We start from the raw sequence: 68,235 nt of genomic DNA, 5'->3' as shown, positions 1-68,235 counted from the left end.
CTTGGCCGGGGGGGGGGGGGGGGGGGGGGGGGGGGGGTGGGGGGGGGGGTGGAGGGGGCGGGGTGGGGAGGCGGGGGCGGGTCTTATATTGCAGCTTATCTCATCTTCTTGGGGGCGGGGAGAACGGAATGAAGAGGGCCCATGTGACCTTAGTGGTGCTGGCCAGAAAATTCTTGATTGATTTGCTTAAAATTTCACTCCTGAAGAGATTGCAACTGTAATTTTGTCCTGGTTTGCTATTCTGGAGGCAAGTAACTCCACCTTGGGCCTGTGGTTTTCTTTTCAACAGAAGTAACCCCTATAATCTGTGTTTATTCTCCGGTTGTGAATATGGCATTCATTTTCCTGAAGATGGACGGATACCCTCTCTTCTGGTTAGGGCAGTAAACCTCTTACATGTTCCCTCTGCTTCTTTCCGTGTTCCCCACAGTCTGTTCTTAATAGAGCAGCCAGAAGGATGCTGTTGCAGCATGAGTTCTCTCATGCTGCTGAAGGGTAGCAGAACACACCTCCTCAAAATATGCACCTTTGATACATTGATTATTTTGAGCTGTAGGCACTTGAAAAAAAGCAAATGTGGAAAGAGGCTTTCTCTGACTTTCCCTTATCTGCCTAAAGACAGATCCACCAGAATAAACTCAATTGTTGTAAATACCCTCCCCAGAAGTTTCATCAACTAGGGAAGATTGGCTCATATCATAGGAAAGAAGTTGACACCACACCCTGACAAACTTGTCACAAATGATCATGATGTAGAAATGGGGTTTGGAGCCCACAGTCAAAAAAGAAATCTTGAGATGTCTTCAGTGGAAAAATGTGGTTTTATTAAAGCATGGGGACAGGACCCGTGGGCAGAAAGAGCTGCACTGGGGTAGTGATGGGTGACTGATTATTTGCTATCATGTTGGGAGGGGGTAGGGACAGCACAGGCCTCCAAGGTATTTTGGAAGCAAGGTTTCCAGGATCCTGAGGGGGGCTAGCTATTGTTAGGAAAAGGTCATTTATTACTGTTTAGTAAGAACTCAGTCATGAGACCCTTCAGATGTATATCAGTGGGTCATATCCTTGGAGTATGATTGCTGACATAGATCTTGGGGGTAGAGAGAAAGTTTCCAAAAGAATTTTTATATGTTAAAGTAGACTTAACAGGATCCTGGGGCATTGGGATAATGTTAAGCTAAGATTACCACTTTAGCTAAGTGTCAACATCAAGGTGGCTGAAATCCCCGAGGAAGGTCACTTTACCTGTTTCCAGGACTTGTCACTGGGCTGTAGGCAGTAAGGAAATTTAATTCTTTCTTTAGACTTTGTTTCCCACATCAGTCATACCTCCCTCTGTTCTCTTAAGGGCCCATTGGTCTTTACTAAAAATCATTTATTCTCCCCTAAAAGGCCTACATCTCCTGTCCCCTTTCCCTGTTAAATGAAATCCTAAGTTACTCTTTTCGTTGCTCATTTTTCTCTAGGTATTTCCTATGTACTCATGAGGTATACATGTTAATAAACTTGTTTGTTTTTCTCTTGTTACTGTCCTTTATTACAGGGATTTCAACTGACAACTCAGAATGATAGAGGGAAAATTATTCTTCAATCCCTAAACTAGCCCTCACCTTAAAACCTTTGAGTAGCTCCCCATTTCAGGCAAGACAAACCTAAAGTCCTTAAAATGGCCTATGAGACCCCATATGACCTATACCCCATGTAATCTATTACTCTCTCCCTAGCTCATTCTGTTCTATCATCCCCAATGAACCTCCTTGCTCTTCCTAATTAATAACTTTCTGGAAGAAGCACCAAGCCCACTAAATAGTTTCATTAGTGAATTCTGTCAAGCAGTTAAAGACCAATTCCTCACAATCTATTGAAACTAGAAGCAGAGGGAACACTTCCTAACTTTCTACTATATCTAATACCAAAACCATTTAAAGACATTACAAGAAAAACACTACAGACCAAGCTGTCTCATGAACATAGATGCAAAAATCTTTAACAAAATATTAACAAATCCAATGGTATATAAAAAGAATTATATACAACAACCAAGTGGAATTTATTCCAGACATGCAAGAGTGGTTCAACATTTGGAAATCAGTTAACATAATCCACCAATATAATCAACAGGCTAAAAAAGCAAAATCGTAATCATTTGATTCAGAGAAAGCATTTGACAAAATCCAAGAGCTGTTTGTGATAAAAACTCTCAATAAACTAGTAGTAGATGGAAACTTTCTCTACTTGATAAAGAACATCTACAGAAAACAACCCACCTGCCTACCCAGCAAACCACAGCTAACTCCATACTTATAAATGAGAAGCTGAATATTTTCCTCAAGATTAGAAAATGGATAAAGCTGTCCTCTCTCACTACTACTTCACATCATGCTGGAAGTCCTAACTAGGACAGTAAGACAAAAATAAATGAAAAGAAGAAATAAAGCTGTCTATTCACATATAAACTTTCTATGTAGAAAATCCCAAAGACCAAAAAACAAAAATCCCCTGGAGCAAGCAATTACAGCAGTGCTGCAGGTTACAAGGTCAATATCTGAAAGTCAAAGAGAAAATACTTAGGTATAAACTTGACAAAATAGGTATAGGATCTGTATGCAGAAAATTACAAAACACTGATGAAATAATTCAAAGAAATCTAAACATATGGAGAGATATTCTATGTTCATGTATTGGAAGACTCAGAATTGTTAAGATGTCAGTTCTTCCCAACTTGATCCGTTGACTCAACATAACTCAGAAATCACAGCAAGCTGTTTTGTAGATATTGACAAACTAATTCTAACATTTATATGGGAAGGGAAAGACGTAGAATAACCAACACAATATTGAAAAAAGGACAAAGTTAGGAGATTCACACTATAATTTTAAGATTTGCTGTAAAACTACTGTAGTTAAGATGGCATAGGTCAGTGGAAATAGACACATAGGTCAGTGGAATAGAATAGAGCCCAGAAATAGACTCAAAACAAATATAGTCAGCTAATTTATGACAGAGGTGCAAAGGCAATTCAATGGAGAAAGGATAGCTTTTTTTCAGCAAATGGTGTTGGCACAATTAGATGTTTATATGCAAGAAAATCACCTTGTATCTTTCACAAAATTAACTCAAAATGGATCATAGACCTAAATGTAAAATCCAAAACTATAAAACTTCTAAAAGAAAACATGGAGAAATTCTACATGACCTTGAATTTAGTGGTTATATTTTAGACAACAACCAAAAGCATAATCCATGAAAAATAAGTTGGAATTTATTAAATTATGTTCACTGCTTGAACATAAGCAGTAAGTGCCAAGAGCTGACCAGGACCAGACCGAGGCCTTATCTCAACTGGGGGCCCATGAACTGACTTCGCACTTGGTTCGTTAACTTCCTGCACCCTTCAGTTACCTTGTTTGTTGTGTGGCTTGTCTTCCTTCCTGCCTTGTGTGCTGTGTAAAGAAGCCAAGTTTATTCACATGGTGAATTGTCACTGAGTTTGGAATCCAGAACCTGCTTTATAATTGTGATTTAACTTTGCCTTATGATTGAATAAAGCTGACATTGTGGAAAGACACAACTCGTATGTGTGCCTTCATAGCGTGCTCATGACCCTGGTTCTCCAGCCCTTCTAGCAATTTTATGAATTACCCAACACTCTCTTATTAAATTCTATTTCTGCTTAATTAGGCAGCATTGATTTCTGTTTCTTTGCAACTAAGAAAGCTGATGCATACAAAGATCTTTCAAGAGATAGAAAATTCGGATTTGAGTGGTCCAGTGTTGTCATTGCTTCTCTGTCCCACCCAGTGTTGCTTACATTGGTCCTTACAAGCTCCAGCAAAGTTTTCTGATCTCTGTCTCATAAGAAAAAAGTAAAAAACACAAGCGTAACTTGTAGATGGTCTTCTCATCATAAAGAAATAGGACAAATGTTTATAGTGGGATGTTTTTTAAAAAAATCTTTTTATTTCTGCCTGTTAATTATTACATATATGAAAATGATTGAGCATTTTATTTATTTGCTTTTTCCCCCCCCTTTTTACCAACTTTGAGGAGATGTTTTGGATAGTATGACTTAAACTATAGGACATATGGCATATGGAGAAAGGCACTTTGCATGGCTCTGGGCAACACAATGGACCCAGAAAACACTCACTGTTAAATCAACTATGAGTTCCAAATCAAAGATCACAAAGGCACATATTATCAATTGCTGGTATGGTGGCTTCTCATATAGGCAACTCTAAATAACAGCACAGATTTTTAATTTAATTAATTAAATTTTATTTTTAAAAAAATATTTATTTGACAGAGAAAGCAGAAGCAGGAGCAACAGGCAGAGGAAGAAGCAGGCGGCCCGCTGATCCAGGAGCCTGATATGGGGCTTGATCCCAGGACCCTGGGATCATGACCTGAGTGGAAGGCAGACGCTTAACCAACTGAGCCACCCTGGCACCCCAATTTATTTTAGAGAGAGCACGAGCAGAGGGAGGGGCAGATGTGGACGGAGAGAGAGAATCTCAAGCACACTCTGCAGAGTGTGGAGCCTGATGTGGGGCTCAGTCTCATAACCCTGAGATCATCACCTGAGCCAAAACCGATAGTGGGATGCTTAACTGACTGAGCCACCGAGGTGTCCCAGGTTTTTAATTTTAAAAATGGGATTAGTAGTCTTCCGGGCAATTCTTTGTAGACCATGATAAGATTTATATATACAAGGAAATATAAATGCTACTTTTTACACAAGGGAATAAAGACAGGTTATAGGAAATATGCACAATATAATCATAAAACATGACTAAATATAAAAAACATTAGGGTGAGAAATAACCCAACCCCTCATTCCCACCAATCCCTCATTTGGACCTTTCACCCATTAATTTACTCGATACATTTACTCACACACACCATGCTCCTTCTTACCTACAAGGCTTCCTCGTGGGTTTGGAATAGTCTCATTGTTTCTGTGTAAAAATCACCTATATCCAGGATCCAGATTAAGTGAGGCTTTTTTCTCAAAGCTTTACTTGACCTCTTATACCCTCCCCGATATCTTTTCTCTTTAACCTCTCATTGCAGTTATGATTTGAACCTTTTATTACGTTGTAGTTTTCTTCTCTACTGTTTTTCATGCATGGCGATGTGGTTACATCACTTCTGTCTACTCCAGGAGGACAGGCCTGCAGGGGTGCTCTATTCACTCCCCATGGTAGGTTTCTGTGTTGTCCTGAGCCATCTGGGAGTTCTTAACGATGTATTCAAATGTTGATTTCATGTTCCTTCTGTATTTTCAGGAACTTGTTTGCCCACAACAATAATATCTTCAGGAGCTCAAATAGATAGGGCCTGTGATAAGGTAGCAAATTTAGGTCATTGCCAAGTTTAGTTAGTTATTTGGTAACAGCTTTGTAACTATGACTAGAATGAAAATGTTGACCTGATGAGGATTTGTCTCCTGTTGAACGCCTTTCAGTCAGTACAAATCACTGGGAGAAGGTTTTGGTCTGGCCCATAGCCTTCTTTAATGCCCCCTTCAGCTCACTGTTCCTTAGGCTGTATATGAAGGGATTCAACATAGGAGCTACGACCATGAAGACTACTGATGTGGCTGAGTCTTTTTCAGATGAATGGTTGGATGAGGGGCTCATATAGACTCCTGTAATTGCGCCATAGAAAAGAATGACCAAGGCAAGGTGAGATCCACAGGTGGAGAAAGCCTTGAGTTTTCCTTGGGTGGAAGGGATTTTAATCACAGCAGAGATGATGAGGCTATAGGATGCCATGATACACCCTGAAGGTACCATGAAGATCAGCCCCACTGCAGCCAGAACTATGAACTGATTGATACTGGTGTCAGAACAGGAGAGGGGGAGGAGAGAGTTGATATCACAGAAGAAATGGTGGATGATGTTGTTAGAGCAGAAGTGCAGACGGGTGAGCATAAGGGTGTGCAAGAGGGGATTCAAAGTGGCAAGGACCCAAGACACAGACACCAGAGAGGCACAAAGGAGCTGAGTCATAATGGTGGAGTAGTGCAAAGGGTGACAGATGGCCACATAGCGGTCATATGCCATTACTGTGAGAAGGAAATTGTCCACGTTGGCAAACGTCATACAGAAATACATCTGAGCCAGGCAGCCAGGATAGGAGATGGTCTGAGTCTGTGCTTGGATGTTCAGCAGCATCTTGGGGATGGTAGATGAAGGAAGGCAGAGGTCTACCACAGACAGATTGGCAAGGAAAAAATACATAGGTGTGTGGAGGCGGCGATCTGAGACAATAGCCAACAAGATGAGCAAGTTTCCAAACAGCCCTGTTAAGTAGAGACACAGGAAAAGTACGAAGAGGAGAGCCTGTCGCTCTGGCCAACTTGAGAAGCCCAAGAGGAGAAATTCGGACACTCTGGTTTGGTTTCCTTTTTCCATTGCATGGATATATCTGCATGAAAACAAGAGGATGAAATATTTTTGACAAAAATTTTTTTTCCCTTTTTATTTTTTATCTATTCACCTAGTCTTGTCTCATTTACTAAATATTTTCTTTAGGCCATCCTGCCTCCTCTCTGGTATTCTGTCCTGAGCTTCACTGACCGTGGGTATGTCCTTCCATTTCATCAGTCGACTTTTTATTTATCCTCCCTTACTGGAACGGCACCTCACCAGAGCGTCCAAGGGGCCTCTATACCGCTTCCCTCTTCCTACCTGTGATGTCTGTAGTGGCTCTTGCACATTCTGCACTTTGTGTGGCTGCCTGGCTGCCAGTTGTGTGTTGGAACATGTCCATGAGTCTGACACACTAAGTGACTCTAAGCCAAACTTTGAGATTTAAAGGAGAAAAATTTTCCAGGTGTTTATCCAACATCCTATGAACCATGCTGCTTGGAAACCAGTCAGACATTTACCATTTAGGATTTATAAGAAGAAGATAAACCATCTTAGCTTTTTAAGATTCAAAAGAAAAATACAGTAACATGCTTGACAAGTATAAAAAATTAAGCCTCTCAAAAATAATTTACATGAAGACTATGAGCAACTTAGGAAAATACTTAAAAACAAGTTAAAAAGTTATGTAACACGTAGTTATATAATACGTGTAGATAAAGAACACAGAGAAAGTTATATCAAATTAGGGTGCAGATTTACAAGATTCCCTTTTAATTTTTTTTTGTATTATTTTAACTGTAACTACAAAAAAAAAGGGTTCAAGTTTTTAAGGTATCATGATTAGTTTGGGTGCTGCATATCTTGGTGTTGTAGAAAACACAATGCAATGGAAGAATTCCTGAAACTTGGATCAGGATGTGGATGAAAAATACTACCCTGGAAAACAATTAAGACAAACATTCACATCCACAGATGAGATAGTTGCCCGAGAACAGAGGGCTCCCTGAGAGATAGAAAAGGTCTTGGAGAATGTGGGCTCTGGTTGGCCCAGTTGGAACCAGACCCCTTCACTTGTGGCCTGGGTGACCAAGGCACTTAACCACCCCAAATCTCAGAATCTTAGTTCTCCCCTGTATGATAATGGCACCTGCCTTATTGTGAAAATGAAATGAGTCAATGTGTGCAAAACTCTCAGCAAAGAATGATTACTTAATAAATGCAAGCTGCTGGTGACCAAGCCAGAACTGGGTAAGGTCAGGGTTCTTTCCCAGTCTCCACAGTGGCTGTTGTAAATCTTCCTTCCTGAACCCCCAGCATGTCCCTTCACAGCTCTTCTCTTATGTTCATAGAGAAAACAGAACCATGGTCAGATGGATGTGCTCAACTTCCTGCCACCAATGCAGGAAACTTATCTGCATCTCTACTCATGATTCCTTCTCTCCTTTCCTCCTGTTCCACATCTCCAGAGCCTCAGCTGCTCCTTTTTTTTTTTTTTTTAATAGGTAAACTCCACCCCCAATGTGGGGCTCAAACTCACAACTCCAAAATCAAGAGTCACCAGCTCTACTGACTGAGCCAGGCAGGTGCCCACAGCTCCTCCTTTCTGTAACCTACGTGTTCTCCTGCTCTGTGGACTCTGACTTTCAGCTGAAGTCTCTCCCATTTTTGGCTTCCCTTTCCAGATCCGTATCTACCTCTGGGATTCCTCCTGATTCTCTCCCCACTGCACAACCCCTCACGTACTTCATTTCTTCATAGCCACATGCCAATCTGCTGCTGCCTCAGGCACTCCAATGAATTGTTCTTTGGAGTCTTTTGAAAAACCCGATGTTCACTTCTTAGTCCTTATGTTTTTAGACTTCCTAGAATTCTTTTCTTGAGAAACTCTTCCTTGGATTTATTTTCCGATTTTCTCAAATCTGTCTGGCCATTCCTTTTCAGTTGCCTTTGCACTCCCTTTGAGAGTGTCAGCACACTCCATTTGACAGCCCGTAAAATGTAGTCATTCCTCTATTTTGTTTTTGTTGCTGTTGTTGTTGCTGTTGCTTTTGTCTTATGCTTTCTTTTCTTTTCATCCAACACATATTCCTGTATGATTCTATTCACTCTCATGTCTTTAATTCTATCTATATGCCACTCTCTTCTAAATTATTTCTCTAGTGCAATTCTCTCTCATATTCAGACTCCTATTCCCAATGCTCTCTGGATGTTTCTACTTGGATGTCACAGACATCTTATGTCTAATACTTCCCAAACTGAATCCATCATATTCTTCTCCCTGCTCAAAGAGCGTTACTCCCTCCATGTGCCCTTTATCAATGAACAGCACCACAGTTTGTCCAGTTGTTCAAGAAAAGAAAACTTGGGAGTCAGCCCAGGACTTCTCCCTCTCCTTTACCTGTACATCCAATCAATCATTAAGCCCTGCTGATGTTATTTTTGGGGATTCAGAATATTATTATTAAACGAATAGGTTTTTAACATCTACTACAACTAAAGCACTGTTTTGGGCATTGGGAAATAGCAGTGAATAGAGAGGCATGGTCTCTCCCCTTGAGGAGCTTTAAACCAAAGCCAGAAACTTTAGAGTTATCCTTGACTCATCCAGTTCATGACCAAGCCATGTTGATATTCTGACTTTTCTCACACCCATACTGCTTTTCTTTGTTCTTAATTATACTATGTCAGACTCTCATCTCTTGTGGATATTTGCAATAACCTTCACATTGATCTTCCTTCCCAGGAAGGAAGGAAAGAAGACTGTAGACTTCCCCTTTCAATCCTCCTTCATACTTCCTAAAGAATTATTCTTCTAAAACAAGAATTTCCCTCCTTCCCTTCTTAAAAATTTCCAATAGTTTTCAGGTGCCTTCCATCCAAATTCCAATTCTTTATCTTGGCATACAAGGTTCTTCATTATCCCTTTCTTGCCTGTCTAGTCTTATCTCTTGCTGTGACTGATTTCCCACCCTTAGAATTTCCTGACACACATTGAAACTTTATGTCTCTCTGGCTTTTCTCACTTTGAAATCCTCTGAACACCTTACCTAAAGCTTCCCTCGAGACATTCTCTATAGCATTGCCCTGCTTTTTGTCTTCATATGACTCACCACCACCTGGAATTTTCTTGTTTCCATAAAGTAATTTATTTATTTTCTGATATGCATCAATAAAATGTAAGGTCCATAAGAGCAGGAAACTTGTCCTTTTTTTAAAACCAATATATGTGTGGAATATTGCCTGACAATACAGCAGACACACAGATCAATATGTATTTGTTGAATACATAAATATGCCTCTAAGAGACTCAGGAAGCTTTTTCTTAGATAGCAATGTGTGTCTTCAGTGTATACTTTATAGCGACTTTAAGTCTAGTCTATATAGCATTTGAGAATACATATATAGATATAAATATTTATATATTTGTTTTTGTTTTGCTTTCATGACTCTTCCTGGCCTGCAGTTTATTTTGGAGAGCATATATACTGTATCTTATTCATCTTTGCATAGGGAAACCCAATTTTACAAACAATGATTTATATTTGCCTGTGAAGACAGACTGGTTTTTCGGGTGGAGTGAGCTGCATGCCAGAGTATGCCAGACACACCATCTGGGGTTCTAGTCTTGGTTCTCCACCTATAGCCCCACTGTCTTGTATCTTAGCCAAAGCAGTGGAGAGTCTGGTGACAGAAACTGAAGGAAATGGAGGAACTCTGTTGGGTTATTTTTCCAGTGATCAAATAACAGAAGTGTGAAAGGCATTCTACACACAAATTTGAATGAGCCCTGGATTCTCTGGATGTGAAGTGCACGCCTTTCTCCACTTTACACATATGTTGTAGAATGCCTCTCTGCCTTGACAGTTGCTACGAGTGTGTAGATCCTGCACTTCCACTTAAAGAGAAACTCCCAAGAGAAAACAGCCCCTGTAGTCTTCTTTCTTCTTCCATCAAAGTCTCTATGCTGACACTCCAGGAGCTTTGGAGATAACGGGGGAAATGGCCAGGTGAAGTGGCTTAGTTCTTGGACAGAGGAGATATAAAAATTTAGAACTTGGGCTCTTGCCACTTTATGCTATGTGGACTGAATAACAGGAAACCTGCCTGCACAGAGGGAAGATTAAAGTAGATTTTCAGGAAAAGGGGAGAGTCACATAGCATTCTACTTCAGCTCTGACTCCTTTGTTAATTGCTTTGTCCATCTAAAAGGATATCTCCTACTTATTTTCTCCTCTCACCTTTGCACCTTTGACCTTCCTGACCTAGCAATTCTTCCTAAACTCAGTTCTGAAGACACAGATTTCTTCTCTTTTTTCCTAGCTTGGGCCACGTTCATGCCCATTGGCATTTCGGTCGTCATTTACCCAACTCTTTCAACTGCTAATACATATCTTTCTAGTATTCTCTCATTTTGGCCCAAGCCTATTGTTAACTGTTATCCTAAGCTCTTTATATGATTCTGTTAAAGAACTGATCTGAATATTGAAAAATTCATTTACAGAGAATGTACAAAAGAAATATTCCAGAAAACAAGTACTCTGGAGGGAACAGAAAGAGCTTTTCAATAATCTATAGGAGACATAAAGAAGGAGTTATGGGCATGTGAAAATACTCTGGGTGTGTAACCATAGGTTTTATTGATTTCATCAGTGCATGAGGGTGGGGCAGTGGTAACACTAAAGACCTCTCCCCTCCACTTTTCTATCAACCAAATGATTTCATTCTAGAAACATTATAAAACAATGGAAATTGCATGAAACCAGCTGAGTAAATTCTGAAATTGTGTAAAAATAATAAAATTTTCACAAAGAAAAACTATAAAGACAAGGCTTACCACTATCAAGTACTTGATGCCACACTAAATGTTCTCACAGTTTGCTAATCCTCATAACACCTCTATAATATAGGTCACATATCCTCATTAGAGAGACACTGAGTGTTAGCAGAGCCAGGACCTGAGTTAATTGTTTTGAAATCTCGTCCACTTTTCACTAAGCCACTACTGAATCTAGGATTTAACACCTTCACAGGGAGGGCTTCCAGTTATTAATCAATTCATTCATTCAGTCCACAAATGGTATTAGGCACTACTATATGTTAGACAATGCCTGGTGGCCTTGAGTAGAACCTGAGTTTGTCTTACTTATCTAAAGACTTGCTTCCGGGGCACCTGGGTGGCTCAGTCAGTTAAGTGTCTGCCTTTGGCTTGGGTCATGATCTCAGGGTCCTGGGATTGAGCCCCACATCAGGCTCCCTGCTCAGCGGGGAGCCTGCTTCTCCCTCTGCCTCTGCTGTTCCCCCTGCTTGTGTTCTCTCTTTCTGTAGCTCTGTCAAATAAATAAATAATATATATATATTTTTTAAAGAGTTGCTTCCTCCATTCTTCTCAGATCTGCTCACTTTCCAGCACCCTTACCAGATCCTCATATCAGGAATCTTCTGAGAAGAGACTTTAGCTTCTAAGTCTCAAGGGTAATGGGAAAATTTTTAAAAAGGGCATGTTGCCCCTCCTCCAGGATGTACAAGGTTGAGGGATGGGATGCTTCTTGCGGCAGATGTATCCAGTGTGGTGAGAGTTGGAGTGACCTCAGGATTCTCCAGCACTGGAGTTTATAGCTTCTTTGCAGTGCTTGAGAACCCAATCTTGCCAGGCTTCCTCAACTCCGGTAACAATTACTTTATCCCCTTTGTGGGTTTCCCAATTGCAACCCTAGGGATAATGTACCTGGCAGATAATCCTCCAGGGAGATTCAAGGAATTAAAAGGTCTAGAAATTGTTCCAGGCTCCCAGGAAGGTTTGTAACACATGTCACCCCCTTCACCTTCCAAGAGGCTCCAAAACAACAAATATCAAACATTACACCAAAAACAAATAACCTTTTCCAGTATGAGTTGACTTATTCTCTAAATATAGGATTTATCTTCCCTGATTGCAGCACTCTGTCAACAACACCATCCTTGGGCTTCTGAATTGATTTATCAATGTTGCCTGAGATAAGAGGGCCCATTTTTGGGGCAAAGAAGATGAGACAATGGGCATATGGTCAGGATTCACTGGTTTTATCATGAACTCCATCCCACAAAGCACTCGGCCTGATCTAACAGTGAAATAGCCTTGTAAAGCCTCAGCTAATATGTCAACTTGGGGATAACACCCAGAAGTTTGGGGATGCCATATTTCAGGATGGTATATATGCATGGAAAAATAACCATCTATGGTAGTGTGTCCCCAGTGCTACAACCTATGTGTCTAGATGCCAAAGGGTGTGCATATGTTAGCTTTTTCTATATAACAAACCATTCTAAAACTTAGAAGCTTAAAACACCAACCATTGTTTATCTCACAATTATATGAGTCAGCAATTTGGGCTAGGCTCAGCTGGGTAGTTCTTCTGGCCTTGGCTAAACTCATTCAAATGCCTGCAGGTAGCATCTGGGTTCATTTAGGGCTTAGTGTTCTAGAATGGCCATACTGGGATGACACCTGTCTGCTCAATGTGATCTCTCATCCTCCAGAAGGATGGCCCAGGTTGTTCATATGGTAGGGGCAGATTTGTGAGAGAGTAAAACCATGAAAGGCGTCTTGAAGTCTAGGTTGAAAACTGGCACAATGTCACTTCTACTGCATTCTGTTGGCCAATGCAAGTCACAAGACCAACCCAATTTCAAAGGATGGGGAAAGAATCTGCCTCTTGGTGGAAGAGCTTCAAAGTCACATGGCAAAAAGACATAGATTCAGGAAGGAGAGCAAAATTGTGGGCAGTTTTGCAATCAACCAAAGATGAAAGTAGGATCCATCCATCTATCTATCTATCTATCTATCTATCTATCTATCTATCTATTATCTATAACATATCTATATATATGTGAAATATATATATACACACATATTATATATTAAATGTATATATATACATACATATATAAAAGTGTGTGTGTGTATATATATGTGTATATATATATATATATATTTTTTTTTTTTTACCATTTCTCCAAATGATATGGTTTTAGAGTTTGTGTTTTTCATCCCTCTACCTCTAGGTCAGCCATATTTGATTCTAAGGAAGAGAATGTTTCCATGAGGAAACACAAGAGGGGTTTCACTGAACTTGAAGCTATGACTACCTTATGGCCTCTTTGGGATCCTCATGCCACTAGACCAGTAAGTGAAGAAAGGGGTTATGATACTGGTGGAGGACGATTGACCTTGATTATCATGTAGATGACTGTGTAGATCATGGGGATGCTACACATAAGGTAGGGAATGAGTATATCTGGAGCCTGGGTGTGAATGTGGAATTGCAGCAGCCATGATTATATAAGAGGAAGACAAGTAATGGTATAGTTCCCTTAAGGATAAATGTCTGGACCACCATTCCAGGCAAACAACACAGGCTAAACTGACAGCTGAGGATAAATCAAATCTACTTTTGGTCAAAAGCTTCCGAACAGCTTACAGCAGTGAGATTGTAGCATTTTTATTAAATCTCTCTCTCTTTTTAAAGATTTTATTTTTAAGTAATCTCTACACCCAGAGTGAGGCTGGAACCCACAACCGTGAGATCACCTACTGAGCCAGTCTGGTGCTCTGCTAAATCTCTTGCACTAAGAGTTTATAAAGATCGTTGGGTGCCTGGGTGGCTCAGTCGGTTAAGCATCTGACTCTTGATCAGTAGGCCCAGTGTGGAGCCTACTTAAAAAAAAAAAAAGATTTTATAGAGATTGTGCTGGCAGCCACCTTGCAGGGGACCCTGTTTGCTTGGACACAAAGGGATCTTAATGTTGTCAGGGGTGGACTGTTTCAGGAACCTTTTGAGTACCACCTGAGATCATCGGGGCCTCACATTTTTCTAATTTCAACCACTGCTGCAGTAGTTAGCTCTGTGAGCTCTATTTTTATTGGGGTGCCACTTGACAATGCCGCAGCTTGGGCCTCTACAGCTCCTCTAATACTCCAACACCCTGGTAGAGGGTAGGGAGACTGCTTAGTTAGTGCTGCATGGACTGAAATTTGACCAATGGGGAATGGAGCTGCTGGGTAAATATTTCTCCTTTCTTTCTTCTTGGGATACGTCCTAAGACCTGTTTCAGGGGAGTGCACGTGGCCAAGCACCCAGGGATATGTCCTAAGACCTGTTTCAGGGGAGTGCACGTGGCCAAGCACCCAGGGATACGTCCTAAGACCTGTTTCAGGGGAGTGCACGTGGCCAAGCACCCAGACCTGTTTCAGGGGAGTGCACGTGGCCAGGCACCCAGGGATACGTCCTAAGACCTGTTTCAGGGGAGTGCACGTGGCCAGGCACCCAGTTACTCACACTGGCGGCACCTGATGACAAGCCCACTTTTCTTCCCTGTTCTGCTCCCCTTCTTTTACTCCTGATGCTGTATCACACTCTGCACTAGGTACTTGCACACAGGCCTTTGTTTCAAGTTCTGTTTTCCGCAAAAGCCTCGGCTGAGACGCAGAATCTGGGGGCCTATAGAAATGATCTTGATTATAAACAGGGATTTTGGCGTTATTGCATGTCATAGACATTTGCAGTCATAAGGGGGGAGATCTCACGGGGAGAGATTTTAGAGAAGGAAGAGCACTTAAGACCAAGGTTTGAGGCACTTCAACATTTAATGATTGGCCAGTGGAGGGCTGGAGTCTAAATGCAGTTGGGAGGAAAATCCAGAGAAGTCAGTGGAAAACTCATTAGGTAAATTAAAGGATAAGCTGCCATAACAAAAGACCCTGAAAATGTAGTGGCTTAAAGAAGGTCCTTTCTGTGCTTCCACCTCACCTCTGTCTCCGTCTCTCTCTCAGCCTTGCTCTCAGGCAGTGGTGTAACTGGTCAACATCTGTGGAACATTTCTGCTCCATTTTCTTTTTTTTTCTTAATATTTTATTTATTTATTTGACAGAGAGAGACACAGAGAGAGAGGGAACACAAGCAGGGAGTGGGAGAGGGAGAAGCAGGCTTCCCACAGAGCAGGGAGCCCGATGTGGGGCTCGATCCCAGGACCCTGGGATCATGACCTGAGCCGAAGGCAGACGCTTGATGACTGAGCCACCCAGGCGCCCCTGCTCCATTTTGTTCTAAGTGGCTCCCAGTATTGGAGGATTTGCCAAGATCTGTTCGTGTCCCAAAAGGGAGGCTTTCAGGCAACTCCTTGATGTAGGCTGATTGGAAGTTGGCCCATCGGACAGCAGATTTAAAGTTTATAAACATACCTCTTTCAAGGGAAGATGGCATGTCTGGCTCCTCCCTCTGTGCTGCTGGTGGGGAATTGTCTTTGTTTTGCTACTGTCCTGTCAAACCTAGCAACACAAGCCCCACTGGCCACCAGAGCACAGCCTCCGAGGAATGTGTCCCCCAGGCAGCAGCCACAACAGCTGAGTGTCAGACGTGTGCACAAGCTCCTTTCACAGAGGCCCACAGGGCACGGTGAAGACGGTGCTTGTCGGCCTCCAGGCCTTTGGAAAGGCTTGCAATTGGCCCCGAGGTGGGCGTTCATTTAGAACCACCCCCTCCCACTCCAGTGCGGCTATGAAGATCTGAAAATTGGCTTCTTTCATAGAATATCTGGGTGTTTCAGTTTGCTGCGCTGGGGGCAGGCCCAGCCAGTTAGGAACTGTTTCTGTTCGCTTCAGCCCTGTGGGACCCAGGAGTGTAAACCCACTAGGGCTCTGCTGGGAGGGGCGTGGGTGCCTCCTTATTCCTCCCCACAGAACCCTCACTGACGGCAGTGGGGCGGTGTGGCCACATTACTCCTGGGTGCTGATGACATTTGTGCATCTCCACCAGGCTGCCACGAAATCACATCAGCTTGGACTTGGCGGGGTGGGAAAGGGGCCACAGGCTTTTCTGGAATACAGCGGTTAGTGTCCAAAAGTTTTTTGCTTTTCTAAGTCCTTTGGCTAGAGAGACGAGGTCTTGATGCTTTTCTTTGGTCTGTGCCCATTGGCGTTCCTGTTGCTTCTCCAGCACCCAGTCAGTGCTGTCATATGGAAGAGGGCAGCTCAGGGAACACAGCACAGTGTTGTTCCTCAGGCCCCGAGGCCTCGAGCCTGTGTGCCTCCTACTCTTCCACGGTGTTCCTATGTTGTGTGATACACAGTGTCCAAGATTTTCGGCTCTACTTTTCAAAGCACATGTTCTGCCATTGTAAAGATGACCCCTAATGGGAGTTAAAAGGCTCTCCTATTGGACTGTCTGATGCTTGCCTCCATGCATGAGGGTGGCCAGCTCTGGCCCAGATGTGCTTGCACATGTGGAAGGCTGGTGGGCACTTTTAAGTTCCTGCAAATGAAAAGGACAATCATTTCCAGCTCATTAGACCTAATCATGGAAGCAGAGTATGAAGTAATGGTGCTATTGGTATTTGGTTGAAAATGCTAGTCCGGTGTCCTGTTTCTTCAGATTTCTTAGCTAGTGTACCACGTGTTGGTATTCTGGGTCAGATAAATCACATTTCTCCTGCAACAAACACTTTGGAATAATTCAGATCTATTGACTTAATAATTCCACTTTAGAGCAACTTTAGAGCAATTTTATTTTTTAAGATTTTATTTATTAATTTGAGAGAGAGAGAGAGAGAGTATGCACGAGCAGGGGGGAGGGGCAGAGAGAAGGGAGAAACAGGCTCGCCGCTGAGCAGGGAGCCCAATGCGAGGCTTGATTCCAGGATCCTGGAATCATGAAATCATGACCTGAGCCAAAGGCAGATGTTTAACTGACTGAGCCGCCCAGGCGCCCCCACAAGGCATTTAATTAGACAACTAAGCTTTTAGATATATGTTTCGTAGATATATATTTCTCCTTATTGTTACTTCATTTTTTTATATGAAAAGTCTATTCCAATTAACAAAACAATTTTATTTCATATATATAAACACTTATTTTGTCCCTGATGAAACCCTCCATTTCTTCATTTGTATTCAAATTACCTTCTCTCTTCTTCTGGGATATGGCTATCAATTTTTGATTTTTTATTATCTGATATATTAATTAACTGCTCAAACAAAACTGTGTTGGATATCCATTATGTGCAGAGCACTGACAGAGGATCTGGGACGGTAAAGGCAATGACTTCCCACCTCTCTTTCCTCCTTCCAGTAAGACCCGGAACTTCTCCTTGGATTGAATTTGCCCAGTAATTATTCAGTTTTTATTTGTTTGTTTTAAGTAATCTCTCTGTCCAATGTGGGGCTTGAAGTCATAACTCTGAGATCAGGAGTTGCATGCTCTACCAGCTGAGCCAACCAAGTGCACCCAGGTTTTTGTTTTTGTTTTTTCTTTTTAAATCCTTGCTGTCTTTATGTAGGCTCAGCAATTCTAGTCCAACATACCATGTGGAGACAGATTTGGCTCAAATTGGACTGAGAAAGACAAATACCATATGATCTCACTTATATGTGGAATCTCAAAAACAAAACAAATAAATACAACTAAAAGCAGAATCACACCTATAAATACAGAGAACAAACTGATGGTTTCCAGGGTGAAGGGGTTTGGGAGGGTGAGCAAAATGGGTGAAGGGGAGTGGGAGGTACAGGCTTCCAGTTATGGAATGAATAAGTAAAGATAATAAAAGGCATAGCACGGGGAATATGATCAGTGACATTGTAATAACATTGTATGGTGGTTGTATGGTGACGGAGGGCAGCTACACTTGTGAGCATAATGTATAGATAAATTGAGTCACTATGTTGTACACGTGAAACTAATGTCCCATTATGTGTCAACTCTACTCAAATAGAAACATTAAAAAAAGAAGTTACAACTTTCCAAGTTGGAAAGAATTTTAGGAGGTTTTTCTGTAAATCCCCTCAATTTCTGGACAAAGCATCAGTACAGAGAAGGTAGGGGCTTTTCCTTATATCACACAGCTATTACATGGGAAACTGTATCTTCCATCATGTATTCTGAGTTTAAACCTGGATCAGGATATGGAGCTTGAGGGCAGCCTGAGACAGGACGGCATATCGTGAGTGACTATAGGGGAATTATCAGGGTAACCAGGATGCCAGTCTTGGTGACTGCGAGGTCAGTTGATCCCTTTCTTAGAAGTGGAGAAGCCAAAAGGAAAAGCTCCTGTTTTGGGTTGAATCATGCCCCCCCAAAAGATATGTTCATGTCCCAACAGCTGGTGTATGTGAATGTGACTTTATTTGAAAATAGAGTCTTTGCAGATGTAATCGAATTTAAATGAGGTCATTCATGATGAAGGTGGGCTTTGATCCAGAATGTTCAGTGTCCTCATGAGAAGGGAAAACAGACACAGACACAGAATACAGGGAGAACACCAGGTGACCATGGAGACAAAGGCTGGAGCAACAACGAATCTGTCTGCCAGAGGGTGCCAAGGATCGGGCATCATGGCTCAGCCCATTAGACATCTGAGGCTTCATCTCAGCTCAGGTCATGATCTCAGGGAGGTGAGATCGAGCCCCACATAGGCTCTGTGCTGGGCATGGCTCTTCCTTAAGATTCTCTCCCTCTCCCTCTGTTCCTCCCCCCCCCCCAAAAAAAAACAAAGAAAGAAAGGAAAAAACAAAACAAACACTAAGGATTGCTGACAATGCCAGAAGCTAAGAGAAGGGCATAGAACACATTCTCCTTTAGAACCTTCCGAGAGAGGGTGTCCTGCATGACAGCTGACTTTGGACTCGCCTCCAGAACCGTGAGAGAATGGTGTCTTGTTTAAGTCCACAGTGAGTGGTACTTTTTATGTCAGCCCCAGGAAATGAATACAGCCACCTTTGGTGGGGGAGACATATTAATTGTAAATATCCATGTAGCTATGTCAGGACTGACAATGGGCAGTGTAAGATTTTACTTGGGAAGGGACTCCGAGCCTGATACCATTTGACAATTATTCTTTGGTGGTTCAGTTGAAGTACCATCATTTTTAAAGGGGGAAATGGCTAAAAAGAGAACTAAAGGTAAAGTACATAGAGTTTTAAAAGAATCAGAATAGTAATGGTTGCTGCCAAGTGAGTATATCTAGGATGAATAGTTTCATGAAGACCATTTCAAGCTGAGGGCGCCTGGGTGGCTCAGTTGGTTAAGCGACTGCCTTCGGCTCAGGTCATGATCCTGGAGTCCTGGGATCGAGTCCCACATCGGGCTCCCTGCTCAGCAGGGAGTCTGCTTCTCCCTCTGACCCTCTTCCCTCTCGTGCTCTCTATCTCTCATTCTCTCTCTCTCAAATAAATAAATAAAATCTTTAAAAAAATAAAATAAAAATAAGACCATTTCAAGCTGAGAGTGGCCGATAACATGGCTCGATGTCGGGTGACGGGGAAAATGCACTGTAGAAAAAGTGTGACTTCAGTCAGAACTACTAGTTCTTTGCATTTACATTGTGCTTTCTAATTTATTAGGAGTTTTCACATTCTCTATATTATTTATTTCCCATAGCACCAAGAGTCAACATTATCAACATTGTCACTGTCTTCAGAGACCATTATATACAAGTGAGCACACTCTGGAATAGGGAGGTTAAATTCTTTTCTTGAAATGTCACAGTTTTAAATGATGGGGCCAAAATGTGGACCTAGACATACAGACTCCAAAATTATGTTCTTTCCATTGGACTTTGGGATATTTTTAAATTGCTTTTAATAAGCCCCTACTCTTACCAGGTAGAGACTAACGGTTACCAAAAGTCAGTGATCAACTGTTCTTAATGTTTTAGTCAGCGTGCTGAGCATGCAAAGATCTCCTCACTGTGATTATAAACTTTATGTTTATAATTTATAATGTTAAGGTGTTAATAATGTAGAGAACTTAATTACACAAGAATTATAGGGTTGGTCCCCAAATGGCCAAACTTAAAAGAATTTTAATGTATGAAAATAGAAATTGGCTCCAACTGTTTTAAGTTTCCTTGTATATTCAGCAGCCTGAGCAGGGATTTGTTCAGTGGTCAAATATTCAAAGAAGACATAGTAAACCAAATTTTGGAAGCTTCCTAATGCACGTGTTTTGTGTGTATGTACATGGTTGTGTATTTGGGAGTGGGAGGGTGTGGGTGAGGGAAATGTAGCCAGGGATTTATGGCCTCTTTCCACACGTTTGGGCTTCTAGTGCTCTCAGTTATATCCTCATCACAATCACTCTACCTAGTTGGTTTAGGTTCCAGGAAATTCCCAGCAAGATGAAATAGTTTGGGAGCATCCTTCAAGAACCCCAGAGGAGCAATGGAGCGTCCAGCTCCAGAGTGGGAGAACGTTTCCGTGAAAGGGTCAGAGTCATGCCTTGTGCAGAGAGGGTGAGGGACTGTGTGGTATGTTGAACAGGGAGCGAGCACGTTTGTTACCACTGACTCTGGGTGGAAATGCAGTGAACATATGCACGATGTCCATGTGTGTGAAAGTTCCTTCTATAAGTGAACTACCTCTGAGTATGGAATAACTAAAAAAAATGCTTGCTCTGCAGTCTGGCACTGTATTTTACCTCACTTCTAATGACTTCAATCCATTCTGAGCTTTTTGTACCTTGAGAATTCTATTGCCCATCATTTTATTGTTTTCTCTGTCATTCTGTCATTTTCCTCCTGTTTTCACTTTTAGGGAGTATTCTCTGTTTTCTGTGTAACTGGAATCTCTGTGTATATGTCCTGTCTGTTTCAGCTTCTGTCATTTGTCCTTCTGGATTTGTCGTCTGTCTCTTTCCCTTTTCTTGGAGGCTTTTCCTTTTCACGTTCCCCTCTTAGGCTCTTTATCTGTTTACCCAGTGGTAACCACAGATCCCAACACAGGGCAGCAGTGCAGGGACAGTGGAATCTCACTTAGTAGGAAGGTTGGGCTCTTCCCACTGCTTCCCTCAGATGGGGGACAAGTAATGAGGAGAGGATCAGAGAGCTGGGAACAACTCAGAGACCAGAAGTAGCCTCTTGGAGAATGTACTGAGCTGGTGGCAGTTTGGATCTTTGAGATGAAAGACTGTCCTCACAATTGCAGCTTTGCAGGGAGGATGGTGTCCAGGCTCCTGCTGGAGAAATATTCTTGCTCCTTCCTTTTTCAATTATGTTGCTTTTCGGTAAAATCTTATTTTGGTAGGTATTCATTGGAGTCCGCCTGTGTGATTCCTTACAAGTCCTTGATAGTGTATCTTTTTTGTCTAAAGTTAGCTTTTCCAAATGTGATTTTATCAGCCACTTTCATCCTTTTAAAAATACTCTTCATCATTTATATTATTTTTATATAGTAACTTTGTTTCCTGCTTTCTTATTGTCATAGGTATAATACTGGGTACAACACTGTCATATAAAAATATGACATATAAATTGACCGACATATAAATCGTTTAATTTAAAGAATCATGGAAAAGTGAATGGTCATGATATTGACACCCTTCACTAGAACCTGGACAGAACCTTGGACTCTACTCAACTGCACACCTTTCTCTCTATTTTGATCTTGACTTTGTTATAATCAGCCTTTTGATATCGTTTTTAGTTTTTACCATAATTTTTTATTCTAGCTATAGTCTTACCACCCATATTCGAATTCATAAAGAATAATTTGTTTTACTTGTTTTTGAGCTTTATGTAGACGGAAGGATTACTTTGCGACTTGCATCATTTGCTCAGCACTTTGTGTGAAAAACAGTTTCTGTTTGTTTAGCCGATGTTCTTTAGCAGGCTCCACACCCAGCGTGGAGCCCAGCACAGAGCTTGAACTCATGACCCTGAGATCAAGAGTCAGATCCTTAAGGGAGTGAGCCATCCAGGTGTCCCTGTTTAGCTAAGATTTGTTCATATTGTTGTAAAGTACTCTTTTATAAAAACGGGCCACAGTTTACCTAGTTTACCATTATAAGCATTTGGATTGTTTCTAGTTTCCATTAATACAAACAATGCTGCTGTTGGCCGTCCTTATATGCGTATCTTGGAGTAGGTGCCTGAGCGTTATCCTAGATAATATTGAGTCTAGGATGTAAGTGTGGGTCCACATTACTACATAAGGCCACACTATTATTAAAGCCATTTGAGCATGTAAGGCTGCCAGGGGATGCAAAGTGTAACAGCAGGTAATAGCAGGACTGTGATTCCCTCCCTCTTCGAAGGACACCCTGGCTACAGAGTCTGCCAATTTTCCCTCTAACTCCCAGGAGGGAATCTAACTGCTTTGGGAATAACTGAGAAAATTCAAATCTAAGAACATTTTTAGCAGGAAGTAGTTTATCTCTTCTGGTCGAACATGATAAATGAAATTGAAACTTATGGACCTACGAGAAATAGCCACAAACAACCCATCAACTTCCTTCTGTTTTTCTGTAGTGATTATTTTAATTAACCCGGTAAAGTCAAAATCATTTGGAACTTAAATGCAAAGACTAGTTGAATTTAAATAAACAATGTATGTTTTATTAAAAACACAGATAATGTTATTTAAAGATTTTACTGATTTATTTTAGAGAGAGCAAACATGAGAAAGGGGAGGGGCAGAGGTAGAGGGAGAAGCAGACTCCCTGCCGAGCAGGGGGCCTGATGCGGAGCTCAGTTCCAGGACCCTGAGCTCATGACCTGAGCCAAAGGCAGACACTTAACTGACTGAGCAACCCAGATGCGCAAAACACAGATAATTTTTATAAAAATTGTTTGAGTACATCATTAAAACCTGTGGATATAAACTGAAGAGTGTTTTAGAGGATTTGAGGGTTTTTTTTCCTTTGCCACATTAGAAGTTTGGTAGAATTTGGTTGCCCTCCTTTATATTCATGGTAAAGATAAGAATTGCCTAAATATTAGCTCTGTGATCCCATATATATGATGGTTATCAATGAAATTAAGAATTTATTTACATATTTACATTAAAATTAAGTAACTGAATAGACTCTTACTTATATATTTAGAAGAAATTTTTGGGTGATTGTGACAAAAAAACTGAAGTGTTTTGTAAAACATGTAGGTCATTCATAGATGTGAACAAGGTGGTTTGGGAGATCTAGGGAGTTATTTGTCCTCTGTGAAATATATGAAATAACAAAAGAGATGGATGAGGTCTCCTCTGGCTTTGTCCTTGGTTGTCATTCTCCCTGAGGACTGCCATCTCTGGACCGCTCAGTGACAGGGGCTCATTAGCAGTGTGGGCATCTGCTCCCCAGAGACGTCAGCCAGGGAAACACATTTGGTTCTCAGTGCCAGCCCAGCCACAGCTGAGCGTCACAGCACCCTCTCCTGTGCTCATACAGGCAGGCCATTGTATTCGGGAAAGCATAGTGAGAGTTTGCAAGGGACTTCACCTCCTACCTCCTAGAGGCAAAGTGTACTCTGTACCACCTGAAGACACGTGAACTCATCATGAGAAAGCATCCTTTTGCTCAGGAAAAATCTATGGATAAGCCAGTGCTGGTATAGTCAGCCTTTGCATTTACTGCATATAATTGATTCTACATGTCCAAGGGCCAATCCCCCGTACTGTCATTAGGCAGTGACTTGGAAAGGAGGTAGGGAAATAGCTTAGAATCCACAGAGAGGGTGAACAAAGGTGAGTGAAAAGGAATTCGGTCTCTGTGTTGCTTTTGGAATTGGCAACTTAGCTTATTTTCAGTTGCAATTGTTGTTGAAACAGAAAAACTATTGGTTTGCATATGTGGTCCATTGTCTAAAGAACAGACCGTGGAAATTCACCAAATATAAGAACTAAATTTAGTTGTTCATTATAGACCACCAAGTTGTTCCCAGACATTTCATTCTACTGTAGTACATTCAGGATGCATATGGGGAAAATAATTTAAATATGTATATTTAATGGTAATAAAATATGCCCTTCAGTAGGAGAATAAGAGAGTATGCATATGTGTAAAAGTATTAGACTATATGCTTCCATGCTTTTTTTCGTCCTTATTGTCTGTGAAATTAGATATTTGTTCTCTCTGCATAAAACTCATTGTCAGTATTTATAGTTTCTAAATGGTCATTTTCTCCCTTAGGAGTTACTAAAATATCTAAAATATAAAATATTATGGCGTTTTAAAAATACTATGTTGTAAATAACAATAGGGGAGTTCCATTTTGTGAATATTGTGTGAGCGCTTCTCTATTTTGACATTATTTTAATAAGAAATGATGATCATTCAAGTGAGTACAAATACCAATCTGAAGAAAAAAGGTAGGAAGACTCTTGAGTGTCTAATTGATGAATTAGGCAAATGACAAGTTCTGTGTGTGTGTGTGTGTGTGTGTGTGTGTGTGTGTGTGATTGCACTGAGGTGATGTGTGAGGTACACTGGGTTCCATCCTTCTATCCTTGCCCAGGATCCTGAATGGACTCTTGTATGAATGCCGTTGGTGCCCTGCTCGGATGCTGTCTACCTGGCTGCTGATCCAATCCTTACCCTATGTGTTAGGAACATGGGCTGCAAGGTTCACAGCCATTCCCTTCTTCAGAGATTTGCCCTCAGCTGAAAGGGAGCCACTTTGCCAGGTGGTCTCAGGGACAGGGTGGGGGCAGCTCACAGCCAGCGACAGACTCATGGGATAGACAAAAGGCTGCCAATGCCAAGGCAGGACTAAACCTGATGCAATTCATATAGAGGGGACTGTTCTAATATATCTGAGGTCACCTCAGACCTTTGAACCAGAGGCATCATTAAAGCAATAGTGATTCAGTTGTAGCCCTGAGGCTGTAGAAACTTTGCCCGCACTATTTTAGGATTCATTCAGGAACTGGATACGGCAGGGTTTGTATCTCAAATATATCAGTGAATGTTACGTATTTGAAATATCTTCAATATAGACATTGTCTTGAGATCTTTGGTCTTTACAATGTGTAAAGACCCCTTTCCCTACCTCCTACCAAAATTGGTAAATTGAACACTCACGGGAATTGCTCTATCATCTTATGTGCGCCGGTATTAAGCATTTAACTTCTTTCATTTGATGCCTGTTCTCTTAATTATTATTGTAAAAATGTATTTTTGTGAGATGTCATTTCCAATTATTTTCTTTTTTTGATGGTAATTATTACTTAGAATGCTGTCTTCTTTTATTTTGTAGAATCTAATCATTGTTATTTTGCCTAATAACATTTTTCTCTCTCTATGTAACATGTGCTTTTTTCAAGTATTTAGTTTTTATATGCAAAGTAATAATTTATGTATGGATTTGTAACTTGATTTTTCTATATATCATATCATGATACTTAGTAGGGACACCATTCTGTGCACCTGTACCTAGGATGGTTGTGTTTCATATTTCCAGCCACTATTATTTACGTAGTTTGTGTTAGAGGAATCAATGTTTCTTACTCCATTCAGTAGTTTGATGCTTACCTATACAGAGAGGATGGTTAGTCTAATTACACAATTTTTAAAATGTGGTAAGAAGGAAATGAAATGTAATTTCTTATTAACCTTAGTCTAGACATATTCTTTCTCTTGGAAGATGTGTTCTGTGGTGGTGCCCAGAGATTGGAGATGGGTGGATGCTGAGGAGGGGAGGAAGAAGGGAAAAAAGTGACCCAATCAGCAGAACATACTCTGGAGAATTGAAGGGAGAATGCAATGCACAGCCTGATCTTTCTCATATGCAGTGTTACTAAATGATAATGATTTTCCTGAGTGGAATGAGAAAAATAAAAGTAGGATGATAGCCTGTGACATGAGTGTTCTAGTTCCCTCCCGTGTGCTCTCCAGCAAGGCACCAGAAGCAATTGTAACATTCAGAGGCAATCACATTCTTTTTTCTCTTTTAGTGGGCATCTGCTTTGCCTGTTATTTTATTTTTCAACCTAAAATAATATTCGTTATTATCCCTGTTAGATTGGTAGTCATTCAGCATTCTTTAAATATATATATACACACATACATATATAATCCTATAAAGCAGCAAATCATTTGTACAAGTTCATCTCGCCAGAGTTTTGTCTTTTCTCACCTGCCTTCTTAGTCCTTATGGATAATATAATTCCGGGTACTGGTTGGAATAGGGTCCCCTACTCCTCCACCATCTTTCCCCCCTCAGTACATCATTTATTTAAATAGTTACTGATAAAATCCCATGGCCCTGTCTTTAACATGATACATCCACTCCCCAACAACTGTTTATTATTTGAAGATTTCTTTTAAAAATTGCTAAATGCTTGGTCCTGACAGGAAACATGTGCTAACAGAGGATGGAACAGAAAAATGGCAGTTCTTTCACTGGGTTTATCCTGCTGGGTTTCTCTGACCGGCCTCAACTGGAGCTAGTCCTCTTTGTGGTTCTTCTGGTCTTCTATCTGTTCACTCTGCTGGGAAACACCGCCATCATTGCCTTGTCCCACCTGGACCCACATCTTCAGACTCCCATGTACTTTTTCCTCTCCAACCTAAGCTTTCTGGACCTGTGTTACACGACCAGCACTGTCCCGCAGCTCCTGGTGCATCTCAGGGGAGCAGACAAGTCTATCTCCTTTGGTGGCTGTGTGGCTCAGCTGTTTGTTGCTCTAGGGTTGGGATCCACAGAATGCATTCTCTTAGGGGTCATGGCATTGGACCGCTATGCAGCCATCTGCAAGCCCCTGCAGTACACAGTGATCATGCACCCCCGTCTCTGTGCCCTCATGGCTTCTGCATCGTGGTCCATTGGTTTTGCCAACTCCTCATTGCAGACAATGCTCATCTTTATTGTACCACTTTGTGGGAAAAATAAAATAGACCACTTCTTTTGTGAGATCCCCCCACTGCTCAAGCTTGCCTGTGTTGACACCACTGTGTATGAGTCTGAGATGTTCTTCGTCAGTGTGATCATTCTCCTCATACCTGTGGCATTAATCACAGTCTCCTATGGTCAGATTGTCAGGGCAGTCTTAAGAATAAAGTCAACTGCTGGGCAAAGGAAAGCGTTTGGGACATGTGGGTCCCACATCACAGTGGTCTCCCTGTTCTATGGCACGGCCATCTACGCTTACCTCCAGCCCAGCAACAACTACTCCCAGGATCAGGGCAAGTTCATTTCTCTGTTCTACACCATCGTCACCCCCATGGTCAACCCCGTCATATATACACTGAGGAACAAGGATGTGACGGGAGCAATGAAGAAGGTGCTTTGGAGGGGCCATGACTCTAGATGACTGGGCAGAAAGACCCTTTGATGGAAGACGTTGAATGCCAGAGCACTTAAGATGATTGTGTCCCCCCGCATGTCACCCAAAGTTTCCTCTGACAACTCTCAAGGGAATTTCCTTACCTCATTCTTTTATGCAAGTGAGTGCTCAAAATCTAAGTCCATAGACTCATGCAGCCTCCAGAGATGCTGCCTTAGTGTTCCTAGAGTGCCTGAATCATTACTATTTTAAAAAGCTCCACAGATTTTTCTTATTTCCCCCCACTATGGGAACATAGTTTCATTTCTACTTAGAAGGAGACATTCAGGAACATACCACAAAGGCATAGGGAAACTAAGAATATAAGTCACCAAAACACTGTAATAAACATTAACATTTTAGCATTTTCTAGCAAGTTGTTGGAGGCACGTCACTTATTCTTGCATTGTGATCATGTCTCTATTAAGAGGTCCATAGGTTGACTGTATCACAGCTTTTTCAAAGAAATAGGTGGACAACTGTGAGGAAAAGAAATCTTTAATTCAAAGAAAATCCTGCTAACATCGATCCTGATGAAGTATATTTAAATCTTCTTTTCATACCATTTAATAATTTCTTTGATCCAGGTGTCAATTGATCAATGCTTTTGTATCTCAAATCCCCACATAATTTGAATGCAGGAACATATTATAAAAAAAAAAAAAGGAAAATACCTCTTATTCCCAGGAAATCCCATGTTCTCTGGAGCTTACCAGATTCACTAGCAGGAAATTTAAAGAAGAAATAAAATATATATTAATTATTAAACATCTCCATGTGTCTAAACTTTACAAATAGCCATCTCAGTTTGAATTATTGTCACACAATTCTGAATTAGGTAATGAATATAAACAGCCCAGAACAATTGAATCTGACATTGTAGCCCTTTGATCTTAACTCAAACTCAGTTTGTACATAAATGTGTTTTGGGGTATGGGTCTGGGTTTTTGTATATATGTATTGTCACAAACAGTGTATTTTCCTATGGAGGCTGGAGCTTTAACAATGGCATCATTGTAGAAATGTTTCTGAGTTTTGGTAGTTCTTTCCAATGTGTAGCCCAGTGCAAGTAAATGTGTTTGTGTCTTGGACTGGACATATATGCATAACAAGTGTACTGTTCCCTGTCCTGACAGCTGACCAGCATCCTCCAGGGCCTTGAACCCCCTGAGCTGGTCATGCTCATGCCAAGTGATCTTGGTACAGAGACAGCATTTGGAGGCTGGAAATGACAGCCAGGGGAGATTATGCACACGGTCAGGTTCTCTCTGTTTCGCTAACAGCATCACAGTATTCCCACTTGAAATCAACACCCAGGATATATCTTGACACCATAGTGATGCATCATGTATACTGTTTATCCCCAAATGTGACAAATTTCCCACTTTCCATTATTTTGTTTTGTTTTGTTTTAAAGATTTTATTATTTATTTATTTATTTGAGAGAGAGGGAGAGAGAGACCTGGCAGGGGACAGGCCAAGGGATTTGGGGAGGGACAGGCAGACTCTGGCCTGAGCACAGAGCTCGATGGGGTCTCCATCTTGTGACATGGAGATCATGAGCTGAGTTGAAACCAAGAGTTGGATGCTTAGTCTACTGAATCTCCTAGGCACCCCTCCACTCTCTGTTATGTTTCAACCATATCTGAGAGTTATATGCAAATGGTCACTTTAAAATCCCTCAAATGAACTCTCTTTGGTGCAAAACCCCTAGGGGCTCATGAAATTACACAGCCTATTATTCTGGGTGAGCATCTACTTCTCTGCTTTTAAGGACACACAGAGCCCTGGGGGGAAACAGATTTATTTCCTTTAAGTGAATGTTTGAATGGCATTTGGATGTTTATGTTACATGGGAATAGATTACAGATAATAAAGGTCTCTGGAATTCATGCCAAAATAAAAAAGAAATCACTTAAGAGACCAAACACAAGTTCAGAATTGTTCTGTAACATTTTTCTGGTGTTAGGAATCTGCCTCTGCACACTCTCCATGCTTTGGCTGTAACAGACTCCAGGGTTGTGTAAATTGTCACCAATATTGTTTGGACTGTTTCCTTTTGAATTTTCACCAATAACTGTGGCATGGCTGTGGGATTGTATCCAAGGTTTGGCTAAATTATTATATTCCATCTGTGTTTAGCCTCTGGAGGACAGGACGATCATGATGCTCTAGAGCAATTCATGGATTCTTCCAGCTCTTTTGCTTTCTGAGGAACACTGCACACCCGCAGCTCAGATAATGGGTGATTGCAGAGACTCAAAATGTCAGTCAGACTCACATGAAACACAATTTTTAACCAGAAGAAGATTTACTACCAATTAGCAAAGGATACAAAATAGTGAGAGCCCTTGCAGTATCCAGGAGGCCCCAGACCCATCAGACAGCTTTGGAGACCCCCTCACTGCGATGGAAAGCATTTTGCTTCTCAAATGTGAGGCAGAACCAGTGTGGTACAAGTCAGCACAGAGAAGACTTGGGGGTGGGGTTCCTCAGATTATGTGTCCCTACCTTCGTAGCCCTGTTTGGCTTTTGGACTGTCATTTGGTAGCATATCTGCAGTGTGTAGAGTGTAGGTTCTAAACAGACCCATGCATGGTGCTGAAATTACTACTAGATCAGTAATCAGAGTACAGCCCCATAAGATCCTCATGTACCCATAGTCTGTGCATTTCATGGTTACTCTTTGCCAGAGTTCTGCTCTGACCAGGCTCACTGAGGACGGAGGAACAGGTTATAGATCCCTGTGAACCCTTTCCTTTGCAGGTGACTTCTTTTCAGATGCTTGTTTTGTAATACAGGTGAGAGCTTCTTTCATTGTTGTGATATTATAGCACATTTCAGACCTGGTCCTCAGACTCTGGAACCACTGTGTATGGAAATGTGGTTTGCTGGGAAGGTGGGCTCTGTGTAAATGCAGAAATGAGAGGATGAATGACTGATGATCAGAGGGGTCAGGGGATTGGGTCCCTGAGATGGCCTTAGGGATGGGACACTTGTTTTGGGGGGGTCACATTTCCTTCTCCCCCCCAGGGTTCTTCCAGCTGTTTTGGAATTAAATGGACATGAGACAGAGTAAAAGGAGAAACACCCAAAATTTTATTACCTGTATGCAGAGGCCCAATAATGAAATTGAGACCCAAAGAAATGACCAAGGCAGACAGTTTTTATACCTTTTAGACAGAGGCATGTGTGAGGAATTGACAGGATAAATGTCAGGATTTGAATGACAGGATAAATTGACAGGTTAAAGAAAACAGGTGTTTGGGAGCTTTAGTTGGGAAAGAATTCCACTTGGAATTTGGGCTGAGGTAGTAGAATTGTAAAAAAGTAGCAAAGTTTATTTCTACAGCTTTCTGAACTTCCAGGTCCCTACCTCAGGTGATAAGGATGTGTTTTACTTCTTATTCCTGGGAGAGTGCCTTGACTAGGGGAGATTGGCAAAAGCTTTATTTGAGGAAGTAATAGCTGAAAACTTCCCTAATCTGGGGAAGGAAACAGACATCCAAATCCAGGAGGCATAGAGAACTTCCATCAATGTGAACAAAAGCAGGTCAACACCAGGATATATTGTAAGTAAATTGGAAAAATATGGCAATAAGGAAAAAACTCTTAAAAGCAGCAAGACAAAAGAAGCCCCTAACTTACAGGGGAAGACCCGTGAGGTTAGCAGCATATCTGTTCACAGAAACTTGGCAGGCCAGAAGAAGGTGGCATGATATATTCAACGTGCCAAATAGAACAAATCTCCAGCCAAGATTGCTCTATTCTACCAGGTTATCATTCAGAATAGAAGAGATAAAGAGTTTCCTGGACAAACAAAAACTAAATGAGTTTGTGACCACTAAACCAGCCCTGCAAGAAATATGAAAGGGGACTCTTTGAGTGGAAAGGAAAGATCAAAAGTGACAAAGACAAGAGATGGACAGAGACCATCTCCTGAAAGAAGGACAAAACAGGAAATCAAATGGCACTAAAAAATATCTATCAATAATTACTCTGAATGTAAATTGTCTAAATGCTCCAATGAAAAGACATAGGGTGTCAGAATGGATAAAAAAACAAGACCCATGTGTATGCTGCCCACAAGAGACTCCTATTAGACCTAAAGATCACTCTTATTGAAAGTGAGATGATGGAGGGGCACCTGGGTGCCTCAGTCGGTTAAGCATGTGCCTTCGGTTCAGGTCATGATCCCAGGGTCCTGGGATCGAGTGTCACATCGGGCTCCTTGCTCATCAGGAAGCCTGCGTCTCCCTCTGCTGGTGTCTCCCTCTGCCTGCGGCTTCTTGTCCCTGCTGCTACCCCTGCTTGTGAGCTCTCTCTCTAACAAATAAATAAATAAAATCTTAAAAAAGAAAAGAAAGTGAGATGATGGAGAAACATTTATCATGCAAATGGATGTCAAAAGAAAGCCAGGGGAGCAATACTTATATTGGAAAAATTAGATTTTAAGTCAAAGACTGTAACAAGAGATGTAGAAGGGCATTATATCATAATATAGGGGGCAATGCAACAAGATCTTACAATTGTAAATATTTATGTGCCCAACATGGCAGCACCCAAATATATAAAACAAGTAGCAACAAACATAAAGGACCTCATGGACAATAATACAATAATAGCAGGGGACTTTAACACCCCACTTACATGAATGGACAAGTCATCTAAGCAGAACATTAACAAGGAAATAATGGCTTTCAATGACACACTGGACCAGATGGACTTAACAGATAAATTCAGAATATTCCATCCTACATCAGCAGAATACACAATCTTTTCAAGTGCACCTGGGACATATTCCAGAATAGATCACATACTAGGTCACAAATCAGGCCTCAATAAGCACAAAGAGATTGAGATCATACCATACATATTTTCTGACCACATTGCTTTGAAATTTGAAGTGAACCAGGAGAAAAAAATGTGGAAAGACCACAAATACATGGAGGTTAAACAACATGCTACTAACCAGGAAAACAAAGAAGAAATAAAAAATACATGGAAACAAATGAAAATGAAACATGATGGTCCAAAAACTTAGGGATGCAGGCTAAGCATCCCTAAGCATCTTAGGGATGTAGCCCAAAGCAGCCCTACAAGGGAAGCATATAGCAATACACACCTACCTCAAGAAGCAAGAAAATTCTCAAATAAACAACCCAACCTTACACCTGAAGGAGCTAGAAAAGGAACAACCAACAAAGCCTAAAGCCACTAGAAGGGAAATAATAAAGATTAGAGCAGAAATAAATGATATAGACACTAAAAAGATAGAGCATATCAATGAACACAGGAGGTGGTTCTCTGAAAAAATTAATAAAATTGATAATCCCCTAGTGAGACTGATGATCAAAAAGAAAAGAGAAAGGACCCAAATAAAATCAGAAAGGAGAGAGAAGAAATAACAACCAACACCATAGAAATACAAACAATTCTAAGAAAATATTATGAGAAACTATATGCCAAAAAATTGGATCACCTGGAAGAAATGGAAAAACTCCTAGGAACATATAAACTGCCAAAACCAAAACAGGAAGAAATAGAACACTTGAGCAGATCGATAACCAAAAAGAAATTGAGTCAGTAATCAAAACACTCCTAACAAACAAAATTCCAAGGCCAGATGGTTTCACAGGTAAATTCTACCAAGCATTTAAAGAGTTAATACCTATTCTTCTCCAACTATTCCAAAAAATGGAAATGCAAGGAAAACTTTGAAATTTGTTCTATGAGGCCAGCATTACTCTGATCCCAAAACCAAATACAGACTGCACTAAAAAAGAGAAGTACAAGCCAATATCCTGGATGAACATGGATGCAAAAATTCTCAACAAGATACTAGCAAATCAAGTCCGACAGTACATTAAAAGAGTCATTCACCATGATCAGTGGGATTTATTCCTGGGCCACAAGAGTTGTTCAATGTTCCATTTTGTTTTTGTTACATAAATTAACCCATTTATTATAAGCTAGCAGTATTTCAAATGGTGGAGCTTCTACTGGTCTTTCAACTCCTTCAGTCTTCTGATGGCTGACTTTACTGTGACAGCAGAAGTGGTGTTGTAGGTCCAGGCACCACCAGCGACGGTTTTCATGCAGGAGCCACAATGCCAGATCCCCACAGTTTGTCTTTTCATCTTGATTTTGCCATGGAAGGAGCAAGGGTACTTGGGTGCTGGCTTATTTCAATCTTCTTCACCATTTTCCCTAGGGAGGCACCATAACGGTCCCGTATTTACCCATGATTCTGACCTTCTTGGTGCGTTTAGCCATGTCGCCGTGAACTAGGTCTGAGCCCAGAGAGCTCAATATTCTATTTTTTAAAAAAGATTTTATTTATTTGAGAGAGAGAGAGCAAGCTTAGAGGGAGAGGGAGAAGCAGACTCCCTGCTGAACAGAGAGCCCATCATGGGGCTCAATCCCAGGACCCCAAGATCATGACCTGAGCTGAAGACAGACGCTTAACTGGCTGAACCACCACGGCACCATTGTTCGATATTCTAAAATCAATCAACGTCATACACCACATTAATAAAAGAAAGGCAAAGAACCATATGATCCTCTCAATACATTCAGAAAAAGCATTTGACAAACTAGAGCATCCATTCATGATAAAAATCCTCCAAAAAGTAGATGTAGAGGGAATATACCTCAACATAATAAAGGCTATATATGAAAAACACACAGCTAATATCATCTTCAATGGGGAAAATGAGAGTTTTTCCTCTAGAGTTAGAAACAAGACAGGGATGTCCATTTTCACTATTACCATTTAACATAGTACTGGAGGTCCTAGCCATAAGAATCAGAAAACAAAAAAGAGGGGCTCCTGGGTGGCTCAGTCGTTAAGCGTCTGCCTTCAGCTCAGGTCATGATCCCGAGTCCTGGGATAGAGCCCTGCATCGGGCTCCCTGCTCTGCGGGAAGTCTGCTTCTCCCTCTCCCACTCCCGGTGCTTGTGTTCCCTCTCTCGCTGTGTCTCTCTCTGCCAAATAAATAAATAAAATCTTAAAAAAACCAAAAAACAAAAAAGACATGAAAGGCATCCAAACGGGCAAGGGATAAGTGAAACTTTTAGCATTTGCAGAAGACATGATACTCTATATTGAAAACCTAAAAGATTCCACCTGGAAGTGGAAAGTGATACACAAATTCGGTTAAATCACAGGATACAAACCAATGTACAGAAATTTGTTGCATTTCTATACACCAATAATGAAGCCGCAGAAAGAGAAATGAACAAATCCCATTTACAACTACATCAAACACAATGAGGTACCTAGGAATGAACCTAAGCAAGGAGGTAAATGATCTGTGTTCTGAAAACTATACAACACTGTTGAAAGAAATTGAAGATGACATAAGGAAATGGAAAAACATTCTATTCTCATGGATTGAAAGAATAAATATTGTTAAAATGTCTATATTACCAAAAGCAATCGACACATTTGATGCAATCCCTATCAAATTACCACCAACATTTTCACCAAGTTAGGACAATCAATTCTAAAATTTGTATGGGACCACAGAATACCCAGAATACTCAAAGCAATCTTGAAAAAGAAAAGCAAGGCTGGAGGCATTAGAAACCCGGACTTCAATTTATTCTGCAAAGTTGTAGTGATCAAGAAATATGGTACTGGCACAAAAATAGAGACATCAATGGAACAGAATTGAGAACCCAGAAATTAACCCACAGCTATATGGTCAACTAATTTTTGATAAAGCAGGAAATAATATCCAGTGGTAAAAAAGACAGTCTCTTGAACAAATGGTGTTGGGAAACATGGACAGCCACATGTAAAGAATGAAACTGGACTACTCTTTTACACCATACACAAAAATAGATTCAAAATGGATGAAAGACCTTCATGTGAGACAGGAACCCATCAAAATCTTAGAGGAGAAAAAAGGCAGAAACCTCTTTGACATTATCCACTTACTAGACACATCTCTGGAAGCAAAGGAAATAAAAGCAAAAATGAAGTATTGGGACTTCTTCAAGATAAAAAGCTTCTGCACAGGGAAGGAAAGAATCAACAAAATTAAAAGGCAGCATACGGAATGGGAGAAGATACTTGCAAATGACGTATCAGATAAAGGGTTAGTATCCAAAATCTATAAAGAGCTTCTCAAATTCAATACTCAAAAAACAAATAATCCAGTTAAAAAATGGGCAGAAGGCATGGATAGATATTTTTCCAAAGAAAACATCCAGATGGCTAAGAGACACATGAAAAGATGCTCAACATCACTCAGCATCAGGGAAATAGAAATCAAAACCACATGAGACACCACCTCATACCAATCATGATGGCTAAAATTAACAACTCAGGAAACTAAAGGTGTTTCTGATGATGCAGAGAAAGGGGAACCCTCTTACTCTGTTGGTGGGAATGCAAACTGGTGCTGCCCTCTGGAAAACTAGATGGAGGTTCCCCAAAAAGTTAAAAATAGAACTACCCTAGGATCCAGCAATTGCACTACTGGGTATTTACCCAAAGGATGCAAAATTACAGATTAGAAAGGTTACAGGTATCCTGATGTTTGTAGTAGCATTATCAACAATAGCCAAATTTTGGAAAGAGCCCAAATATCCATTGACTGATGAATGGATAAAGAAGTTGTGGTAATCGTTAGTGACACCACTTTCAGCCAAATGTCAGGAAATCACCAATCCAAAGTTTAGTCTTTTTATTTTTAGTATTTATTTATTTATTTATTTTGAGAGAGAGAGAGGGAGAGAGAGACAGAGCATGGTGGCAAGGGCAGAGGGAGAGATTCCTTAAGGGGACTCCCCACTGAGTGGAATGGATACCACCAAGCATGAGATCATGACCTGAGCCCAAACCAAGAGTCTGATGCTTAACTGTCTGAGCCACCCAGGCACTCATAGTCTTTTTTATAACTTTACCACTGTCTTTTAAATTTTTTTTTAAATTTTATTTATTTATTTTGAGAGAGTGAGAGAGAGAGCACATGAGAGGGGGGAGGGCCAGAGGGAGAAGCAGTCTCCTCGCTGAGCAGGGACCCCGATGCGGGACTCGATCCTGGGACTCCAGGATCATGACCTGAGCCGAAGGCAGTCGCTTAACCAACTGAGCCACCCAGGCACCCTGTCTTTTAAAATTTTTAATGTAATGGAAAAAAATATTTATTCAACATCTTATCAGTATTTCTTATAAATACAATCTTGCAGAATTCATTCTGTTTTGTATTAAAATTACTGGTTTTTTTCTTAGAATGACCTCCCTACCCCCATACACCCTGTGATACACATTTAAAAGTAAATACAACCAAACCAAGAGTAACATCTTGTAATATCACATAAACCTGGAAAAGAGTCTGGAATGTAGCAGAGTCAAAAGAAGGTCTTTGTTGAATAAATACAAATAGGGAAGAAGTTTAAAAACTGTAATACAGGCTAGGTGCGCCTGGGTCGCTCAGTTGGTTAAATGTTTGACTCTCGATTTTGGCTCAGTTTTGCAATCTCAGGGTCCTGGGATTGACCCCCCTGTGCAGCTCTGCACTCAGTGTGGAGTCTGCTTGAGATTCTTTCTCTCCCTCAGCCCCTCCCCCTGCTCTCTCTCAAAAACAAATCAAAACAAAACAAAACAAGAATGTAACAGGCAATGAAAGTGAATCTAGAGGTTACAGAAATTTATAGAGAATAATAAAGCAAAAAATATCTTGAAAGTAGGTAATTAATTGTCTTGACTATTCAAACTCCAGGTTTTTATTTATTTTCTTTTTAATTTTTTTTAGAGAGAGAATGGGTGTGAGTGAGCAGGGTGGAGGTGGGGGGCAGGGCAGAGGGAGAGGGAGAGAGAATATTAAGCAGACTCTACATCCAGTGCAGAGCTCCAGGTGGGGGTCAATCTCACGACCCTGAGATCATGACCTGAGCCAAATCCACAGTCAGACACTTAACTGCCTGAGCCACCCAGGTGACACACAAACTTGAGGTTTTTAAAAGAAAGCAGTGTTGTCTGGAACTTTGCTGGACTTTGTCTCTTTTGTAAATGTCACTTTTCTATTAGCAAAATCCATGACCAAGAAGAGGATATTCGGCTACCTCTCTGTTATGCCTTTGCTGTTGGATTCTCGATTCCCTTTTGCTTTTATTTCTAAATCCTTTCAGTGATCGTTTTGGTGGCTGTTGTTACTGTGTTGCCAAAGGGTAAGATTAATTTGGGATAATAGGTTTCAAAATGCAATAAACTGGGAATCAGAATACTTGGATTGTAAGTACAAATCTACCGCTAATAAGCTTTGAGATTCTAAAGGCTGCTCCCCCACCCCTCCTGCATGCATGGCCTTCTCTCCTTCAAATAAAGGAGATGATGTTACTAGCTTTAAGAAGAAATAAAAGACATGATGTATTTAGCTCTTTACGGAAACCTGGTAGGTTTGCATTTCAATAGATCCGTTGTCCAGTTTCAAAGAAGCACCCATCAGTCCTTGCATGTTCTTTAGTGAGAGCATGGTTCTTCGTTTCTGTATCTTCCGCATTATCAGTCCCTGATCCAAAATATCCAGAGTCAGACAATGGGAATTAGTCAGAATTTGTTTTGTCATATGTTTTTGGGGTTTAGCTTTTGGTGATTCCCTCTCTTCTTGTGTTTTAAGGGTAGAGAAGGGATTCTCCAGTCTATCATGGTGTCCATCCAAAGTCTCTTAGAAGGTTTTCAGATAGGTTGTTATTTCTCAGAGATCACCAACATATCTCATAACTTAGCCGAGAACACGATTTTCAATGATTTTATTCTTCTCAATGATGCACAGCAAGTGATCTGAACCAAGAAAGCATATATTCTGGTAAGACACATGTAAAATTCATTGTAACTAGAAAAGGAGAATTAAATGGATATGGGAATTTTAGTATCAATTTCAATACGTGGCATTATTTTCCTAGTCTTCCATAACAGAGTGCCACAAACTAGGTAGCTTAAGAGAACCAGACTTACTGTCTTGTAGCTCAGGAGGATAGAAGTCCAAAATGAAGATCTTGGCAGAGCCTGTGAAAGTTGTAGGGAGAATACATCTTTGGACCTTTGTAGCTTCTGGAGGTTTGTTTGCTGGCAGTTTGGGGGTTCCTTGACTTGCAGCTGCAGCAGGTCATCTACTGCCTCTGTAGGCAACTGGCGTTCTCCCTTGCCTGTCTGGCTCCCTCTTGGAAGAAGCAAGATGGTCTTTGAAGGAACTACAGTTATATGAAACTAAGAGATTGGCATATCGATGGCAAAGTGAATGTCTGCAGATGAAAGCTTATGACTCCTGGTCCCCATGAATGCTAATGCACTCAGTGATTGCCAAGAGGTGTGTGGTTATGAAATTGTAGAAAAGTGTTAGGGGATGAAACAGAAAAGAATCCTTAGGATAAAGGCAGATTCATGTATTTAAAATATGCTAATTTGGAGAGGATAATCCTTGAAAATGGTGACTCTCAAAGGCAAGGGAAGTCAAAAGTGCTCCTCACTCTGTGTCTGTTAAAGGTAGTACCAATTCTCTTTACAACTAATGTTAGAATAAGTTATCTCATCCCCAGAGTTTACCCATGAAGATTGTCCACTCATTTCAGTGTTTGGTGACATAAAAGGAAGGATAAATTAGAGTGGACAGTGTAGTCTGCAGCTAAACACAAGTTAGAACTGTGAATTCTATGGAATCTCCCCATGAATCAAAGGACTACTTTTATATCTGAGGGATAATTTATAAGTCAGCAAAGTCAGAGTACATGCTTTAGGGACTGAGGATATGTTTATTTTTAGGGGCCCCAGGAGTGTCCTGCCCTATGTAACTCATTAACCTCAGTTGAAGTATGCAGAGTTTGGCTCTCCAAAGACAGCCAAAGAGGAAGCCTCTGGAGAGGTGACATCAACAGCTAATTGACTAAGTAGTCAATCTGTTCCTGCCACATTGATTGGGAGTGAAACTATGTCTCTATTTAACTACCATTTACCAATACTATTTAATAGTATTAGCTGCAATATTTTTTGCTAGTGTTAAAATTCCTTTTTTAAATTGAGATACAATATTCACATAGCATTGTGTTAGTTTTAGGCATACAACGTAATGATTCGATACTGGTATATACTGTGGAATCATCACCACAGTAAGTGTGGTTAACATCTATTGCTGCACAGGGTTCCCTTTATTTTCTTTTCAGGAGAACTTTTCAGATCTATTATTTTAGCAATTTTCAATTGCATGATATGGTACCTCATGAATTCTGCCAATTAAATCTGGATCAGCTTATGGAGCTTGAGGGCAGCCTGAGACAGGGTAGCGTATGCTGAATGACTATAGGTGATATATCCAGGTATCCACAGCATCATTAAGGATGCCAGTCTTGGTGACTGAGAGGTCAGCCGATCCCTTTGCAGAAGAGAAGGCAAGAGGGAAAGGTTCTGTTTTGGGTGAATTTTGTCCCCCCACGAAACTGTGTTCATATTCTAACACCTTGTGCCTATGAATGTGACTTTATTTGAAAAGAGAGCCTTTGAAGATGTAATCTAATGAAGATGAAGATGAAGTCATCCATGATGAAGGCGGGCTTTAATCCAGAATGGCCAGTGTCCTTATAAGAAGGGAAAACAGAGACACAGACACAGAATACAGGGAGAACGCCATGTGAAGGAAAGACCGGAACAACGATGAATCTAGAAGCCAAAGGATGCCAAGGATTGCTGGCAACGCCAGAAGCTAAGAGAAAGGAATAGAACACATTCTCTTTTAGAACCTTCCGAGAGAGGGTGTCCTGGACGGCACCTGATTTTGGACTGGCATCCAGAACCGAGAGGGAATAAGTGTCTTAAGTCCTCAGTGTGTGGTACTTTTTATGTCAGCCCCAGGAAATGAATACAGCCACCTTTGATGGGAGAGACATATTAATTGTAAATATTCAAATGTATGTGTCAGGATTGCCAATGGCCAGTAAAGGATTGTACTTGGGGAAGGGACTCAGAACCTGATACACTTTGGTAATTCCCACTTTGGTGGTTCAGTTGAAGTACGATCATTTCTGAAAGGGAAAATGTCTAAAAAGAGAATTAAAGGTAAAGGACATAGAGTTTTAAAAGAATCAGAATGGTAGTGGTCACTGCCATGTAAGTATATTTAGGCTAAATAGTTTCATGAAAGCTGCATGAAGGGTATTTCAAGCCGAGAGTGGTGGATGGCATGGCTCAATGTAGCGCGACTCGGAAATGCACTGCAGAAAAAGTGTGACATTAGCCAGAACTGCTAGTAGTTCTTTGCATTTACGTCACGCTTTCTAATTTATTATGAATTTTCACATTCTCTGTCTTATTTCCCACAGCACCGAGAGTTAACATTATTGTTACTGTACAGGTGAGGATACTCAATGGGGAGGTTAAATTCTTTTCCTGAAATGTCACAATTTTAAATGATGGGGCCAAAATGTGAACCCAGACAACCAACACTATGTTCTTTCCAGGGGACTTTGAAATATTTTTCAACTGCTTTCAATAAGGCCCTACTCTTAGCAGGTAGAGACTAACGGTTACCAAAAGTCAGTGATAATAAGTGCTCTTAATGTTTTAGTCAGCGTGCTGAGCATGCAAAGATCTCCTCACTGTGTTTATAAACTTTATGTTTATAATTTATATAATTTATAATGTTAAGGTGTTAATAATGTAGAGAACTTAATTACACAAGAATTATAGGGCTGGTGCCCAAATGGCCAAACTTAAAAGAATTTTAATGTATGAAAATAGAAACTGGCTCCAACTGTTTTAAGTTTCCTTGTATATTCAGCAGCCTGAGCAGGGATTTGTTCAGTGGTCAAATATTCAAAGAAGACATAGTAAACTAAATTTTGGAAGCTTCCTAATGCACGTGTTTTGTGTGTATGTACATGGTTGTGTGTTTGGGAGTGGGGGGGTGTGGGTGAGGGAAATGTAGCCAGGGATTTATGGCCTCTTACCACACGTTTGGGCTTCTAGTGCTCTCAGTTATATCCTCATCACAATCACTCTACCTAGTTGGTTTAGGTTCCAGGAAATTCCCAGCAAGATGAAATAGTTTGGGAGCATCCTTCAAGAACCCCAGAGGAGCAATGAAGCGTCCAGCTCCAGAGTGGGAGAACGTTTCCGTGAAAGGGTCAGAGTCATGCCTTGTGCAGAGAGGGTGAGGGACTGTGTGGTATGTTGAACAGGGAGCGAGCACGTTTGTTACCACTGACTCTGGGTGGAAATGCAGGTGAACATATGCACGATGTCCTACCTTTTGTGTTAGATGAACATGTGTGTGAAAGCCCTTCAACAAGGAGACAGGAATAGACTTTTTCTCAAAGGAGACATACAGATGGCTAACAGACACATGAAAGATGCTCAACATCACCCATCATCATGGAATTACAAAATCAAAACCACAAGGAGATATCACCTCACACCTGTCACAATGTCTAAAATTAATAATACAGGAAACAACAGATACTGGTGAGGATGTGGAAAAGGGGAATTCTTTTCCACTACTGCTGAGAATGCGAACTGGTGCAGCTACTCTGGAAAACAGTATAGAGGTTCTTCAAAAACTTAAAAATAGAACTAACCTATGATGCAGCAATTACACAGCTGGATATTTACCCAGTGGATACAAAAATACTGATTCAAAGGAGTACATGCACTCTTATGTTTATGTATTTATTGTCAGAGAGAGAGAGAGCAGAAGCAGGGGGAGTGATAGGCAGAGGGAGAAGGAGGCTCCATGCTGAGCAAGGAGCCCGATTCAGGCCTGGATCCCAAATTCTGGGATCATGACCTGAGCCAAAGGCAGACACTCAACTGACTGAGCCACCCAGGTGTCCCTTCCCCCTGATGTTTGTATCAGTATTATCAACAATAGCCAAGTTATGGAAAGAGCCCAAATGACCATCAACTGATGAATGGTTAAAGAAGATGTGGTATATGCATTTGCAATGGAACATTACTCAGCCATGAAAGAGGACGAAATCTTGCCATTTGCAGCGACATGGATGGAACCTAGAGTATATTATGCTAAGTGAAATAAGTCAGTCAGAGAAAGACAAATAGCATATGACCTCACTCATATGTGGGATGTCAAAAAGAAAACTGATGGGAAGGAGTCCAAGATGGCAGAGGAGTAGGAGACCATAATTTTGTCTGGTCCCAGGAATTCAGCTAGATAGCTATCAAATCATTCTGAACACCTGCGAACTCAACTGGAGATCTAAGAAAAGAATAGCTGCAATTCTAAAAATAGAAAAGCGACTACTTTCTGCAAGGTGGGAGGTGTGGAGAAGTGAATCCGTGGTGAAATACAGAAAGACAGATCATGAGAGGAGGTAACCTCTGTTAGCTGGCTACCGGCAAGTGATAAAGCAGTGGAGCACAAAACCAGAACTTTTAGAGTCTGTTCCCATATGAGGACCATTGCTCAGGTGGACAAGTAGGGGCGGAACCCTAGCTGGGACAGTGTGGTGTTAGGATCCTCAGGGTCACGGGAAGACTGGTGGTGCCTGAGTGTGTCAGTGTTCACAGGCATTGGTGTGGGGAGGCTGGCTGCAATGGGTGAGCTCAGGAGTTGGCTCTTGGCTCGGGTTTGCCATAAACTGTGAACCTCAGCACAGGTGGGCGACTGCTCTCTGAACAGGGGCCCAACAAATGGCAGAATGGCGAGACTCTTCTTTCTCCCCTGGGAGGAGTGGTGCGGGAGTGTGCTGCAGGAGTGTGCAGGGTTTGGAGACTCCAGATGGGGTCGAGTGCCTGAGGTAGAAATGCTCAGTCACAGGCCAGGTGAGCACAAAATGCGGCAGGAGACCAGGGAGATAGGAGTGACTCACTGCTTTTCTCTGAGGGTTCACTGAGGAGTGGGGGCCTGAGCTTTCCTCTCTGGGGCTGGAGGTTGGGAGTCTGCCATTTTCATTCTCATCCTCTAAAGCTGCATGAAAAGCCTTCAGGGAACAAAAGTCACATAGAGCAAACTGGAGCAGATTAATTAGCTTGGCTCCCTGGCAAGGGTGGTTTAATTCCACTCCAAGCAAAGACACTTGAGGATCAATGCAACAGACCCCTCTCCCAGAAGATCAGCAAGAACATCCTGCCAAGACCAAGTTTTCCGATCAATGAGAACTGCAAAACTCCAGCACTAGGGGAAACAGTACACAGAATTCATGGCTCTTCCCCCATGATTTACCCCATAATTTCAACTGAAATTAAAAAAAATTTTTTCCTTTACTTTTTTCAATGAATTTCTTATTTTATCAACTCCTTTTTTAAAATCTTTTTTAATTTTCATTTTTACAGTTACCTTCTATCCCTTCATTGCATTTAACCTTATTTGTGTATGTTTATAAGTTTTTCTTACTTTACAATTTTGGGATATACTTTCTTTGAACAGACCAAAATACACCCAAAATCTAGTGTAGGGCTGTGTTCTTAGTCACTTGTCTGACCATACTCTCTTTTTTGTTGTTGTTTTTTCCTTCTTCCTTTTGTTTTGTTTTGTTAATGTCTTTTTTAAATTTTCATCTTTACAGTTATATTTATCCTTTCAATGTATTTAATTTTAGTTTTGTATATATAAGGTTTTTTTCTTTACAATTTTGAGATGTAGTTTCTTCCAACAAAATGACCAAAATACACTCAGAAGATAGTGTATTCCTCTGTTCTGTTCACCTGTCTGCTTATATCCCCTCCTTTGTTGTTGTTGTTTTTGGTTTCTTCCCCCTCTTTTGTCTTTTCTTGTCTTTTAAGTTCCATTTTTACAGTTACAATTTATGCTTTCATTGTATTTAATTATACTTTTGTACATATATGTTTTTCTTTCTTTAAAATTTAGGGATCTAGTTGTCCAAAAAACAGACCAAAATATACATAGAATCCAGTGTATGTCTTCATTCTTCTCACCTCTGATTATATACTCTTCCCTCCCCCTTTTTTCTTTCTTTCCTTTTTTTTCTCTCCCAGTTTTGGGTCTCTTCTGATTTGTTTAGTGTATATTTCTCAGGGGTCGTTGTTGCCATTTTGGTATTTTGTTCTCCTGTTCATCTTTCTTCTCTGGACAGAATGACAAGATGGAAAAACTCACCTCAAAATAGAGAACAAGAGGCAGTACTGAGTGCCAGGGATGTAATCAGTATGGACATAAGTATGATGTCAGAACTAGAGTTCAGAATAAGGATTATAAAGACACTAGCTGGGCTTGAAAATAGCATAGAAGACACTAGAGAATCCCTTTCTGGAGAAATAAAAGAACTGAAATCTAACCAAGTCAAATAAAAAAAGGCTACTAGTGAGATGCAATCAAAAAGGAGGCTCTGACTGCTGGGACAAATGAGGCTGAAGAGAGAATTCCTGATATAGAAGACAAAACGATGGAGAATATCAAGTTGAGAGAAAGAGATAAACCACTACTGGATGACGAGGTGAGAATCTGACATAAGTGATATAATAAAGTAAACAATATTAGAACAATTGGGATCTCAGAAGAAGAGGAAAGGGAGGGAGAAGGAAGAGAACTTCTCTAATCTGAGGAAGGAAACAGGCATCAAAATCCAGGGGGCACAGAGAACCCCCCTCAAAATCAAGAAAATAGGTCAATACCTCGACATCTAATAGTGAAACTTTCAAATCTCAGAGACAAGGGGAAAATCCTGAAAGGAGCTCAGGAGAAGAGGTCTGTAACCTAAAAGGGTAGAAACATTAGACTGGCAGCAGACTTATCCACAGAGACCTGGCCCACAAGAAAGGACTGGCATGATATACTCACGGTGCTAAATGAGAAAAATATGCAGCCAAGAATACTATATACAGTTAGAATGTCATTCAAAATAGAAGGAGAGATAAAAAGCTTCTAGGAAAAACAGAAATTAAAGAAAATGTGATAACCAAACAAGCCCTAGAAGAAGTATTAAAGGGGATCCTCTAAGCAAACAGTGAGCCCCAAAGTAACATAGACCAGAAAGGAACAGAGACAATCTACAGATACAGTGACTTTACAGGTAATACAATGGCACTAAATTCATAACATTCAATAGTTACTCTTACTGTCAGTGGGCTAAATGCTCCAATCAAAAGACACAGGCTATCAGACTGGATAAAAAAGCAGGATCTATCCACATGCTGTCTGCAAGAGACTCATTTTAGATCCAAAGACAGCTCCAGATTTAAAGTGAGGGGATGGAAAACCATTTATCATGCTAATGGACATCAAAAGAAAGCTGGAATGGCAATCCTTAGATCAGACAAATTAGATTTTAAACCAAAGACTGTAATAAGAGATGAGGAAGGACACTATATCCTACTTAAAGGGTCTATCCAACAAGAAGTTCTAACAATTGTAAATATTTATGCCCCTACCAGGGGAACAGCCAATTATATAAGGCAATTAAAACAAAATCAAAGAAACACGTCGATAATAATACAATAATAATGGGGGACTTTAACAACCCACTCACTGCAATGGACAGATTATCTAAGCAGAAGATTAACAAGGAAACAAGGACTTTGAATGACACACTGGACCAGATGGACTTCAGAGACATATTCACAGCATTCCATCCTAAAGCAACAGAATACATATTCTTTTTGAGTGCAAACGGAACATTCTCTAGAACAGATCACATCCTGGGTCACAAATCAGGCCTCAACCGGTACCAAAAGACTGGAATTGTTCCCTGCATATTTTCAGACCACAATGCTTTGAAACTGGAACTCAATCACAAGAGGAAAGTCGGAAAGAACTCAAATACCTGGAGGCTGAAGAGCGTCCTACTAAAGAATGAATCAGTCAACCAGGAAATTAAAGAGGAACCTTAAAAATTCACAGAAACAAATGAAAATGAAAACACAACTGTTCAAAATCTTGGGATTCAGCAAAGGCGGCCTAAGAGGGAAGTGTATAGCAATACAAGCCTTTCTCAAGAAACAAGAAAGTTCTCAAAGACACAACCTATCCCTACAGCTAAAGGAGCTGGAGAAAGAACAGCAAATAAAGCCTAAACACAGGAGGAGAAGAGAAATAATGAAGAATAGGGCAGAAATCAATGAAATAGAACCCAAAAGAATGGTAGAACAGATCAACGAAAGTAGGAGCTGGTTCTTTGAATGAATGAATAAGACTGATAAACCCCTGGCCAGACTTATCCAGAAGAAAAGAGAAAGGACCCAAATAAATAAAATCATGAATGAAAGAGGAGAGATCACAACTAACAATGTAGAAACTAAAACAATTATAAGAACATATTATGAGCATCTATATGCCAACAAATTAGGCAATCTGGAAGAAATGGATGCATTCCTAGAGATGTATCAACTACCAAAACTGAACCAGGAAGAAATAGAAAACCTGAACACACCTGCAACCAGCAAGGAAATTGAAGGAGTAATAAAAAACCTCACAAAAAACCAAAGTCCACAGCCAGATGGCTTTCCAGGGGAATTCTACCAAACATTTAAAGAAGAATTAATACCTATTCTTCTGAAGCTGTTTTGAAAAATAGAAATGGAGGGGAAACTTCCAAACTTTTATTATGAGGCCAGCATTACCTTGATTCCAAAACCAGAAAAAGACCCCATCAAAAAGGAGAATTACAGACCAATGTCCCTGATGAACATGGATGCCAAAATTCTCACCAAAATACTAGTCAATAGGATCCAACAGTACATTAAAAGGATTATTCACCACAACCAACTGAGATTTATTCCTGGGCTGCAAGGTTGGTTCAGCACACACAAATCATTCAAAGTGATACACTACATAAATAAAAGAAAGGACAAGAGCCATATGATCCTCTCAATAGATGCAGAAGAAGCATTTGACAAAGTGAAGCATCCTTTCTTGATTAAAACTCTTTACAGTGGAGGGATAGAGGGAACATATCTCAATATCATAAAAGTCATCTATGAAAACTCATAGTGAGTATCATTCTCGATGGGGAAACCTGAGAGCTGTTCTCCTAAGGTCGGGAATACAGGAGGGATGTCCACTATCACCACAGCTGTTTAACATATTACTAGAAGTCCTAGCCTCAACAATCAGATAAAAAAAGAGAGAGAGAGAGAAAAGAAAAGAAATAAAAGGCATCGGAATCAGCAAAGAAGTCAAACTCTCATTCTTAGCAGATTACATGATACTGTGTATGGATAACCCAAAAGACTCTGCCCCAAAATTGCTAGAACTCATATAGGAATTCAGTAAATTGACAGGATACAAAATCAGTGCACAGAAATCAGTTGCATTTCTATACCATCAGTGAGACAGAAGAAAGAGAGATGACGGAGTTACTGCCATTTACTATTGCACCCAAAACCAAAAGATGCCTAGGAATACCTAACCAAATAGGTAAAGGATCGGTACTTAAAAACTATAGAACACTCATGAAAGAAATTGAAGAAGACACAAAGAGATGGAAAAACGTTCCATGCTCATGGATTGGAAGAATAAATATTAAAATGTCTATGCTACCTAGAGCAATCTACACATTCAATGCAATCCCTTTCAAAATACTATCAATATTTTTCATAGAACTGGAACAAATAATCCTAAAATTTGTATGGAACCAGAAAAGACCCTGAATAACCAAAGGAATGTTGAAAACGAAAACGAAAGCTGGTGGCATACAATTCTGGACTTCCAGCTCTATTACAAAGCTGTAATCATAAAGACAGTATGGTAGTGGCACAGAAACAGACACTTATATCAATGGAACAGAATACAGAGCCCAGAAATGGACCCTCAACTCTATGGTCAACTAATCTTTCACAAAGCAGGAAGGAATATCCAATGGAAAAAAGACAGTCTCTTCAACAAATGGTGTTGGGAAAATTGGACAGCCACATGCAGAAGAATGAAACTGAACCATTCTCTTATACCATACACAAGGATAAACTCAAATTGAATGAAAAACCCCAATGTGAGACAGGAATCCATCAAAATCGTAGAAGAGAACACAAGCAACAACTCTGTGAGCTCGGCAGCAGCAACTCCTTGCTAGAAATGTCTCCAAAGGCAAGGGAAGCAAAAGCAAAAATGAACTATTGGAACTGCATCAAGATGAAAAGCTTTTGCACAGCAAAGGAAACAGTCGACAAAACCAAAAGACAATGGAGAGAATGGGAGAAGGTATTTGCAAATGACATATCAGATAAAGGGTTAGTCTCTAAAATCTATAAAGAACTCATCAAACTCAACACCCAAAGAACAAATAATCCAACCAAGAAATGGGCAGAAGACATGAACAAACATTTCTCCAAGGAAGGCATTCAAATTGCCAACAGACACATGAAAAAGTTTTCAACATCACATCTTGTGTCAGGGAAATATGAATCAAAACCACAATGTGATACCATCTCATGCCAGTTACAATGGCTACAATTAACAAGACAGGAAATAACAAATGTTGGTGAGGATATGGAGAAAGGGGAACCCTCCTATACTATTGGTGGCAATGCAAGCTGGTACAGCCACTCTGGGAAACAGTATGGAGGTTCCTCAAAACGTTGAAAATTGAGCTACCTTATGACCCAGCAATTGCACTACTGGGTAATTTACCCCAAAGATACAAATATAGTGATCCAGAGGGGCACCTGCACCCAATGTTCATAGCAGCAATGTCCACAATAGCCAAACTATGGAAAGAGCCCAGATGTCCAGTGACAGATGAATGGATAAAGAAGAGGTGGCATATATGCACAATGTAATATTATGCAGCCAACAAAAAATGATATCTTGCCATTTGCAATGACATGGATTGAACTAGAGGGTATTATGTTAAGTGAAATAAGTCTGTCAGAGAAAGGCAATTATCCTATGATCTCCCTGATGTGTGGAATTTAAGAAACAAGGCAGAGGATCATAGGGAAGAGAGGAAAAAATGAAACAAATCAAAACCAAAGAGGGAGACAAAGCACAGAAGACTCTTAATCTTATGAAACAAACTGAGGGTTGCTGGAGGGGAGTGGAGTGGAAGGATGGGGTAACGGGGTGATGGACATTGGGGAGGGTATGTGTTATACTGAGCACTGGGCATCGTGTAAGACTGATGAATCACAAGGATACCTGAGTGGCTCAGATGGCTTCAGCTCAGGTCATGATCTCGGGGTCCTGGGATGGGGCCCGGCTTTGGGCTCCCTGCTCAGCGGGGAGTCTGCTTATCCCTCTCACTCTGCTACTCCATCTGCTTGTGCTCTCTTGCTCTCTCTGTCAAATAAACAAAATCTTAAAAAACAAACTGATGAATCACAGACCTGTACCCCTGAAACAAATAATACATTATATGATAATTAATCAAATTTAAGTAAAAAAAATCATTTTTTCCCCCAATAACCTCATGAGAAGTTTGGTAGAATTTGGTTGCCCTCCTTTATATTCAGCTTAAAGATTAGACTGTGCCTCATTATTAGCTCTGTGATCCTGTGTACAGTGGTTATGGAGAGTAAGTGAAAAAAGAATTCACATATTTATGTTTATTTATTTATTTTTAAAGATTAATTTATTTTAGAGAGAGAAAGAGTGTGCATGAGTGGGGCGAGGCGAAGGAGACAGAGAGGGAAGCAGACTCCCTGCTGGGTGGAGAACTCTATGCCTAAGCTGGGCTCATTCCACACCCTGAGATCATGACCTCACATATTTACATTTAAAATTAAGGAACTGAATGGACTCTTATTTATATATTTATATGTAAATGTTTTGGACAGTTGTGACAGAAAAGCCTAAACTATTTTGTAAAACATGTAGGTCTTTATTTATTTATTTATTTATTTTTAAAAGATTTTATTTATTTATTTGAGAGAGAGAATGAGATAGAGAGAGAGAGAGCACAAGAGGGAAGAGGGTCAGAGGGAGAAGCAGACTCCCTGCTGAGCAGGGAGCCTGATGCGGGACTCGATCCTGGGACTCCTGGGACTCGATCCTGGGACTGAGCCGAAGGCAGTCGCTTAACCAACTGAGCCACCCAGGCACCCACATGTAGGTCTTTAATAGATGAGAACCAAGGTGGTTGGGGAGATCTAGGGAGTTATTTCTGAAATATATGAAATAACAAAAGAGACGGATGAGGCCTCCTCTGGCTTTGTCCTTGATCGTCATTCTCCCTGAGGACTGCCATCTCTGGACCGCTCAGTGACAGGGGCTCATTAGCAGTGTGGGCATCTGCTCCCCAGAGACGTCAGCCAGGGAAACACATTTGGTTCTCAGTGCCAGCCCAGCCACAGCTGAGTGTCACAGCACCCTCTCCTGTGCTCATACAGGCAGGCCATTGTATTCAGGAAAGCATAGTGAGAGTTTGCAAGGGACTTCATCTCCTACCTCCTAGAGGCAAAGTGTACTCAGGTACCACATGAAGATAGGTGAAGTCATCAGAGAAAATGTCCTTTTGCTTAGGAAAAATCTATGGATAACTCAGTGCTGGTATAGTCAGCCTTTGCATTTACTGCATACAACTGATTCTACATGTCCAAGGGCCAATCCCCAGTAGTGTCTGTAGGCAGTGACTTGGAAAGGAGGTAGGGAAATAGCTTAGAACCCACAGAGAGGGTGAACAAAGGTGAGTGAAATGGCACTTGGTTTCTATGGTGCTTTAGGAATTGAAGTTAGTTTATTTTCAGTTGCAATCATTCTTGAAACAGAAGAGCTGTATTGGTTTGCATATGTGGTCCACTGTCTCAAGGAAGACTGTGGAAAGTCACCAAACATAAGATCTAAATTTAGTTGTTCATTATAGACTCCAGCAAGTCGTTCCCAGACATTTCATTCTACTGTAGCACATTCATTATACCCGTGTATGCACATGTGGAAAATACTTTAAATATGCATATATAGTGGTGATAAAATATGCCGTTCAGTAATAGAATTAGAGATTATGCATATATGTAAAAGTATGAGGCTATATGCTTCCATCCTTCCCATTGGTTCTTATTGTCTGTGAAAATAGACAATATTTGTTTTCTAGGCTTAAAAATCATTGTCAGTATTTATTGTTTTTTTTTTAAGATTTTATTTATTTGACAGAGAGAGACAGTGAGAGAGGGAATAAAGCAGGGGGAGTGGGAGAGAGAGAAGCAGGCTTCCTGCGGAGGACGGAGCCCAACGTGGGGCTCCATGTGGGGCTCGATGTGGGGCTCAATCCCAAGACCCTGAGGTCATGACCTGAGCCACCCTGGTGCCCCCGTATTTATTGTTTGTAAATGTTCATTTTCTCCCTTACGAGTTACTAAGATATCTAAAATATGTGAGGATTATTAAAAATGCTCTGTTGAAGATTACAATAGTGGAGTCCCGTTTTGTGAATATTGTGTCAATGTATTTCTACTTGGACATTGGGTTCCATCCTTCTATCCTTGCCCAGGATCCTGAATGGACTCTTGTATGAACGCCGTTGTTGCCCTGCTCAGATGCTCTCTACCGGGCTGCTGATCCAATCCACTCCCTACGTGTTAGGAATATGGGCTGCAAGGTTCACAGCCATTCCCTCATGCCATATTCCACTTGAGACCACATCCTTCCTTAGCATCGTTCTCTGCTCTGTTTTGCTTCCCTCACCCCCTTTATCCTGAGAGCATTCCCTGAACAAAAACATGCAGTGGAAATCTTACTTGATCCTCTTCTCCCGTGGAACCTGATGGAAAGCACTGTCCATGTTCCTTAGACCTGTCATTTCCAGTGTTAGGATAGCTGCGTTCCCCCTCATTAGCTCATCCTGCATTGCCCTGGAGGGCCTGTTCTAGTGTATCTGGGGTCAGCTCAGACCTAGGGGACAGACGCATTATTAAAGCAAGAGTGATTCATTCCTAGCGCTGCCCGCACTATTTCAGGATTCATTCGGGAACTGGATAGGGTGGGGTTTGTATGTCAGCTCTATCAGTGACTGTTATATAACTGAAATATCTTCAGTGCAGACATTTTCTTGAGATCTTTGAGCTTTAAAACGTGTAGTTTGCTTACTGAGTATCTGGTTTTCAAGAAATATGGACTCTTCCACTTAAACTTTTAGACGTATATGCCAGCATTGAACACTTATGGTAATGGCTCCTTCAGCTTCCATGTGTCTATACTAAACATTTAACCTCTTTCATTTGATGTCTGTTCTCTTCATTTTTACCATAGAATTGTACTTTTGTGAGATGTCATTTCCCACTATATTGTTTTTAGATGGCAATTATTACATAGAATGCCATTGTTTTTGTTTTGTAGAATCTATTTATTTTTATTTTATCTAATAACATTTTTCTCTCTCAGTATATAACCTGTGCCTTTTTCAAATATTTATTGTTTTTTATGCATAGTAATAATTTATGTGTGGATTTGTAACTGGATTTTCCTGGAACATATCATATCATGGTACTTGCTAGAGACACCATTCCGTGCTCCTTACCTAGGATGGATGTGTTTACTATTTCTAGCCCGTATTATTTACACAGTTTGTCTAAGAGGAATCAATCTTTCTTATTGCATTCAGTCATTTGATACCTACGTACATATAGATGATGGTTTTTAGTCTACTTACACAAGTCTTTAAATGTGGTAAGAAGTAGATGAAATGAAATTTCTCATTTAACCTTAGTCTAAACATATCCTTTATCTGGGAAGATTGTGTTCTGTGGTGTTGCCCACAGATGGGAGAGGGATGAATGCTTAGTAGAGGAGGTGGAAGGGAAGAATGTGACCCAGATCAGCAGAACATACTGTTGAGATCGGGAGAATGCATTATGCAGCCTGATCTTTCTCATATCCGGTGTTACTCAAGTATAATAATTTTCCTGAATGTAATGTGAAAAAGAAAAAAAGTAAAGATGGTAGACTATGACAAGAGTATTCTAGTTCCCTCCCAGTGTACTCTCCAGGAAGGCATTGGAAACAATTATAGCATTCAGAGACAATCACATTCTTTTTTCTCCTTTAGTGGCATCTCCTTTGCCTGATATTTAATTTTTCACCTTAAAATCATATTCATTTTTATGCCTGTCTGATAGAAGCCATTCAGCATTCTTTATATGTATGTATATGCACATACAAATACAAAGAAGGAAATTATTTGTACAGTTCAGCTCACCAAAGTTTTATCTTCTCTTACCTGCCTTCTTAGTCCTTACTGATAGGATATTAAAATATATCATTATTTATTCCGATGGTACAATATGATATTGGTGTTCTCCTTGGATGAGTTAGCATTTCACTTTTGTCCTCCTTACTTTGGTGAGTAATTCCCTTATTAGACACCTTTAAAACACCAGCAATTTACTTCAGATACTTTATCTATATTTGTGTGTGTGCACATGAGACTGACCCGTGGTTTGTTTTTATTCGCTCTTCTGAGCAGGTGTGAGTCTGGGCACATTCCCTGTTGTTGCACACTTACACCATCTCAGATGCCTTTATAATTAATTCCATTAAGAAATTTTTTGTGCATAGAATTTTTTTTGTGGCTATCACTGAATGCATCTCCACAGGAAATCCAAGGAAGTATAAAATAGTGTGAAATCCTATATCCTCTATTCTGATTTCATAAATATTTATATTATGCCAGTTTTGTACCCATTTCTTTCACACACCAGTGGGTCTACCCTGAAACCTGGTTCAGATATTTAGTCTTAGAAGAACTAAAAACGTACTGTATGCCTAACCATTTGAACATGATAGAACTGAAATACTCATTTTCTGATGCCTCTTTGGTTGGTTTTTAAGGATGCTTCTTCAGTACCAAGCAGCTGGACGAATAGGGTCATCAGACCCACCTGAGAGCTGGCAACGTGTCTGGTTCAGCATCATTAACTCCGCTGCAAGATAGCTTCCAGAAGGTAATAATTAACCTAATGTTGATGGATGTCTGAGATTTTATATAATACCAAAATATCCTTTTTTATGACTTCCTGTGTACTACTTAAAGGTTTCCACTCTAATGCTTTTACCTGTCATTGCTTTGATAATAAATCTGTTTTTATCTCTATGTATTTATTTATTTAATTATTTTATCATAGGGAGTCATGTAAAGCATTACACTTTGTACATAGATTACACATTTGGGTAACTCTTTAAAATGTTTATTCTGATCAGAATGTTGATGGTGAGTACTCCTACCTTTTTCAGGAATTTCGTGTGCTCTGGTTGGTAATGTGTGAAACAGAAATGTGCAGAAGGAAAATGAAAGCTGTGGCCACTGAATTTTAGGGTTCTGATTCCACCTGACTATGCAACGTCAAGGCATTTTCAGAGTTCCTGATAAATTGATATGGTAATTTTAAGCATCTTTAGGCAAAGTTAAGCACTGTAATTGAATGGTGGTGTTTTCAGGTTCTCTCTGAGTGTGTAGTTGTTTTACTACTATAAAGAAACAGAAATTCCAAATGTGTAGCTTTCATAAATATAGTGTCTCAGAGAGGTAATTCTGACACAATGTTTATATGCAGAACTACTAGTGATATTTTTGAATGTAATTGAATTATTTGTATAAGTAGGTCTTAAATTCCCATATCTGAATGCATTTTTGAGTTTATTTTGTATTATATTCTATTGCCTGTGAGGTGTGTACAAATCCAGTTGTGTACAGTCATGAGATACACATTTACAGTAACGTCTCTCCCTCTGATCCTTCCTGACTGCTCTCCCTCTTTTTCCCTCACCCCCATTCTCTCTACAATGTATGTACATACTTATAGCACTTTAAGTCTCTTTAAACTCAGACTGAAAGACCTTTCATACCTATGACTGATGCCAACACAAGGTCCATTATTTCATTTTTCTTATGTTGCATATTAATGATTTAGTGGAACTAAATTGGTATAAGCTATTTCAATTTCAATTATTTATTGAAATAGTTACTTATAATATCCCATGGCCGTGTCTTATAACATGATAGATTCGCCTCCCTGCCAATTATATTTTTAAAGATTTCTTTTAAAAATTACTAAATGCTTGGTCCTGCAGAAAACTTGTGCTAACAGAGGATGGAACAGAAAAATGGCAGTTCTTTCACTGGGTTTATCCTGCTGGGTTTCTCTGACCGGCCTCAACTGGAGCTAGTCCTCTTTGTGGTTCTTCTGGTCTTCTATCTGTTCACTCTGCTGGGAAACACCGCCATCATTGCCTTGTCCCACCTGGACCCACATCTTCAGACTCCCATGTACTTTTTCCTCTCCAACCTAAGCTTTCTGGACCTGTGTTACACGACCAGCACTGTCCCGCAGCTCCTGGTGCATCTCAGGGGAGCAGACAAGTCTATCTCCTTTGGTGGCTGTGTGGCTCAGCTGTTTGTTGCTCTAGGGTTGGGAGGCACAGAATGCATTCTCTTAGGGGTCATGGCATTGGACCGCTATGCAGCCATCTGCAAGCCCCTGCAGTACACAGTGATCATGCACCCCCGTCTCTGTGCCCTCATGGCTTCTGCATCGTGGTTCATTGGTTTTGCCAACTCCTCAATGGACACAGTGCTCACATTCCTTTTACCATTTTGTGGGAGAAATAAAATAGACCACTTCTTTTGTGAGATCCCCCCACTGCTCAAGCTTGCCTGTGTTGACACCACTGTGAATGAGTCTGTGCTCTTCTTTGTTGGTGTGATCATTCTCCTCATACCTGTGGCATTAATCACAGTCTCCTATGGTTGGATTGTCAGGACAGTCTTAAGAATAAAGTCATCTGCAGGGCAGAGGAAAGCGTTTGGGACATGTGGGTCCCACATCACAGTGGTCTCCCTGTTCTATGGCACGGCCATCTACGCTTACCTCCAGCCCAGCAACAACTACTCCCAGGATCAGGGCAAGTTCATTTCTCTGTTCTACACCATCGTCACCCCCATGGTCAACCCCGTCATATATACACTGAGGAACAAGGATGTGACGGGAGCAATGAAGAAGGTGCTTTGGAGAGGCCATGACTCTAGATGACTGGGAGGGAAGACCCTTTGATGCAAGATGTTGAAAGCCAGAGTGATTAAGATGTTTGTGACCTACCTGGGTCATCCAAAATTTCCCCTGATAAGTCTCAAGTGAATTTACTTACATCATTCTTTTATGCAAGTGAGTGTTCAAAGTCTAAGTTCATGGATTCATGCAGCCTCCAGAGAGGCTGATTTTGTGTTCCTAGATCATATGCATATATATATTTAAGGATTTATTATTTAATTTGAGAGAGAGAGAGAGCATGTGCAGGAGGGGTAGAGGGAGAGGGAGAAAGAATCTCAAGCAGACTGTACCCTGAGCACAGAACCTGATGCTGGGATGGATCCCACAACCCTGAGATCATGACCTGAGTCAAAATCAAGTGTCGGACACTTAACCAGCTGCACCAACCATGCTCCCTGAGCATCTGCATCACATTAGTATTTTAGAGAGCTCCACAGGTTTTTCTTATTTTACTCTCATTTGGGATACTGTTCCATTTCTAAGTGCAAAAAGGCATTTATGCACATAATATAAAGGCATAGGCAAAATAAGAATATGAACTACTAATGCACTGTAAGAAATATTAACATTTTAGCATTTTATAGCAATTGCTGGAGGAATGTCACTTATTTTTGTATTTTGATCATGGCTCTATTACAAGGTCCTTAAGTTGAGTATATCACAGCTTTTTCACAGAATTAGGTGGCCGTCTGTGGGAAAAACAAATTTTTAGATCAAAGAGTAACTTGGTAACCTAATTCTGATAAAGCCATTCAGATATCAGGCCTAGTGTGATGTCACCAATGTGACATGTTTTTATGTAGCGTTTGTTTCACCTGGGGGCAGGACGTGGTGTCTTGCTGCCAGTACACTGGGAGCATCAGCTGGTAATACACCAGGCAGTGCTTACGTGTAATTTTGTGCTTTAGTCAGAGAAGCACCAATGTGAGGTCTGCCAGTTGGTTATGTAGCTTGTGAGACACCCCATTCATTAAAAATGACTTTTAGGGGGCACCTGGGTGGCTCAGATGGTTAAGCGTCTGCCTTCAGCTCAGGTTATGATCTCAGGGTCCTGGGATCGAGTCCCACATCGGACTCCTTGCTTAGCGGGGAGCCTGCTTCTCCCTCTGCCTACCACTCCCCCTGCTTGTACTCTCTCTCTCTCTCTCTCTCTCTGGCAAATAAATAAATAAACTCTTAAAAAAATGACTTTTAGGACATTATCATATCTGAACAGTACATAACTCAATTCCTATTTAATATTCTACATGTTTTACCTACAGTAATGCAGCAAAAGTTTCAAAAGGCAAAACATTTAGATCCTCTCTTCATACTATTTTATAAATTCTTTGATCCAGGCATCAACTGATGAATGCTTTGTATCTCACATCTACCAAAGGCCCCATACAATTTGAATGCCAGGATATTTAAAAATAAGAGAAATGACCTCTCTTTCCCAGGAAATGCCACGTTCCATGGAGCTTACTCAGATTCACCAGGAGAAAATTTAAAGAAAAAATAAAATGTATATTAACTATTAAACGTCTCCATGTGTCTAAGCTTTATAAATAGCCATCTCATAAAATAACTGTCGTGCAGTTCTGAAATCTGCACATAGCCCAGTGCAGGTAATGTGTTTGTGTCTTGGACTGGACACGTATGCATTAAAAGTGTACTGTTCCCTATCCTGACAGCTGACCAGCATCCTCCAGGGTCTTGAACCCCCTGAACTGGTCATGCTCATGCCAAGTGATCTTGGTACAGAGACAGCATTTGGAGGCTGGAAATGACAGCCAGGGGAGATTATGCACACAGGCAGGTTCTCTCTGTATCTCTAACAAGATCACAGTATTCCCACTTGAAATCAACACCTGGGATATATCTTGACACCATAGTAATGCTTCATGTATGCCAGTAGAAAAACAGTTTTGTAATACTGTTTATCCCTGATGGTGACAAATTTCCCACTCTCCATTATGTTTCAACCACATCCTGACAGTTATATCTAAATGGTCTCTTTAAAATCCCTCAAATGAACTCTCTTTACTGCAAAAACCCTCAGTTCTCATGAAGCTACACAGCCTATTGTTCTGGGTGAGCATCTACTTCTCTGCTCTTAAGGTCACACTGAGCCTTGGGGTGAAATATTTATTTTCCTTAAGAGAATGTTTGAATGGCATTTGCATGTTTCTGTTACATGGGAATAAATTATAGAGAACAAAGTTCTCTGGGATCCATGCTAAAATAAAAAAGAAATTATTTGAAAGTCCAAACACAGGTTCAGTATCGTTCTGTAACATTTTTCTAATGTCAGGAATCTGCCTCCGCACACTCTCCATGCTTTGGCTGTAACAGACTCCAGGGTTGTGTAAATTGTCACCAATATTATTTGGACTGTTTCCTTTTGAATTTTCACCAATAACTGTGGCATGGCTGTGGGATTGTACCCAAGGCTTGGCTAAATCATTTTATTCCATCCGTCTTTAGCACCTGGAGGTCAGGATGATCATGATACTCTAGAGCAATTCATGGATTCTTCCAGCTCTTTTGCTTTCTGAGGAACACAGGGTGCACACCATCAGCTCAGGTAATGGGTGATTGCAGAGACCCAAAATGTCAGTCGGACTCACATGAAACACAATTTTTAACCAGCGGATGATATATCACCAATTAACAAAGGATACAAAATAGCAAGAGTACATGCAGGAGGCCCCAGACCCGTCAGACAGCTTTGGAGACCCCCTCACTGCAATGGAAAGCAGTTTGTTTCTCAAATGTGAGGCAGAACCAGTGTGGTACAAGTCAGCACAGAGAGGCTTCAGGATTCTCACATTACGTGTCCCTGCCTTCATAGCCCTGTTTGGCTTTTGGACTGTCATTTGATAGCATATCTGCAGTGTGTAGAGTGTAGGTTCTGACCGGACCCTCTGCATGGTGCTGAAATCACTACTAGGTCAGTAATCAGAGTACAGCCCCGTAAGACCCTCATGTACCCATAGTCTGTGCATTTCGTGGTTACTGTTTGCCAGAGTTCTGCTCTGACCGGCTCATCGAGGAGGGAGGAACCAGTTATAGATCCCTGTGAACCCTTTCCTTTGCAGGTGACTTCTTTTTGGTTGCTTGTTTTGTAATACAGGTGAGAGCTTCTTTCATCATTGTGGTATTGTAGCGCATTTCAGACCTGGTCCTGCAGACTCTGGGAACCACTGTGTATGGAAATGTGGTTTACTGGGAAGATGGGCTCTGTGTAAATGCAGAAATGAGAGGATGAATGACTGCTGATCAGAGCGGTCAGGGGATGGGGTCCCTGAGGTGGCCTTAGGGACTGGACACTTGCTCTGGGGAGGGACACATTTCCTTCTTTCCCCCAGAGTTCTTCCAGCTGTTTTGGAGTTAAATGGATAAGAGCAGAGTAACAGAAGAAAAACCGTGAAGGTTTATTACCTGCACATGGAGGCCCAGTAATGAAATTGAGACCCAAAGAAATGACCAAGCCAGGCAGTTTTTATACATTTATTCAGAAACAAGAAATGTGTGAGGAATTGTCAGGATAAAGAAAACAGGTGTTTGGAAACTTTAGTTAGGAAGGCATTCTAATTGGAATTTGGGCTGAGGTAGTAGATTCATAAAAAAATAGCAAGGTTTGTTTCTATAGTGCTGTCAACTTTCAGGTCCCTACCTGTGGTGATAACGATGTCTTTAATTCGTAGTCATGGTCGGGTGCCTTTCATGGGGGAATTTGTTTCCTGCTTTCAGGGGGACAGAGGAGGGTGTGATGTCCTTGCACCTGCTGTTTCTCAAGCAGCTTCCATTCAGAACAAGCAATATGCCCTTGAGTTCCATTTGGAGATCTGCCCTGGGCCTCTACACTTGCTGTACACTTGCTCCTTTATAAAAATTTAATTCCATTGATTTACACTTTTGGTGGATTTTTTTTAACCATTGTGAACTGGTTGAGATCTATGCGGTCTTTAATAAGTGTAAGTTCTTCTGATTAGGCAACCATTTTTGAGGACAGTTTTAAGCTCTTTTGAGAATGAGGTTCTGTTCTTGCCATTGACTTTAGTCTCAGTGAAGCATCCTGGACATTTTTGTTCTTAAAGATTTTATTTATTTGTCAGAGAGAGGGAGAGAGAGCACAAGCAGGGTGAGCGGCAGAGGGAGAAGCAGGCTCCCAGTGGAGCAAGGAGCCAGATGCGGGACTCAATCCCAGGACCCCAGGATCATGACCTGAGCTGTAGGCAGATGCTTATCTGACTGAGCCACCCAAGTGTCCTGCATCCTAGACATTTTTAAGGGTTGGGTTATTTGGGATCCTCATGATCAATGGGATGTCATGATCAGTTGTCAAAGCCTTCTCGGGAGCTCCCACTGATTCTGTGGTAGCAGGTCATAAGCAGTGCTTTCCATGTATTTTTAAGTCCCCATTTCAAGCATTTGGAAACATTGAAATAGTTTTGCAAGATTCTTTTGGGAAAGCTTCTTTATTAATTTATGGAAATGAGAACTCTGTTTTTTTTGTATTTAAAGGAAATATCTTGGCTACAATGTGTTGTTTTTAGCATGAAACCATCCTCTCCTTTGATTCATTGCCTTTCTTGGAAAAAGCATCCTATACTTCCCAAAGAATGTTTCTCCTCAAATTCCACCACAACATGTTACATTTTGGCTTGCATTTAGATTGAAGTAACATATATATTAGTATATTATTACACACACACACACACACACACACAGATATGCACGTGCACAAATAAATGTACTCCACCTGCAATTTCTTGTAGGTTAATCTCTTAACCCTTTTGTGAAGATGAATAATAGAAGAAAATATGTTTTCTTTGGCTTGTATTACTTTGAAGTGACAGGATAATAAATGATGTATTTCCAATGTGTTCTGAAATGTGTACAAATATACCCAAGTGTGTGTGGTAACAGTTTATTCCTTCAGGTCACATTGCAAAGAAAAAACCACTTACCAGGAGGTGGTGGGGTATCTGCTATTGATAAAATCTCACACCACTAAAGAGCAGAATAGAACAAACTATACTCATTTTGCTGTCGTAATAGACAGACACAGATTAAAAAGTTTAGAAATGGCATTCCTTCATTCTCTGGATTTAAAATTGGAAGAGAAATGGTGGGCTGTGTTTTTACATAGGATAATTCTAGAATATTGTCATTTATTAACTTTGTAGAGAGATTTTTTTAAATTTATTTATTTATTTATTTATTTATTTATTTATTTTAGGGGTGAGGGGCAGAGAAGGAGGGAGAGAGAAACTTAAGCAGACTCTTCCTTGAGAGCAGGGCTCTACTAGGGGCTTGATCACAGTACCCTGAGAACACCACCTGAACCAAAACCAGGAGTCTGACACTTAACCAACTGCAGCACCGAGGCACCCCTGTAGAGGGATTTTTGTATTAAAGAGCCAGAAAAATCTGACTTTAGGAAAGGAATAAGAAATGGGATGAAAAAATGGAATGATATCTCTTGTGTTTATTTATTTTTTCCCCAGATATACTAAGATAGAATTGACTTGTAACATTGAGCAAGTTTTAGGAGTAGAGAATGTGAATATCTATATATAACAAAATTGTTACCACCACAGTGTTAGCTAACACCTCCATCTCATCACATAATTACCCTATCTTCTCTGTGGTGAGAACATGTAAGATCTATTCTCTTAGCAACTTTCAAGTCTGTAATACAATCATATTAACTACATGTACCATGGACCATGCTGTACATTAGCTTCAGGACTTATTCATGTTATAACTGGTAGTTGGTACCCTTTGCCCAACTCTCCCACGTCTCTTCCTCCTCAGTCCCTGGTAACCACATTTCTACTCTCTGTATCTACAGGTTCAGCTTTTCTGGATCCCACGGTTATATGAGATCACACAGTATTTGTCTTGTTATCTTTTGTCTTTTTGATGATAGCCATTCTAACAGGTGTGAGTGCTATCTGATTGTGGTTTTGGTTTGCATCTTCCTGACAATTAGTGATGTTGAATACCTTTCATGTATCTCTTGGTCATTTGTATGTCTTCTTTGGAGAAATGTCTGTTCAGTTCTCCTGTCCTTTTAAAAAAGTGGAATTGTTGGTTTTGTGCCACTGACTCGCATGAGTTCCTTATATACTTGGGATATTAACCCCTTATCAGGTAGAAGATGTGTAAGTATTTTCTCCCATTCCATAGGTTGACTTTTCATTGTGTTGATGGTTTCTTTTGCTGTGCAGAAGGTTTTTGGATTGATGTACTTTCACCTATTAATGCTTTGCTTTTGTTGCTAGTGCTTTTGGTGTCATATTCAGGCTTATGGTTGAAACTGGATCACAAAGAGTGGGCTAGTTTGTAGATAGGATAATGCTAGAGCACCCTCATCTGATAAATGTGAACATGTCCAATATCACGAATCTTTCCCTGTATGTTGTCTTCCAGGAGTTTTACAATTTCAGGTCTAACATTTGCATCTCAATCCATTTCAAGTTAATTTTTGTGAGGTATAGAATATAAAGCTCCAATTTAATTTCTTTTCTTTTTTAAGATTTTATTTATTTATTTGAGAGAGAGAGAGTGAGAGAGAGCGGGGGGGGGAGGGTCAGAGGGAGAAGCAGACTCCTGCTGAGCGGGGAGCCTGATGCAGGACTCGATCCTGGGACTTGATCCTGGGACTTGATCCTGGGACTTGATCCCAGGACTCCAGGATCATGACCTGAGCTGAAGGCAGTCGCTCAACCAACTGAGCCACCCAGGCGCCCTCCAATTTCATTTCTCTGCATGTACTTACCCAGTTTTCTCAGGACCATTCATTAAAGAGACTATGTTTCTCCACGAATATCTTGACTTCTTTGTCAAATATTAGTTGTTTCTATGTTTGTTGGGTTTATGTCTGGGCTCTTCATTCAGTTCCTTTGTTGTATGTGTCTGTTTTCTTCAGCCAGTCCCATACTGTCTTGATCACTAGAGCTTTATAATATAGTTTGAATCATGAAGTGGGATGCCTCCTGCTTTGTTCTTCTCTGTCAGGATGGCTTTGACAATTGGGGACTTTTGTGGCTCCATACAGATTTTAGGATTGTTTTTTCTCTGTGAAAAATACCACTTAAATTTTGTTAGGGATTTCATTGAATCTATAGATGGTTTTGAGTAGTGTGGATGTTTTAGCAGTATTAATTCTTTCAAGTCATGAATACAGGATATCTCAATTCTTCTTTGATTCTTTCATTAAAATCTTGTAGTTTGAAGTGTATGGATCCTTTGCTTCCTTGGATCAACTCATTCCTGTGTTTTATTGTTTTTGATGCTATAGTGAATGGGATGAAAAAAAATCTTTTCTCATATTTTGTTGTTATTGTATAGAGAGGCAACTCATTTCTGTATGTTGAGTTTCTATTCTGCAACTTTACTAAACTTATTGGTGAGTTCTAACAGTGTGTTGGTGGTGTCTAAGATTTTCTCTATATAAGATCATATCATTTCCAAACAAAGATGATTTCACTTTTTAAAAAAAATTGTATGCCATTTATTTCTTCATTTTCCCCCCAGATTGCTTAGGCTAGGACTTCTTGTCTATGTTCTGTAAGAGTAGTGAAGGTGGCATCTTTGTCTTGTTTCTGATCTTAGAGGAAAAGCTTCCAACCTTTTGCCATTGAGTATGTTAGCCATGGGTTTGTCCTATATGGCCTTTATTATGTGGAGGCACATTCCTTCTACGTCTAATTTGTTGAGCGTGTTTACCATGAAAAGATGTTGTGTTTTGTTAAATGCTTTTCTGCATCTATTGAGATAGTCATAGGATTTTTCTCTTTCATTCTACTAATGTGATGTACCACGTCTTTGATTTTGTATGTTGGCTTATCCTGTGTCCTGCTATACATCTCTCTTGATCATGGTGTATGAACCTCTTAATCTGCTGTTGAATTAAGTTTGCTAATATATTTTTTAAAGATTTTATTTATTTATTTGAGAGAGAGAGAGAGAAAGCACAAACGGCGGGAGTGCCAGAGGGAAAGGGAGAAGCAGACTCCCCACCAAGCAGGGAGCCCAACAGGGCACTCAATCCCAGGACCCTGGGATCATGACTTGAACCAAAGGCAGCCACTTACCTGACTGAGCCACCGAGGTGCCCCTATCTTATAGTTCTGAAATGATTGGGAGTGAAAGTGTAGATAGACTTATATTAGACAAAATACAGTTTAATCCAAAAGGGGTGGCAAGGATAAATTAGAGTGGACAACTGAGTCTGCAGCTAAACAGAAGTTAGAAGCTGTGAATTCTATGGTATCCGCCCATGAAAAGGGCTACTATTATATCTGAGGGATATTTTTATGTCATCAGAGTGAAAGTACATGCTTTAGGGACTGAAGCTGTGTGTGTTTTTAGTGGTCCCAATAGTGTCCTGTCTCATGTAACTCATTAACCTCAGTTGAAGTACTCAGAGTTTGGCTCCCCAAAGGCAGCCAAAGAGGAAGGCTCTGGAGAGGTGACATCAACAGGTAGTCAGTCTCTTCCTGCCAAAATGACTGGGAGTGAAACTGTTGTCTCTACTTAACTTCTATTTACCAATACTATTTAATAGTTTAGACACAATATTTTTTCCCCTAGTATTTAAATTCCTTTTTTAGGGTGCCTGGGTGGCTCAGTTGGTTAAGCAACTGCCTTCCGCTCAGGTCATGATCCTGGAGTCCCGGAATCGAGTCCTGCATCGGGCTCCCTGCTCGGCAGGGAGTCTGCTTCTCCCTCTGACCCTATCCCCTCTCATGTGCTCTCTCTCTCTCATTCTCTCTCTCAAATAAATAAATAAAATCTTTAAAAAAATAAATTCCTTTTTTAATTTGAGATACATTATTCACATAACATTTGTATTAGTTTTAGGCATACAATATAATGATTCAATACTGGTGTATACTGTGGAATCATCACTGCAGTAAGTCTGGTTAACATCTATTGCTGCCCATAGTTACCTCTTTTTTCTAGAGATGAGAACTTTTATGATCTATTCTCTTAACAATTTTCAAGTATATGCTATGGTATATCAATTCTGCCTTTAATTCTGGATCTGCTTATGGAGCTTGCGGGCAGCCTAAGACAGGGCAGCATATAATGAGTGACTACAGGGGAATTATCAGGATATCCCAGTATCATTATGGATGCCAGTCTTGGTGACTGAGAGGTCAGCTGATCCCTTTGTTAGAAGTAGAGAAGCCAAGAAGCAAAGCTCCTCTTTTGGGTTGAATTATGTCCAGACAAAAGATGTGGTCATATCCTAACACCTTGTGCATATGAATGTGACTTTATTTGAAAAGAGAGCCTTTGAAGATGTAATCTAATGAAGATGAAGTCATCCATGATGAAGGTGGGCTTTGATCCAGAATGGCCAGTGTCCTCATGAGAAGGGAAAACAGAGACACAGACACAGAATACAGGGAGAACGCCATGTGAAGGAAAGATTGGAACAACAATGAATTCCATGTGACCACAGAGGCAAATTTAGAGCAATGATTCATCAAGATGAATCTACAAACCAAAGAACACCAAGGATTTCTGGCAACAGGAAAGCTAACAGAAAGACCTAAACACATTCTCCTTTAGAACCTTCAGAAAGAGGGTACCTGGATGACACCTGATTTTGGACTGGCTTCCAGAACCATGAGGGAAAAATGTGTCTTTTTTTTCATTTAAATTTTAAGTAGTGAACATACAGTGCAATAATGGTTTCTGGAGTAGAACTCAGTGATTCATCACTTACATACAACACCCTGTGCTCTTCACAAGAGCCCTCCTTAATACCCATCACCCATTTAACCCATCCCCTACCTACCTCCCTCCATCAATGCTCAGTTTGTTCTCTGTCATTAAGAATCTCTTACAGCTACATTCCCCCTCTCTTTTTTCTCTTTTTCCCCTTCTCATATGTTCATCTGTTTTCTTTCTTAAATCCACATATGAATGAGATCATATGGTATTTGTCTTTCTCTGACTGACTTATTTCACTTAGCATAATACCCTCCAGCTCTATCCACACCATTGTAAATGGAAGATTTCATTCTTTTTGATGGCTGAGTAATATTCCATTGTGTGTATCTATCTATCCATCTATCTATCTATCTATACCACATCTTCTTTATCCATTCATCAGTTGATGGACATTTGGGATCTTTCCATAATTTAGCTATTGTTGATAATGCTGCTATAAACATTGGGGTGCATATATCCCTTTGAGACTGTATTTTGTATCCTTTGGATAAATTCCTAATAGTGCAATTGCTGGGTTGTAGGGTAGCTCTATATTTAATTTTTTGAGGAACCTCCATACTGTTTTCCAGAGTGGCTGCACCAGCTTGCATTCCCACCAACAGTGTAGGAGGGTTCCCCTTTCTCCGCATCCTCCCCGATATCTGATGTTTCCTCTGTTGTTAATTTTAGCCATTCTGACAGTTGTGAGGTGATATATCATTGTGGTTTTGATTTGCATTTCTCTGATGCCGAGCGACGTTGAGCATTTTTTTATGTGTCTGTCAGCCGTCTGGATGTCTGTTTTCTGTGTAACTGGAATCTCTGTGTATATGTCCTGTCTCTTTCAGCTTCTGTCATTTGTCCTTCTGGATTTGTCATCTGTCTCTTTCCCTTTTCTTGGAGGCTTTTCCTTTTCACGTTCTCCTCTTAGGCTCTTTATCTGTTTACCCAGTGTTAACCACAGATCCCAACACAGGGCAGCAGTGCAGGGGCAGTGGAATCTCACTTAGTAGGAAGGTTGGGCTCTTCCCACTGCTTCCCTCAGATGGGGGACAAGTAATGAGGAGAGGATCAGAGAGCTGGGAACAACTCAGAGACCAGAAGTAGCCTCTTGGAGAATGTACTGAGTTGGTGGCAGTTTGGATCTTTGAGATGAAAGACTGTCCTCACAATTGCAGCTTTGCAGGGAGGATGGTGTCCAGGCTCCTGCTGGAGAAATATTCTTGCTCCTTCCTTTTTCAATTATGTTGCTTTTCGGTAAAATCTTATTTTGGTAGGTATTCATTGGAGTCCGCCTGTGTGATTCCTTACAAGTCCTTGATAGTGTATCTTTTTTGTCTAAAGTTAGCTTTTCCAAATGTGATTTTATCAGCCACTTTCATCCTTTTAAAAATACTCTTCATCATTTATATTATTTTTATATAGTAACTTTGTTTCCTGCTTTCTTATTGTCATAGGTATAATACTGGGTACAACACTGTCATATAAAAATATGACATATAAATTGACTGACATATAAATCGTTTAATTTAAAGAATCATGGAAAAGTGAATGGTCATGATATTGACACCCTTCACTAGAACCTGGACAGAACCTTGGACTCTACTCAACTGCACACCTTTCTCTCTATTTTGATCTTGACTTTGTCATAATCAGCCTTTTGATATCGTTTTTAGTTTTTACCATAATTTTTTACTCTAGCTATAGTCTTACCACCCATATTCGAATTCATAAAGAATAATTTGTTTTACTTGTTTTTGAGCTTTATGTAGACGGAAGGATTACTTTGCGACTTGCATCATTTGCTCAGCACTTTGTGTGAAAAACAGTTTCTGTTTGTTTAGCCGATGTTCTTTAGCAGGCTCCACACCCAGCATGGAGCCCAGCACAGAGCTTGAACTCATGACCCTGAGATCAAGAGTCAGATCCTTAAGGGAGTTAGCCATCCAGGTGTCCCTGTTTAGCTAAGGTTTATTCATATTGTTGTAGAGTACTCTTTTATAATAACGGGCCACAGTTTACCTAGTTTACCATTATAAGCATTTGGATTGTTTCTAGTTTCCATTAATACAAACAATGCTGCTGTTGGCCGTCCTTATATGCGTATCTTGGAGTAGGTGCCTGAGCGTTATCCTAGATAATATTGAGTCTAGGATGTAAGTGTGGGTCCACATTACTACATAAGGCC

At 40.5% G+C, this 68,235-nt stretch overlaps 3 protein-coding genes and 1 pseudogene across 3 annotated transcripts; 2 read left to right on the top strand and 2 right to left on the bottom strand.

Annotated features, from left to right (window-relative positions):
* Nucleotides 1–5,478: 5,478 nt before the first annotated feature.
* LOC113926877 (olfactory receptor 1F12) lies at nucleotides 5,479–6,423 on the bottom strand. Its single transcript, XM_027602255.1, has one exon. It carries the CDS (start codon nucleotides 6,418–6,420, stop codon nucleotides 5,479–5,481), a length of 942 nt encoding a protein of 313 aa, XP_027458056.1. The 5' UTR covers nucleotides 6,421–6,423.
* Nucleotides 6,424–13,465: 7,042 nt separating this feature from the next.
* On the top strand, nucleotides 13,466–27,430 carry LOC118357153 (putative olfactory receptor 2B8). The gene is made up of 2 exons (XM_035728409.1): nucleotides 13,466–13,540; nucleotides 26,472–27,430. The coding sequence occupies exon 2, from the start codon at nucleotides 26,492–26,494 to the stop codon at nucleotides 27,428–27,430; it is 939 nt and encodes a 312-aa protein (XP_035584302.1). The 5' UTR covers nucleotides 13,466–13,540; nucleotides 26,472–26,491.
* Nucleotides 27,431–33,428: 5,998 nt separating this feature from the next.
* On the bottom strand, nucleotides 33,429–33,718 carry LOC118357178 (annotated as a pseudogene).
* A 21,652-nt stretch (nucleotides 33,719–55,370) lies between these two features.
* LOC118357152 (putative olfactory receptor 2B8) lies at nucleotides 55,371–56,309 on the top strand. The gene has a single exon (XM_035728408.1). It carries the CDS (start codon nucleotides 55,371–55,373, stop codon nucleotides 56,307–56,309), a length of 939 nt encoding a protein of 312 aa, XP_035584301.1.
* The last annotated feature ends 11,926 nt before the right edge of the window (nucleotides 56,310–68,235 follow it).

The sequence above is a fragment of the Zalophus californianus genome, chromosome 7, assembly GCF_009762305.2.
Source record: "Zalophus californianus isolate mZalCal1 chromosome 7, mZalCal1.pri.v2, whole genome shotgun sequence".
NCBI classification, from domain to species: Eukaryota; Metazoa; Chordata; class Mammalia; order Carnivora; family Otariidae; genus Zalophus; species Zalophus californianus.
Note: the sequence above shows the minus strand (reverse complement) of the source record. Positions and strands in the feature narration are given on the sequence as shown.

Coding starts and splice junctions, on each gene's coding strand:
- LOC118357152 (XM_035728408.1), top strand. CDS start 55,371: ATGGAACAGAAAAATGGCAGTTCTTTCACTGGGTTTATCCTGCTGGGT.
- LOC113926877 (XM_027602255.1), bottom strand. CDS start 6,420: ATGGAAAAAGGAAACCAAACCAGAGTGTCCGAATTTCTCCTCTTGGGC.
- LOC118357153 (XM_035728409.1), top strand. CDS start 26,492: ATGGAACAGAAAAATGGCAGTTCTTTCACTGGGTTTATCCTGCTGGGT.